The sequence below is a fragment of the Lissotriton helveticus genome, chromosome 1_1 (assembly GCF_964261635.1).
Source record: "Lissotriton helveticus chromosome 1_1, aLisHel1.1, whole genome shotgun sequence".
Lineage (NCBI taxonomy): Eukaryota > Metazoa > Chordata > Amphibia > Caudata > Salamandridae > Lissotriton > Lissotriton helveticus.
The window spans coordinates 2,124,592,309-2,124,664,397 of NC_136057.1; positions in this window are offsets into that span (position 1 = coordinate 2,124,592,309).

A 72,089-nucleotide genomic window follows, 5' to 3' on the forward strand; every position below is an offset into this window, starting at 1 on the left:
CTGTCACGGGACTAGGCATACCCACACAAGTGAGGCTCCATTTGTCTTGGAAGACTTGGGGGAGTTTTGGGTAGAAGGAAGTTTGGGGATCATCGCAGATTCCAGAACTTTCCATAACAGATATAAGAGGAAAATGTGTTTTTTAGCCAACTTTTGAGGTTTGCAAGGGTTTCTGGGTAAGAGAGCCTGCTGCTTTCTCTGGGTGTCTAGTTCAAAAAAAATTACTAGTTTGCTAGGTTTTCGTAGGTGCTGGCTGAGGGCCCAAAATCCACATGCACATTGCAAATAAAGAATCAGCTTTCAGTGGAAAATTATGATGTGTCCACATTGCGTTTTGGGCTGTTCCAGCCATGGGAACTAGGCCTACCCACACATATGTGGTACCATTTTCATCGGGAGACGTGGGCATGTTGGGTGGAAGGAAGTTTGCGGCTCCCCACATATTTTAAAACTTTCCACCACAGATATGGTAAAATAAATTGTTTGTATAGACAAATTTTGAAGCTTTCATGGCGTTCTGGGTAACAGAACCTGGTGCGAGTCACACAAGTCACCCCATCCTTGCTTCCCCTGGGTGTCTAGTTTTTTTTAAAATGTACAAGTTAGCTACATTTCCATAGGTGCCAGCTGAGCTAAGACCCAAAATCCACAGTGAGGCACAGTCCCAAGAAAGGGTCAGGTCTCAGGGGAAAAATGTGATGTGTCCACATTCCATTTTGGGCAGTTTCCTGTCACGGGCACTAGGCCTATCCACACAAGTCAAGATAAACGGTGCAATTCATACCTGTACCCCATGGCAGTCAAGCACCTCAAGATGCCTGCCACTGGGTGCAGAGATCAACAGGGGCACTACAGGTGCCCCATCGGCCTTCAACCGGAGACCTTGCACCCATGGGGACCTTGCTGGCGGCCCTCAAAGTCAAGTTCTGACAGCATTTTTGTGTTAAAAAAGGCCAGCACAGGAAGGCTGTTGAAATCCGACATCATGATCCCTCGGGCGGATAGTGCCGCCCTTGGGATTACTCACAGAATTTTGACTGTCGGACGGGCTCTCAGTTGAATGATCAGTCGGAGTCCTTTCCAAACTCCTTTAGTGTAAACGCCACATTAAGATGCGGTCGGAATGCTCACACCGGCATCGGAGCCATTTCCAACTGCATCGTAATCGGCCCCTAGATGTGTTATATTTACTATTACCACTCCAATTTTGTGAAAGGTGTTGGACATTCAAGGAGGTCACATTTACTATTCCTACTCCAATTTATACCATTTCGGTTAAGGTGTTGGGCACTAAATGGGTTAGACTAAATATTCCAACTCAAATCTTTGTAGAGGTGTCGGACTGTAAAGGGTCAACATTTACTATTCATACTAAAGTATACATTAATAGTGAGCAGCTATCTCCCAGCTTCCCCCAACCTCCTGGTTTGCATCGATAAAACGATCAGAAAGATGGTGGAGAAGATAGCGGAATGATTTTAGGAGAGTAGTATAAACTTACTGGGGGCGTCTGAGAAACTGATGTGGTGTCTAGAGTAAGGTTGTGTTTTCAGCGGTGGCAGCTTCAGAGACTTGACAGCGGTGCAGTACGCGGATCGTATCAGAGGCGGCAAGCCCGGTGGCGGCAAGAGGCATGGCTGTCCAGGCTCAGGCTCAGGTCAAGTCAGCAAGAGGATTAAAGACCCGCGTAATGGTGGATGCGGATTCTGTGAATAGAGGTGCTGCTACTAGGCGCAGTAGCCAGCGCATGACATCAGATGGAGTAACGGTCAGTTTGGATAATTTATCTCAAGGAGGTGAGCAGGGAATGGACAATAAAAAAGTACCCCAGATATTTTTGGACAAAAAAATGGTTACTGCCCCACATGTTTCTAAAGCGGGTGCTGGGAAAATGCCAGAGGGAACATTAGGACATTTGGGCAGTGCTGTAGCAGATAAGACACCCCAGGGGCAGTTGATGTCGGAGGACAGTTTCAAGAGTATTTCAGAAGCTGCACAAGATTTTGTAGAAAGTGGGGACGATGCTAGGGAGTTGGGGGCAGCAGCAGGATATAATCCGATCCTGATAAGTATAAATAAGAAGGTGGAGAAAGAAAAAGCTGTGGAAAGTGCTGCCTTTATGGGATCTATGGCAGATGGAGTCTCGGATACGGTTGAGGTTGGAGCAGCTTATGGGGGGTCTGGTAAAGAGATTGATTCAGGGGAGAAATTCTTTTCTATGTCGGACACTTAGGACGAAGAAGGCATGCTAGGCTCTAAATTGCGATCTTATGATGGATCAATATTTAGCACTGGTAGTGACCAGAATAGTATAAATCTGGATTATGAAAAAACTGTGCTACTGACGGTGTGCAAAAAAAGTGTAATCAAGGAAAAGGGGCAGCAATTAGGTGAAGGGAATAGTGCATTGTGGGATTTTTTTTTTCATTAGAGCTGTCACCTGAAGGAGAAAGCGCTACCAGTCATACCACGGCAGAGGTACTAGAAAAGCAGGATCGATCGATCTATCAAAGTATTTTAGACCATAGGGTCGAGACTCGAACTGAGAATTTAAAAACGCACACTGCCTGTCAGAAACTACAGAATGTCATTCGAAGGATTGCGAAAGCTTGCAACGAGTTTACGGATAGAATTCATGAAACAGAGGCACGGATCTTGACGCTTTAGGATGAAATGGTGGCCTTAAAGGTGACTACAGATGCAATGTGTTCACATAAAGAAGATATGCAACTAAAGCTTGTTGATTTAGAGAACAGATCACGGCATGATAATTTACGAATATTAGGGATTCCCAAGGGAATCGAGGGCCAGGATGTTCGTAAGTTCGTGGTGGATCTGTTCTCAGAGGCCTTCCCTGAACTTTCGATGTGGAAATGGGCCAGTCAAGTACAAAGGGCACACAGGTTTCCATTTAAGCAGTAGATAGCTAAAGTGGGGCATCCCTCCATTCCATTAGGCCAAGGGCAATCTTGATTTGTTTGAATAACTTCCTTCCGAGCCAGGCTGTATATGATCTTGCATGACCCGATAGGTAAGGGCAGGGAATGGCACACCATTTTTTGGCAGACCTGATTTTTGCCACCACACAGTGGAAAGAAGGTGGCAATTACGCCAATTTATTTCTCCATTCCAAGGAAAAGGGGCGCAAGACTTTCTTTTGAATCCGGCTACATTGAAAATAATAAATAAGAGGCAAACGCAGTTCTTCACATCAGAGGTACAAGCTAAGGAATAGCTTTTGTCTATTTAAGTTAAAATGTTAGTAGGGGTCCTATAGGTTTGATCAGCTTGATCTTCCTATGTTGGTTTTATAATGACAATGAATGGGCCTGCTAAAGTATGGTGTTTTAGTGTATTATGAGGGTATTTATCCCTACTTCTTCTTTTGAGGGAGATATAAAGGGAATATTTAGGAGAGGGATTGACCAGGATAGCAGGATTTGTTATGTTTTCAATAATGTATTTAATTTTTCTGATTGTTGTTGATCTTCTGGACGAGGAAGATAAGAATTTTGTTTGAGAAGGGGGGACACACCGGGTAGGAAGCCAGCTCCCCATCATAAGGGCCATTGGCCCTATTGCCCGAGTATTTGGGGAAGGGAAGAGGATGGGCAGGGGGCGGTGGGAAAGCACAGGTTTGGGGGTGTTTGGAGTGTGGGGGCTTTATGGGGAAAGGGTAGGTTGCGGGAGTGGGGAGAGGGTGTTATAAGATTCAATCCATAACAAGGGTAATACGTCTATCACAATTATTATAGATCTTTTTGAAGAAATGACATGTATGGGGTTAGATAGGTTTGCAAGGTTTGGCATGTAAAATAACAACTTGTGGGATATGTATCTGTCCGTTCAATGTTTGCGGCTTGAAAAATATTAGTAAAAGTCAACAGGTAGCGGCTGACTTACGATTAATGAAACCTGACATCTTGTGTTTACAGGAGACACATATACCCTGGAGTAAATGTATGGTGTTAGAAGAGCTTGGATTTACATTAATTGCGGAATCCCGACAGACCACTACAAATAGGGGTGTGGCTATTTTGGCCCGGCAGAGAAACTGTGGGACTGAAAGGAAATTGGAATAAGGAGGGGAGTAGAAGTTAAGGAAATACAAACCAAAATAGCCTGCTGTAAAGCTAAAAGCAACAGAGGATGGAGTAAGGAAATTGCTAGTCAATATAAGGTTTATAAGGAGGAACGGTACGAATATGGGAAAGCTTCAGGGCGCTGCCTGGTACAGAGGTTACAAGCCAAACAAGCGCTACAGAAAATAAATGCATTGGTCAATCTTGCTGGAAATTAAGCATGGGCGAATTTTGCGAATTTGCGATCCGTGAATTTGCGGATTTGCGAATTCGCAATCCGCAAAATGCGCGAATTTGTGCGAATTTGAAGATTTTTTTATTTTTGTGTGTTCGCGGGGCGCTTTGCGTGTTCGCGGGGCGATTTGCGTGTTCGCGGGGCGCTTTGTGTGTTCGCGGGGTTTTTTTTGTGCGAGACCGCTCGTTCTTGTGCCCTTCTGCCCTCTGCCCCACTCGTTTTTGTGCCATTCTACCCTCTGCCCCGCTCATTGTTGTGCCCTTCTGCCCTCTGCCCCGCTCATTGTTGTGCCCTTCTGCCCTCTGCCACACTCGTTGTTGTGCCCTTCTGCCCTCTGCCCCTCTCCTGTTTTATTTTAGAATGGCGCCGGCAAGCTGCCAGCGCCATTATAAAATAGTTACTAAGTTAGCTTCATCAGGAAGCACTAATAGATAAAATAAAGCAGGTGCTCGAATTCAGTTAAACTTGAGCACCTGCTTCTATTAGTGCTTCATGTTGAAGCTAACTTAGTAACTATTTTAGAATGGCGCTGGCAGCTTGCCGGCGCCATTCTAAAACAGTTACAAGCTTGAAGCTTGAACTTTTGCCCCCCGATCTGTTCTGCTCGCGGATTTGCGGATTTTCGGCAAATTCGCGGGAATTCGCGGATTGCGAATTTGCCGAAAATCCGAGAGCGGAACGGATTTTGCGCCCATGCTTACTGGAAATACAGTAGAAACTATGGAGGGCATTTTGGGAGTATTTCATGCCTTTTATAAAGAGCTGTATACACAGAGTGAATGTAATGAGCATGGCATCAATGTATTTTTTCAACAATTAGAGCTAGCAGGCTTAAGACAAGAGGAGCAGGAAGTATTCGATGCCCCGATAACTATGGAGGAGCTTGAGGAGGCAATATGGTCAATTGCTAGGGGAAAGGTAGCAGGACCAGACAATTTGCCACTCGAGGTCTATCGAATGCTTTTCCAAGTGCTTAAGGAGGACATGCTCGTTACATTCCAAGAGGCTCAGTCTGGGAACCTGCCACCATCACGGCATGAGGCTATATAGTAGTTTAAAAAAAAAAGATAAACCTTTGAACTTGCCAGGGTCCTATAGACCAATATCTCTGTTAAATGCGGATGGCAAAGTATATGTAACAATCTTAGCAATTAGACTGGCACGAGGTGCGACTCGCGGCTCGAGGTCTGCCGGGATTGTGACCCTGTGACCCTGTGGGAGACCGGAGGAATCTCTTGCCCATCTGGGGACTGTTTTCTGCTGCCTGCTGCCGTTTGCTGGCTCTGGGGAATCGGCGGGTGCGGCGGCCGGGGACTGCGAGTACCAGCATTCCCTGTGATTACCAACAGCTGGTACTCTTCCCCAGCCGGCCCCGCCTACCTGACCTTTTTATACACTCCTTGTTTCTGTCCCGCGGGACGCACGCGGGTCACAGCGCGGGGCTAAGCCCGGGCAAAGGGCTGGCCCTTTACGGCCCTCAGAGGCCAGAGGAGGACTGGACGGGCCACCCCACTTGACTTTCGACTTTTGTACTGGAGGAGGTATAGAGACGCTTCTCACTTATTGACTTACATTGTACTGTGTATTGCCGCTCTTTGGCGTTTTTGAATATAAATTATGTCCATTTGGGAGGAGCTCAATGCCTTGTGTGGCACCAAGTATGTTCCGGATGCATCACCCCCCCTATTACGGGCAATAATTCCGATATTTTAAATACCACTCCATGGGGCCCATATCCATCCTTAAATAAAGACCAAACTCAACCCAATGTACTGCCCCAGGGTCTTAACATGAAATGGGAGCATGACGGGGAAAATGTCAATGCCAACCAACCAAAAATTCAAAATGTGTGCACCACCCCTACACCATCTCCCCCTAACCCAACCACATTAACAGAGAATATGCCTGCTGATAAAATAGATGACCCAGTATCGTCCCTTCAATCGACTTTACTGGCCAAGCTTGAGCAACTGTTATTATCTGTCATATCACATTTGGTTACTAAAATTACTGATTTGGGGGAAAGGCTGACTAGTATTGAGGAAATGATTAAAAAGAAATCTCCACCAACCAATAAAATGACAATACCCATTTGCCCTAATCCTCCCATCACCCCCGAAAAGCTTAAGTCCGTTATGTGTAAGAATGGCGAAACTCCATTACTGCCTCTAAATTTACCTATCTTAACAGGCCCTAAAGTAACATTAAAACCTATGCTAGCAACTCACACAGTGGCTAGAGCCGCTTTGGTGAGAATGCCACGTATTAATTTACCTCCTGAAGCCGCCCCTTATGTGTCAGTTCTTTCTGGGGTCCCTGCACTTAGTCAGGAAAAATACGAATCACACCAGGACCTGCTTAACAAGGTTATTTTTTGGCTGCAGAATAATAGACCTTTGCCACCTGATTTTGATGGTGGAATCCTGAGCGTTAGGAGGGTGGGGTGGTTAGGTACGCTGCCCAAAGACACTGCTGGGGACCTGGTGTTAATCAAATTTAAGAACAGGAATATCGTCCCCTACCTAAGATCTTGCCAGCCCAAAGAAGGAGATGGTCCCATTTGCATTTGGGACTTGCATGATTTTTACCCGAGCTTCCTACACATCCCGCTACAAAGATCAACGGCAAAGAAATACAACTCCTGGGGAAGGGGATCTTGTGCTCCCAGCGCCACTAACCTTTTAGCCTCTAATAGTTTTGAACCTTTGTTTAAAAGTTGTACTTTTTAAGAACCAACTATAAAGAGGCCATTTAAGAGTTATAGCTCAACTGACACAGTAGTATGTAACTAATATGTAACTAACAAGTAAACCCCTGTCTTATCTGATATTGAAATGTTTCTATATTGATTAGCTGATTCGTCATATTTATTTAATTTTGTCTTTTAATAGTTGATACTAATTTTGTAATGTAATGTTATGGTATTTACATATGTATTGTTGTTGCTTTTATGATTTTTAAACGAAAATCGACTAAAGCTAATCTGACTGACTGGCACGAGTGATCATGCCTCTGGTATCCATTTATCAGCATGGATTTATACCTGGCAGGAGCACGGTCTACCATATAAATAGAGTAGTCACTTTGATAGATTTTGCTACATTACAATAAAGCAGGTTAGGTTAGATTTTTCTCGACGCCGAAAATGCAATTAACTGTGTCTCCTGGCCTTTTTTTGGGGCTGTTATTCGAAAGATGGGGTTTGGCCCAGGCTATAGTAGGGCTATCCAAATTATGTACAAATCACTGATAGTTATGATTTAGTTAATGGGCAAACAATCAGAGCCTGTGTATATAACTAGGGAGACAAGACAGGGGTGTCCCTGCTCCCCGTTGTTATTTGCCCTGTATAGTAACATGTTTCTGGTAATGCTGGAAAAGAGCAATAAGATCAGCTCTATGAACTGTGGGCAATACTAGGTGCGGGTTTTAGCTTATGCAGACGACATCACGGTGGCGACCTTAGACCCAGAGCAAGCGGTTTTAGAGATAGAGAGCTTGGCTAACGTATTTGGGGAGGTATCAGGGTATAAATTATACCCAACAAAAACTCAGATTGTCTGTATGAAAGTGGTCTGCCCCGGATATGCTATTGTAACCAAGGAAGCTATGTATTGGGGTATTAAAATTACGATGTCTCTGCAGGAATTAATAGAGGTTAATTGGGGAGGTATAGTTGCAGGGATGCAACAACAACTGGATCAGTTGGAGTACTTGCATCTCTCATTGGTGGGGAGGTGCAATGTACTCAAGATGATCCTCCCCAAAGGTATGTATTATTTTAGGGCCGTACCACTAGAGTTTACTCAAATACAAGGTATGGAAGTCAGTTCAGATGATGTTAGATATATTGGGTATATGTTTTCATACCCCTACACATTCCATATTAATGCTAACTGCTATATTTTGGGATCTAAGAATGGAGAAATGGAGGGCTAATGGGAGAAGGCAATTAGGAGATTTATTTGAGGAAGAAGTACTTGCTTAGCTGATAGATTTAGCTTACAAAAAAATGATTTCTTCAAGTATTTACAAATTCGAGATTATCTATGGAAACATCAGAAGCAGAGGGGGATGCAAACCAACCCTCTAGTGAGGGCTATAAAACGAGGGGCTAAAATAGGGGTACTCTATGGTATGTTAATGGATACACACCAGGATGATCTGGAAGCCCAAGACAGGAAATGGTGTCCTCGGTTAGGACAGAAAGGCGTGTATATGCAGCGATCAATTGATAATGCGGGGAAAATGTTGGTGTCAGCAAATTTGAAGGCCCAACATTTCAAGACTGTATTTAATTTGTTTCATACACCTGTGAGGATGATGAAATGGGGGATCAAACGATTGGAAGTGTTTTAGATGTACGATGGAGCGGGCTGACAGCACACATATTTTTTATGTTTGTACTTATCTAACTCAATGGAGGAGGCATATTGAGGGGTTTGGGTCTGAAATCACAGGGTTTGATGTTAATATAACAATGGATATAATGTTAGCAGGAGTTGGTGATACTCTCAAGCAGGGTCAATCAGGCTATCCATTTAGATATTTAATATTCATAGCCGTGGCGGTAGTACAGCTGTGTGTTGCGCCAGTTTGGTTGCAGCAGAAACCCCCCTCGTTTGAGATGTGGCCTGCCAAATTTTATAATATTTTTAATTTAGAATTTAGCTTCTATTGTTTGAAATCAATCAAAAGACAACATTTGGGTACTCGGATACTGGGGCCTATGATAGAGCATATGAAATTAAAGTGTTTTTTCGTAAGTTTTTATTATACTTTGTTATGTTTCTCACATGTCCTCATATTGTTAATCTATTATATTGTGTATGATTTTGTCTGCGAATGTTAAAGTATTTATGTAATTGATTCTGATTGTCACTTGTTATTGATTGAATACATTTTTTTTAAAGTATACATAATTTAGAAACATAAAATAGTACAATAAAAACAGATAATATAACTTACAAACCATATTTATAAGACAAATACTCAAAATTATGAATATACAACAACATTCAGTAAAAACACTTACAAGAATAATAAAGGCATGGTAAAAAACATTAAAATCCAACACTTCAAAAAGTTTATTTAATAAATATAAAAAATGTATAAATAAAAGTAATAAAAGGTGCAGCATTTTCTTTTTGACAACGCCTTTACTAAAACTATAAACATAATATAACATAAAAAATACAAAGTTATAAAACTATCTCATAAATTTGGACAAAACACACTTTAAATATAAATTATAAAAATCTAAAATAGTCAACCTCCCTAATCAAATTAGAACATTATGACATTTAAAAGTATAAATACATTTCTAAAATTAAATAATAATTAGATCTAATAACAAATATATCAGTATATCAACATTGTCCCCACCCTATCCCCATTTAAACCTTAGAACTAACTAAAACATACTATTCTTGATTTAAAAATGTAAACAAGACATTAAACAACAAAAGCATTTAAAATTGTAAACTAAAATAACAAAATATATATATTTTTTAAATAAGCCATTTTAGTTATCACAAACTCGAAATATACTTAAAAAAAACATTCCCTAATTATAAATGATAATCTAAGAAAAAATTACAATTGTTAAATTTAAAACATTATTTTAAGTGTTTAAAATGTAAATACATTTAAAGACATGAACTTAAATGTAAAAAAAACATTTTAATTGATTTGTTTTTAAAATCTTTATACATTGAAGTCATTTAAAATTAAAAGGTATTTAAAAAACAATTTTAACTGTTTAAAAAGATGACTATCTAAATTTTAAAACATTATAATTTAGTGTATTACCTTCACATATACATAGTTCAACATACAATTTTAAAAGATAAAATGTATTAACTGCAAAATTAATAATACATATACATAAAAATGTAATTTAAACTATCATACTTTAAAAATCTCCCCACCCATTTCCCTTACAAAATCCAAAATCTCCCTGATAAAAATATTGTAAAACATACATATGTTTTTTTGGGAAAATAAGCAATAACACCATTTTAAATTGAAATGCAATAATAATTACAAGATATTTGAAACATAAACACTAAAAACATCTATTAATTATAACATTAATATCATAAAATACATTACAAAAATATCAGAAATAATTCATAAAAATATTTTAATAATCGTCATTATATAGACCGATGATTTGGTACATCATATATTTTTCAGCAGCATTAAAAACAACGCTAAAAATAATATGCTTACCTTTGATATTTATGTCCATGATATTTTCACCAGGATGCTTTTATTGTGTGATAGTTTATGTATTACAAATAATGATATAAAATAAAACTGAAATGAAAAAATAACAAAAGTATTGGGGAGGGGGTCATATTTTTCCAATTTTACAAACTTTACAGTAAATGTTTATATTAAAAGGGATATTCGCATTTCAAATCAAATCTCACAAACATTGGGGAATGTGCAAGTAGGTGATGAGGCAGATGTATGATAACTCTAATTCCACAACCATTGGCTAAGTGCATGTATGGGTGAGGTAAAATACACAATTCGTACTCCAATGCCACGAACATTGGAAAATGCGCATATCAGGGGTGGAGGCAGAGTTACTATTTTAAATCCAATCCAGACAATTTGGAGAAAGTACCTATATTCTTGGGTGTCAGATTTACTATCTTAACTTAAATTCCCCAAACATTGGGGTAACTCCGTATAATGTGGATGGGGCAGATTTAATATGTCTCCAGTCCAACAAACCTTTGGGAAAGTACATGTATAACGGGTCACATTTAATGTTCTAACTCTAACCCACACAGTTTGAGGGAAGTGCATTAATAATAGGGCACCAGATTTCCTATTTTAACAGCAACCCTACAAACATTGAATATAGTGCATATTTTGTGGGACTTGGTGGGGTAGATATACAGTTTCAAGTCAAATTCCACAAACGTTTTGGAAAGTGTATGTATTGTTGGGGTATCAGAATTACCATTCTACCTCCAGTCCCACAAACATTGAAAAACATCAGTAGATTAGAGTGGCCCAGTTTTACCATCTTAACACCATACCCACAATCAGTGGAGAAAGTCCATAAATAAGAGGGGGCTGCATTTACAACTCCAAAACAATTGGTGAAAATGAATATATTATAGAAGTAGAATTACTATTGTAACTCTACCTCCACACACATTTTGTAAAGTGCATATTGAGTTGGGTAGATATATTATTCTTAATCAAATCCCACAAACATTTTAAAAAGTGCATATATTCTTGGGGATCAGATTTACTATTCTTACTCCAGTTTCACAAGCATTAAAGGTAATACATAAGAAGGGCTCGGATTTACAAATTGAATGCCAATTATGCAAACAGTGGGGAAAGTGGGTGTATAAGAGGGGTTCAGATTTACTATTCTAACTCAAATCTCACAAGCATTTGCTGCACTAGGTCAGATTGAGTGTCTGAACTCCAATCCCATAATCCCACAAACATTGAGGAAAGCGCATATACCTAGGACAATTTATGTACTTTCCAAAAACATTTGAACACTAATGACTTAAATGTAATGTGTAATAATTGTCATGCAAATGTTTATTAAAATATACAAAAAATTGATTTTTCAAAATTGGCTAAGGGTTACATTTATGTTTAAAACACAAAACTCATTACCAAAATGTTTTTGTTTAAAAATGTAGAATATTATATACTTAACGCAAAAAATAAAAATTTACTCAATATTGTAGAAAAAATAAAGATTTGTTTTATTTTTTACATGCAAATACATGTATATCTTAGTTTAAATACTAAACCAGCATTTTTAAAATGAAATTACATTTATACAAACATTAAAAACATTATTTTTATGCTATCATTATTAGTACTTTAAGATCCCAAAATGGTTGTAAATTATTAATCCTAAAAATGAAACACTAAGAGCCTAATTACGATGTCAGGCCCCTCTAGGGGCTAATTACAATGAGAATCTCATAGCGGTTTCAGTTTGAACCACTGATTACGATGCCGGCAGTCGAAAGTGAAACCAGCCAGTCATTCCGGCTGGATTCCAACGGGCTCAAGGAGCCCGTCGACCAGTCAGAGGCCTGCTCGTAATCCCTATGGACAGCGTTTCCGCCGTAGGGATTACAATGCTGGTTTCCGACAGGCTTTCCTAGCAGGGTCCCCTTCATCCTGCAGCCTCTGGTTGGGGGCCAAGGAGGCACCTATGATGCCCCCCTATTAACCCCTGCACTGTCTAACCGGCACCCTGAAGTTCCTGCAACATGGTGCAGGGATGAACAGAGCCTCCCCTTTCTCTAAGGGAACTTGTGCTATGACTGGGTTACGGCGCAAGCTTCCATAGACAAATGCGAGTATGCGACCGCACCATATGCGGTTGCATTGTAATGCTGGGAACACAGACTGGAGGTCAGTCGGGAACGCCGAACAGTGGTCGGTTGGTCCAGATTCCACAACAGTAATGGGCGGACATTAGTCCGTCTGACATCATTATTAGGGCCCTAGGTATAATTTAAAAATGTAACTCCAATAGTAACTTGTATAATGTTTAAAGCTATTTATATTTAAATAAGCATATATAAGTATAAATTTGTATTTGGTATTTTATAAGGTAAGGGCATCATTACGATGCTGGTTGGACTTTCGTCTAACTTGCACTGTATCGGAAGCAGGACCGCCCAACTATAAGTCGGCGGTCCTGCTGCTGTTCTGATTACAATGCGACTGGCTTCACCACGGGCCCACCGACATTGGAATGAGCTCCTAATTTTGTCTTGGTTTAAAAAACATGTTTCAACCACTATCCACTCAATCCCCAAATATAAATTGTACTTATCATACAGTAAATTATCAATGAAGCACAAAAGAAATCCTCTTAAATTTAATTTACAAACAATTTATTTTTATAAATATTTGATAAAATATACCTAACAAATTCAATTATAAATATCTAAATATAACACAACACCTACCCAAAGCAACAATTCCCCAAAAATTTAAACAAAAACTGAAATAGTAACTAAAACTAAATAAAAATACAGTTACATCCAAATTTTAATACAAAAATTAAAGATTACAATATTATTGTAAACTATATTCAATCTCAAAATATTTCAATATATTTTTAGCATTAATATAATTGTCAACAAAGAGAATATAATACTTACTTTCAATATTATCCCTCACAAAGTTTTTGCAACCATGATATTTTGACCAGGATATTATGGTGAAACAATATTTGGGAGGCATCATAACAAATTCTCTTATGTGTAAAATATTAAAGACAATGTTTCATTTTGGATCGATTATGGTGACTGTTAGTAGATGAATTGGTGTTTATCTAACATGTCATATGAGTGGAAACAGTGATTTCAATATGGTAACTTTTAAATAGCGGATCCCAAATTTCAGCCGGTGAATCAATTCCTATGCTATGCGTTAACATCTTATACGTAGGGTAGCTAATTTAGCTGTCTGAAATTCAGAAATTAAATTTGGAACATTAATCAATGAGGGCCTAATAAACTAGTTTATTTAATAATGAATATCTGTTTTGCACTAATGTATCTTTTTCTGAATGACCCTCAACTATGTTCTTTCCCATGGTAAATGGCATGGGCCTGTCCTTCAATGCACCAGACCTCAATGCTGCAGTCTGCTAGCCCATTCAAAGATCCAAGGAAAGTCAATCTGATACCACAGCATGACACCATGATTTACCTACACCAGGGTAGAATGATCACTGTTAAAACTCTTGTGAATAACCAAAATAAATTGAAGCGCAAATGAAGGTTACCAAAATAGAAACATTTTTGCCGGTAAATATGCATTGAAGGTGTGCATTCTTAAAGGCTGCATGTGGTTTCAGGAATGCACTAAAATGGAGCTACACCTGTGAGTTCTGCGCTATGTAGTACAATTTGAAATTATTAGTTTGTACGTGACTCATGCAATGCCAAGTGCCTTGAGAAACAGTTCTGCCCTCTCTGCTATCAGTGATTCCACGTTTATTCCATGTGGAAGGATTCTGCATTTGCCTCGTTCTATGTGTTCCACTATTTATTATGTACCATCCTTTTACGCATACAATTTGATTGGGTTACAGCCAGAAATAGCCAAAACCCCGAATAATGTGCACAGATTGCATTGGGTGTTAAAGGTTATTTAATAATAACCCTGAATAATATGATAAACCTCTCCACATCTAGGCACTCTCAAAATGGAGTTTGAACTATTGAATGTGACTTCCTTGAAACTTTTGATCCTTTCCAACTTGCCTGGTAATTGGCATCTTTTTAAAGATTTCTAAACTTCAGAGTATTGATTTCATTTTTGATAATCTATTAATGAGATATATTTTAGTGACCTAATTTTCCAACTTCTACCAAGCTCAGAATTGCAGATATTGTTATCCTGGGATCTGAACAAATCAGAACATTCTACAACATCTGTGATTAGAGCCCCTGAATAAACACAACTGCAATTCTGGGCCTTTTAATATCTGATGTCTTTATATGATTTATGCTTCTTCTTACATTCATTTGCTCTTTTCTTTCTTCAATGCACTATTCCTGGCTACACTTCCCTGTTCCTTAAGCAGCGGTCCGCACGACCGCCATATTACAATGGGCAAACATAGCCCATTTCCCGTTGACTGTGGTGCGACATGAACCGCCATGAAAATGCGCGTGCCACCGCGGTGGTGGGAGCCAATAGAGACCAACTAGCGTGCGGAATGACGTCCAGACTGCAGTACAAATCAGGATGCCCCAAACTGTTCATCACACCACAGCAGAGAAACCACCCAACCGGAGACGGCAGAAGAACGACAGCGGAGCGCCAAACCAGACTCCCGGTCCCCTCCACCAGGTCCGGACCGCAATTGATCCAGCTTTACATGCCTTTCCGGTGCTGTACCTGATCCACTACCAGCAAGTACTGCACCGGTGCGGACAATGCCGCAGGTACGCAATCACACAACTCCACACACAAACGCAAAACAAAACTCCTGTGCTGACATACGGTTCCTGTCCACATCAGACACTCAGGTGGGGACAGGAACATATACCCCAGTGTACCCACACATGTTATACTGTCACTAAATCACCCCTCTGCATCCAGGTCACCCATCAACCACGAAATCACTGTAATCTCCGGTCATACCACTGCAGCAGTGAAGACACCGGAAAACCTGAAAAAAATGTAGTAGGCAGGGCCTGCACCAGGCATGGGCAGTCCACAGATATCATAAGGCCACACCTCCACCCTACACACACTAGGCCCCCACACCCATTAGGGGACATGCTGTGTGCCCCTCCTGTGGCCCCCGGCACAATCAACTAGCCAGGTGTACCCAGACCCTGAACCACACACACCAAGCAACCAGACCAGGGAACCTGTCTCAGAAGGTGGGGGTGAAGAGGAACACCTCGCACAGAATCTCAGGGGAAGGGCAACCCTCCTCCCCACACCTACCCTCCACTCATGTCAAGCAAGCTGAGTCCAATCACAAAATTAACACTCACACTGAATATGAACAACCACTTATTTGTACACACTGCCTGTCAAGTCAACCAGACACACCCCACACTGACACACAGCCACATACACATACCAGATGTTAGCAGCAATGGAGAACAATAAATGGGATAGCCAAAAATTAGGTGGACAGTGCTATAAAGCCATGGAGTAAGCCACAAAGCATGTGTACCTCACACGCAAGAGAAGGAACATATCACAAGACTGATTAGGCCATCAAATCAGACATGTGTGTCACAGTGAGTGCAATTAAGCCACAGTGACCACTATGCAACAACTCAGGGAGGTAGCAAGGCAAGCCATGCATAGGCACAGGGATGATAGGAAGTGTCTGAAGTCAAACAGTGATCAGCCACACATCTGTCTCAACTTACTTGACATGTGTATGTCACCAACACAACACACATGGCTCATTGTCACACTCCATGACTGTCAAACACAAGTTGGATCCTTCACACATACCTCTCCTCTACCCACCTCACACCTGCACCACTCAACACCAGTGTCAAAAACACAGAATGTTGCAAATAATGTCCTGTCAGTACACTGACAAACAATTACTAGGGTGCATCCACAAACATCGCACACACACTCAGGGATGCCTGAACCAATGCTGGCACAAAAATAATAGCCAAACTCAGAACTCACAAACAACATACACAGAAGTACAACAAGCCCCATATGGCCAGCCAAACAGTGGAAAGGTAATGGGAACCCAGATAGAACAGGTGCACACAACATTGTCACTCAGGACCAATGCACAGAAACCATACCTTAACACAAACAAGAAGCGCAGCATCTCAAACCAATCAGAGACACAAACTGGAATCAACAGGACAATAAGCTAACACAGACAGACATACCGCACCACCCATCAAGTCAACATGGTGTCATAGTGTAACACATGCATGCACATGCACAATCCTGACAAGTGATAGGCCATAAATAGGAGAAAAAACCACCAATGTGCACTCAAAACAAGCTCAGGAACAAGAATCCACCTTGCTGCATGTGACACACACACAAGTAATGCACACTACAACTGCAACACACATCTGAATGTATCACAATACAACTCACACAATGTCATGCAATTAGAACATCACACACAGAGCATCTGTCAGTTGAAAGAGCCAACACAGGCCAAACACTGCATACATCCGCAACAAAAACATAACAGATGCATATGCCAATCCATCACATTGCAAACTCAGCTGGACATCGGGGGATGAACACCAGACAAGTACAATGCAACATACACTTATAGCACTGCATGCACAACTAGCAGTGTGTGCACAACAACCAAATCAGTAGCGCACACATCGCAGTGCCACAACATGCACTCACACAACACAAATCAGCACCGCACACAGACAACATCACACTCAGGAAAGGTGGCAGTACCTCAGCAAACACACATATAGCTAACCCAACACCCACAGATGCTCAACTCAGGGACACCCAGGTTCAAACAACATGACCAGAGGACTGTGCTGCCCATAGAGCTGCACTGCACATGAGCAACCAGACTGCAAAACAGTACAAGAAAATCACACATTACTAATTGGGAAATGGTCATGAGGGGCAAATTGGTCCTGTGCCCAGACCAGCACCACAAAGCATAGTGTAACAAATGAAGTGGTGGGGAGGCTTGCACACTGACCACCCAAGGGGATTGGTGACATGAGAGTGAAGTGGTGTGTACATCAGTAGTGGACAGGTCAGGAGTGTACTATACACAAATACATGAATGAGTCACACACAATGGGCAGGCATCAGAAGCAAAGCTATGAGATGGAATAACTCCACATCCCACATACCATACTGGATCCAGAAATGGCTCAAGTGACAGCAATGCATGAGGAAACTCACCCACAATGTCAGTGTGGCTGAGCAGGTCCTCACAGTGAGCACAAACAGTAGCAATATTGTGGACGCATCAACATTTTTCTCACATTTCTGTGTTGGAAGGTTTTAGGATCTCCACACCGGCACAAAATTCCTACCACCCAGTATTACCCCAATAAAAAGGCTACCTCACTTGTGTGGGTGGGCCTAGTGCCCGTGACAGGGAAGGGCTCAAAATCTATTGTGGAGACATCAAAATTATCTATCACAAAACGACCAGGTTTTGCAAAGGGGTTCCCTGCGTTTTTGGTCCCGAGCTCGATGGCCATCCAGTCACAGCCGGTGCAGTTTAGGGCAGTGGGGCAGCCCGGCGGGGCAGAAGTTGACACACATTGGTTTTATTTATTTTATTTAATTAGTTTATTTTCCCTATTCCGTTGTCCATTGATTTCCCCCTGCCACCCAAACCCCAGGGTGCTTAATCACACCTGCCACGACGACGGCCATCTAGTGAAACCTACCAAACCCAAGCATTTCTAAAAAATAATCACCTGGGAGAGTCCTGGGGGCTGTGACTTGCATTCATTCCTCACAATTTTCAAACCAAGAATCCCCTGCGAACCTCAAATCTAGCTAACAGAATCACGCTCATATTTCTGTCTGGGATTGTTGTGGGATCACCAGGCCGGAACACATTTTCTGGCATCCAGTGTTTCTTCATCTGCCCCAATAAAAATCTAACTCATTTGTGTGGGTAGGCCAAGACCTGAGGCAGGAAAGGGCCCTAAACGTATTGTGGAGGCATCAAAACTATTAATCACAAAAGGACCTGGTTTTGCAGGGGTGGAACCTGAGTTTTTGGTAATGGGCCCGGCAGCCATCTAGAGAACTCTACCAAACCCAGACATTTTGAACTCTAGATACCCAGGATATTCCAGGGAGATTTGGTTTGCGTGAATCCCCAAAATGTCTTACCCAGAATTTCCTGCAATCCTCAAATTTAGCTAAAGAATCAAAAAAAATTCTGCACATTTGTGTCTGGTACCACCACACCAACACAATTTTTCTACCACCCAGCATTCCTCTCGGTATCCTGATAAAAATGGTAGGTCACTTGTGTGGTTGCCCAAAGTAGAGTCAGCCTAAAAACATATAACAATAAACTTTCTTCTGCCCTGTCGTAGGCACTTGGCCCACCTACATAAGTGGGTTAGCATTTTTATCAGGAGACATGAAGAAACACTGGGTGGTATGAATTTTGTGTCACTGCAGTGATCCCACAACTTTCCCACACAGATATTTGAGGAAAAGTTGTTTTTTGCTACATTTGTGATTTGCAGGGGATTATGGGTAAGAAAACATTGGGGGATCAATGCAAGCCACACCTCCCTGGACTGACCCAGGTGTTGGGTTGGTAGGTTTCCCTATGTGGCCGCTGAGCTTGGGACCAAAAACACTGGTTAGCCCCTCGCAAAACCATTTTGTTTTGTGATCGATAATTTTGATATCTCCACAATACATTTTGGGCCTTTCCCTGTCACGGGGAATTGGCTCACGCACACAAGTGAGGAAATATTTTTATTGGGAGACCTGGGGAAATGCTTGGTGGTAGCAGGTTTGTGCTGGCGTGGTGATTCCACAACTTTCCCACACGGAAATGTGAGGAAATGTGAGGAAAATTTGATTTCTTAAGTAAATTTGAGGTGTTATGGGGTTTCTGGATAAGAAAGCATTGGAGCATCTGCGCAAGCTACAAAGCAGCGGCCGCCACATAAATAAAGTGGTGGAGGGAAGGTGTATGAGGAGCAAGGCAGGAGGAGTGCAAGGGTCAGGTTGTTTAATAATAATAAAAAGTTAAAAATACCTGCTGGCGGCCGCCTTCCACATTGCACATCTGTGCTTGTTCTTGCTGGTTCCAGCAGACACATAGACCACATCACAGACTCCATGTCCAATCCATGTCCAATCCCTGCGCTGCTATCCTGTTAGGTGAGCAGCGTGGGCATCGCTCAGGTGAGAGAGTCTCCTGGGTTTCTCTAGCCCAGCTGTTCAAAGCATCCAGGTTAGAGAAACCTAAGTGTACATGTGTGTTTTGGTCAGCCTGAGATGGTCGGCCAACCACACATGCTCACTTAGAGAGTGCACATAGCACTCCTCCTCTCCCCTCCCATGCCCCAGCCCCGCAGCTCCCTGCACACGCTGGCTGAGCTACCTCCTTAAAAATAAAACAATAATGAAATTTCATTTTTTTCTTTAGCTGCTGGCTCTGATCAGTGGGGTGACGCTCCTCTGCCATTGCAGCGCTACACCTCCCTGGACTCCCACAGGTGTTTCAGAAATCTTGGTTTGGTAGGTTTCCATAAATGGCTGCTGAGCCCGGACCAAAAATGCTGGTTACCCCCCTGCAAATCAAGATCATTTGATATATTTTTTAGCTAAATTTGAGATTGTGGAAGACTCTGGTTAAGAAAACTTTTGTGGATTCATGCAAGTCAAACTTGATGGGCTCCCACAGGTGTCTAGTTTTTAGAAATGTCTGCATTTCGTAGGTTTCCCAAGATGGACAGTGACGCCGGGACCAAGAATGCATGTTACCCCCTTGTAAAACCAGGTCATTTTGTGATAAATAATTTTGATGCCTCCACAATATGTTATGGACCATTTTCTGTCACGGACACTAGTTCTACCCACAAAAGTAAGGAATCATTTTTTATCAAGAAATTTGGGGGGATGCCAGGTAGACATCACAGAAATGTGAGGAAAACATGTTTCTTTAAAACAAATTTTGAGGTTTGCAAGAGTTTATGGGTAGCAGAACCTGGTGAGAGCCACACAAGTCACCCCATCTTGGATATTCCTGGTTGTTTAGTTTTAAAAAATGTACAGGTTTGCTGGTTTCCCTTGGTACCGGCTGAGCTAGAGCCCAAAATCCACAGCCAGGCACATTGCAAAAAAAAGGGTCAGTTATCAGTGAAAAAGTGTGATGTGCCCGCATTGAATTTTGGGCTGTTTTCTGTTGAGGACACTATGCCTACATGCACAAGTGAGGTACCATTTTTATCATAAGATTTGGGGAAATGTTTAGTTGAAGAGAATTTTTGGCTCCCCACATATCACAGAATGTTCCACTATAGAAATGTGAGGAAAATGTGTTTTTTTAAACAAATGTTTAGGTTTGTAAGGGATTCTGGGTAACAGAACCTGGTGAGACCCACACAAGTCATTCTATCCAGGATTTCCCTAGGTGTCTAGTTTTCAAAACTGTACCGGTTTGCTAGGTTTCCCTAAGTGTCAGTTCACACAGCTAGACATATTGCAAAATTAGGGACAGCATTCAGTGGAAAAACGAGATGTGTCCATGTTGCATTTTGTGTCATTTCCTGTCAAGGGTGCTAGGCCTACCCACACAAGTGAAGCGCCATTTGCATTGGAAGACTTGGGGTAATGTTGGGTTGAAGGAAGTTTGTGGCTCTCCACAGATTACAGCATGTTCCACTACAGAAATGTGAAGAACATTGTTTATACAAATGTTGAGATTTGCTAGGGATTCTGGGTAACAAAACCTGGTGAGAACCACACAAGTCACCCCATCCTGGATTTCCCTGGGTGTTTAGTTTTCAAACCTATACCTGTTTGCTAGGTTTCCCCCTGTGCCAGCTGAGCTTAGCCCACAAACCCACAGCTAGGAACATTACAAAATTAGGGTCAGTTTTCAGTGGAAAAATGTGATCATGTTGCAATTTGGGCCATTTCCTGTCACGGGACTAGGCCTACCCACACAAGTGAGGCTCCATTTGTCTTGGAAGACTTGGGGGAGTTTTGGGTAGAAGGAAGTTTGGGGATCATCGCAGATTCCAGAACTTTCCATAACAGAAATAAGAGGAAAATGTGTTTTTTAGCCAACTTTTGAGGTTTGCAAGGGTTTCTGGGTAAGAGAGCCTGCTGCTTTCTCTGGGTGTCTAGTTTAAAAAAAATTACTAGTTTGCTAGGTTTTCGTAGGTGCTGGCTGAGGGCCCAAAATCCACATGCACATTGCAAATAAAGAATCAGCTTTCAGTGGAAAATTATGATGTGTCCACATTGCGTTTTGGGCTGTTCCTGCCATGGGAACTAGGCCTACCCACACATATGTGGTACCATTTTCATCGGGAGACGTGGGCATGTTGGGTGGAAGGAAGTTTGCGGCTCCCCACAGATTTTAAAACTTTCCACCACAGATATGTTAAAATAAATTGTTTGTATAGACAAGTTAGCTACATTTCCATAGGTGCCAGCTGAGCTATGACCCAAAATCCACAGTGAGGCACAGTCCCAAGAAAGGGTCAGGTCTCAGGGGAAACATGTGATGTGTCCACATTCCATTTTGGGCAGTTTCCTGTCACGGGCACTAGGCCTATCCACACAAGTCAAGATAAACGGTGCAATTCATACCTGTACCCCATGGCAGTCAAGCACCTCAAGATGCCTGCCACTGGGTGCAGAGATCAACAGGGGCACTACAGGTGCCCCATCGGCCTACAACCGGAGACCTTGCACCCATGGGGACCTTGCTTGCGGCCCCCAAAGTCAAGTTCTGACAGCATTTTTGTGTCGGAAAAGGCCAGCACAGGAAGGCTGTTGAAATCCGACATCATGATCCCTCGGGCGGATAGAGCTGCCCTTGGGATTACTGAAAGAATTTTGACTGTCGGACGGGCTCTCAGTTGAATGATCAGTCGGAGTCCTTTCCAAACTCCTTTAGTGTAAACGCCACATTAAGATGCGGTCAGAATGGCTCACACCGGCATCGGAGCCATTTCCAACTGCATCGTAATCGGCCCCTGGATGTGTTATATTTACTATTACCACTCCAATTTTGTGAAAGGTGTTGGACTACAGGAGGAAGGTCCTTCTCCTACCTGGCCGCCAAGACCTGGAACTCCCTCCCGTCCGACCTGCGCCTGACCCAAGACCACCTCTCCTTCAGGAAGAAGCTGAAGACCTGGCTGTTCGAGCAGTAGCGGCGCCCCCCCCCCCCAGCGCCTTGAGACCCTACGGGTATGTAGCGCGCTTTATAAGTGTCACTGATTGATTGATTGACATTCAAGGAGGTCACATTTACTATTCCTACTCCAATCTATACCATTTCGGTTAAGGTGTTGGGCACTAAATGGGTTAGACTCAATATTCCAACTCAAATCTTTGTGGAGATGTCGGACTGTAAAGGGTCAACATTTACTATTCATACTAAAGTATACATTAATAGTGAGCAGCTAACTCCCAGCTTCCCCCTACCTCCTGGTTTGCATCGATAAAACGATCAGAAAGATGGTGGAGAAGATAGCGGAATGATTTTAGGAGAGTAGTATAAACGTACTGGGGGCGTCTGAGAAACTGATGTGGTGTCTAGAGTAAGGTTGTGTTTTCAGCGGCGGCAGCTTCAGAGACTTGACAGCGGTGCAGTACGCGGATCGTATCAGAGGCTGCAAGCCCGGTGGCGGCAAGAGGCATGGCCGTCCAGGCTCAGGCTCAGGTCAAGTCAGCAAGAGGGTTAAAGACCCGCGTAATGGTGGATGCGGATTCTGTGAATAGAGGTGCGGCTACTAGGCGCAGTAGCCAGCGCATGACATCAGATGGAGTAACGGTCAGTTTGGATAATTTATCTCAAGGAGGTGAGCAGGGAATGGACAATAAAAAAGTACCCCAGATATTTTTGGATAAAAAAATGGTTACTGCCCCACATGTTTCTAAAGCGGGTGCTGGGAAAATGCCAGAAGGAACATTAGGAAATTTGGACAGTGCTGTAGCAGATAAGACACCCCAGGGGCAGCTGATGTCGGAGGACAGTTCCAAGAGTATTTCAGAAGCTGCACAAGATATTGTAGAAAGTGGGGACGATGCTAGGGAGTTGGGGGCAGCAGCAGGATATAATCCAATCCTGATAAGTATAAATGAGAAGGTGGAGAAAGAAAAAGCTGTGGAAAGTGCTGCCTTTATGGGATCTATGGCAGATAGAGTCTCGGATACGGTTGAGGTTGGAGAAGCTTTTGGGGGTTCTGGTAAAGAGATTGATTCAGGAGAGAAATTATTTTCTATGTCGGATCCCTCAGACACTTAGGACGAAGAAGGCATGCTAGGGTCCACATTGCGATCTTATGATGGATCAATATTTAGCACTGGTAGTGACCAGAATAGTATAAATCTGGATTATGAAAAAACTGTGCTACTGACGGTGTGCAAAAAAAGTGTAATCAAGGAAAAGGGGCAGCAATTAGGTGATGGGAATAGTGCATTGTGGGATTTTTTTTTTCATTAGAGCTGTCACCTGAAGGAGAAAGTGCTACCAGTCATACCACGGCAGAGGTACTAGAAAAGCAGGATCGATCGATCTATCAAAGTATTTTAGACCATAGGGTCGAGACTCGAACTGAGAATTTAAAAACGCACACTGCCTGTCAGAAACTACAGAATGTCATTTGAAGGATTGCGAAAGCTTGCAACGAGTTTACGGATAGAATTCATTAAACAAAGGCGCGGATCTTGACGCTTGAGGATGAAATGGTGGCCTTAAAGGTGACTACAGATGCAATGTGTTCACATAAGGAAGATATGCAACTAAAGCTTGTTGATCTAGAGAACAGATTACGGCGTAATAATTTATGAATATTAGGGATTCCCAAGGGAATCGAGGGCCAGGATGTTCGTAAGTTCGTGGTGGATCTGTTCTCAGAGGCCTTCCCTGAACTTTCGATGTGGAAATGGGCCAGTCAAGTACAAAGGGCACACAGGTTTCCATTTAAGCAATAGATAGCCAAAGTGGGGAATCCCTCCATTAGGCCAAGGGCAATCTTGATTTGTTTGAATAACTTCCTTCCGAGCCAGGCTGTATATGATCTTGCATGACCCGATAGGTAGGGCAGGGAATGGCACACCATTTTTTGGCAGGCCTGATTTTTGCCACCACACAGTGGAAAGAAGGTGGCAATTACGCCAATTAATTTCTCCATTCCAAGGAAAAGGGGCGCAAGACTTTCTTTTGAATCTGGCTACATTGAAAATAATAAATAAGAGGCAAACACAGTTCTTCACATCAGAGGTACAAGCTAAGGAATAGCTTTTGTCTATTTAAGTTGAAATGTTAGTAGGGGTCCTATAGGTTTGATCAGCTTGATCTTCCTATGTTGGTTTTATAATGACAATGAATGGGCCTGCTAAAGTATGGTGTTTTAGTGTATTATGAGGGTATTTATCCCTACTTCTTCTTTTGAGGGAGATATAAAGGGAATATTTAGGAGAGGGATTGACCAGGATAGCAGGATTTATTATGTTTTCAATAATGTATTTAATTTTTCTGATTGTTGTTGATCTTCTGGACGAGGAAGATAAGAATTTTGTTTGAGAAGGGGGGACACACCGGGTAGGAAGCCAGCTCCCCATCATAAGGGCCATTGGCCCTATTGCCCGAGTATTTGGGGAAGGGAAGAGGATGGGCAGGCGGCGGTGGGAAAGCACAGGTTCGGGGGTGTTTGGAGTGTGGGGGCTTTATGGGGAAAGGGTAGGTTGCGGGAGTGGGGAGAGGGTGTTATAAAATTCAATCCATAACAAGGGTAATACGTCTATCACAATTATTATAGATCTTTTTGAAGAAATGACATGTATGGGCTTAGATAGGTTTGCAAGGTTTGGCAGGTAAAATGACAACTTGTGGGCTATGTATCTGTCCGTTCAATGTTTGCGGCTTGAAAAATATTAGTAAAAGTCAACGGGTAGCGGCTGACTTACGATTAATGAAACCTGACATCTTGTGTATACAGGAGACACATATACACTGGAGTAAATGTATGGTGTTAGAAGAGCTTGGATTTACATTAATTGCGGCATCCCGACAGACCACTACAAATAGGGGTGTGGCTATTTTGGCCTGGCAGGGAAACTGTGGGACTGAAAGGAAATTGGAATAAGGAGGGGAGTAGAAGTTAAGGAAATACAAACCAAAATAGCCTGCTGTAAAGCTAAAAGCAACAGAGGATAGAGTAAGGAAATTGCTTGTCAATATAAGGTTTATAAGGAGGAAAGGTACGAATATGGGAAAGCTTCAGGGCGCTGCCTGGTACAGAGGTTACAAGCCAAACAAGCGCTACAGAAAATAAATGCATTGGTCGATCTTGCTGGAAATTAAGCATGGGCGAATTTTGCGAATTTGCGATCCGTGAATTTGCGAATTCGCAATGTGCAAAATTGGCGAATTTGTTTGAATTTGCGGATTTTTTTATTTTTGCGTGTTCGCGGGGCGCTTTGCGTGTTCTCGGGGCGATTTGTGTGTTCGCGGGGCGCTTTGCGTGTTCGCGGGGGCTTTTTGTGCGAGACCGCTCGTTGTTGTGCCCTTCTGCCCTCTGCCCCACTCGTTTTTGTGCCATTCTACCCTCTGCCCCACTCGTTGTTGTGCCCTTCTGCCCTCTGCCCCACTCGTTGTTGTGCCCTTGTGCCCTCTGCCCCTCTCCTGTTTTATTTTAGAATGGCGCCGGCAAGCTGCCAGCACCATTATAAAATAGTTACTAAGTTAGCTTCATCAGGAAGCACTAATAGATAAAATAAAGCAGGTGCTCGAATTCAGTTAAACTCGAGCACCTGCTTCTATTAGTGCTTCATGTTGAAGCTAACTTAGTAACTATTTTAGAATGGCGCTGGCAGCTTGCCGGCGCCATTCTAAAACAGTTACAAGCTTGAAGCTTGAACTTTGGCCCCCGGATCCGTTCCGCTCACGGATTTGCAGATTTTCGGCAAATTCGCCGGAATTCGCGTATTGCGAATTTGCCAAAAATCCATAAAATCCGAGAGCGGAACGTATTTTGCGCCCTTGCTTACTGGAAATACAGTAGAAACTATGGAGGGCATTTTGGGAGTATTTCATGCCTTTTATAAAGAGCTGTATACACAGAGTGAATGTAATGAGCAAGGCATCAATGTATTTTTTCAACAATTAGAGCTAGCAGGCTTAAGACAAGAGGAGCAGGAAGTATTCGATGCCCCGATAACTATGGAGGTGCTTGAGGAGGCAATATGGTCAATTGCTAGGGGAAAGGTAGCAGGACCAGACAATTTGCCACTCGAGGTCTATCGAATGCTTTTCCAAGTGCTTAAGGGGGACATGCTGGTTACATTCCAAGAGGCTCAGTCTGGGAACCTGCCACCATCACGGCATGAGGCTATATAGTAGTTTAAAAAAAAAAGATAAACCTTTGAACTTGCCAGGGTCCTATAGAACAATGTCTCTGTTAAATGCGGATGGCAAAGTATATGTAACAATCTTAGCAATTAGACTGGCACGAGTGATCATGCCTCTGGTATCCATTTATCAGCATGGATTTATACCTGGCAGGAGCAAGGTCTACCATATAAATAGAGTAGTCACTTTGATAGATTTTGCTACCATACAATAAGGCAGGTTAGGTTAGATTTTTCTCGACGCCGAAAATGCATTTAACTGTGTCTCCTAGCCTTTTTTTGGGGCTGTTATGCGAAAGATGGGGTTTGGCCCAGGCTATCGTAGGGCTATCCAAACTATGTACAAATCACTGATAGCTACGATTTATTTAATGGGCAAAGAATCAGAGCCTGTGTATATAACTAGGGAGACAGGACAGGGGTGTCCCTGCTCCCCGTTGTTATTTGCCCTGTATAGTAACATGTTTCTGGTAATGCTGGAAAAGAGCAATAAGATCAGCTCTATGAACTGTGGGCAATACTAGGTGCGGGTTTTAGCTTATGCAGACGACATCACGGTGGCGACCTTAGACCCAGAGCTAGCGGTTTTAGAGATAGAGAGCTTGGCTAACGTATTTGGGGAGGTATCAGGGTATAAATTAAACCCAACGAAAACTCGTCTGTATGAAAGTGGTCTGCCCCGGATATGCTATTGTAACCAAGGAAGCTATGTATTGGGGTATTAAAATTAATATGTCTCTGCAGGAATTAATAGAGGTTAATTGGGGAGGTATAGTTGCAGGGATGCAACAACAACTGGATCAGTTGGAGTACTTGCATCTCTCACTGGTGGGGAGGTGCAATGTACTCAAGATGATCCTCCCCAAAGGTATGTATTATTTTAGGGCCGTACCACTAGAGTTTACTCGAATACAAGGTATGGAAGTCAGTTCAGATGATGTTAGATATATTGGGTATATGTTTTCATACCCCTACACATTCCATATTAATGCTAACTGCTATATTTTGGGATCTAAGAATGGAGAAATGGAGGGCTAATGGGAGAAGGCAATTAGGAGATTTATTTGAGGAAGAAGTACTTGCTTAGCTGATAGATTTAGCTTACAAAAAAATGATTTCTTCAAGTATTTACAAATTCGAGATTATCTATGGAAACATCAGAAGCAGAGGGGGATGGAAACCAACCCTCTAGTTAGGGCTATAAAACGAGGGGCTAAAATAGGGGTACTCTATGGTATGTTAATGGATACACACCAGGATGATCTGGAAGCCCAAGACAGGAAATGGTGTCCTCGGTTAGGACAGAAAGGCATGTATATGCAGCGATCAATTGATAATGCGGGGAAAATGTTGGTGTCAGCAAATTTGAAAGCCCAACGTTTCATTTGTTTCATACACCTGTGAGGATGATGAAATGGGGGATCAAACGATTGGAAGTGTTTTAGATGTACGATGGAGCGGGCTGACAGCACACATATTTTTTATGTTTGTACTTATCTAACTCAATGGAGGAGGCATATTGAGGGGTTTGGGTCTGAAATCACAGGGTTTGATGTTAATATAACAATGGATATAATGTTAGCAGGAGTTGGTGATACTCTCAAGCAGGGTCAATCAGGCTATCCATTTAGATATTTAATATTCATAGCCGTGGCGGTAGTACAGCTGTGTGTTGCGCCAGTTTGGTTGCAGCAGAAACCCCCCTCGTTTGAGATGTGGCCTGCCAAATTTTATAATATTTTTAATTTAGAATTTAGCTTCTATTCTTTGAAATCAATCAAAAGACAACATTTGGGTACTCGGATATTGGGGCCTATGATAGAGCATATGAAATTAAAGTGTTTTTTCGTAAGTTTTTATTATACTTTGTTATGTTTCTCACATGTCCTCATATTGTTAATCTATTATGTTGTGTATGATTTTGTCTGCGAATGTTAAAGTATTTATGTAATTGATTCTGATTGTCACTTGTTATGGATTGAATACATTTTTTTTTAAAGTATACATAATTTAGAAACAAAATAGTACAATAAAAACAGATAATATAACTTACAAACCATATTTATAAGACAAATACTCAAAATTATGAATATACAACAACATTCATTAAAAACACTTACAAGAATAATAAAGGCATGGTAAAAATCATTAAAATCCAACACTTCAAAAAGTTTATTTAATAAATATAAAAAATGTATAAATAACAGTAATAAAATGTGCAGCATTTTCTTTTTGACAACGCCTTTACTAAAACTATAAACATAATACAACATAAAAAATACAAAGTTATAAAACTATCTCATAAATTTGGACAAAACACACTTTAAATATAAATTATAAAAATCTAAAATAGTCAACCTCCCTAATCAAATTAGAACATTATGACATTTAAAAGTATAAATACATTTCTAAAATTAAACAATAATTATATCTAATAACAAATATATCAATATATCAACATTGTCCCCACCCTATCCCCATTTAAACCTTAGAACTAACTAAAACATAGTATTCTTGATTTAAAAATGTAAACAAGACATAAAACCAAATTTATTAACATTTTTAATTGTTAAATGTTTAATTTTTAAACAACAAAAGCATTTAAAATTGTAAACTAAAATAACAAAATATTTTTTTTTAAATAAGCCATTTTAGTTATCACAAACTCGAAATATACTTAAAATAACATTCCCTAATCATAAATGATAATCTAAGAAAAAATTACAATTGTTAAATTTAAAACATTATTTTAAGTGTTTAAAATGTAAATACATTTAAAGACATGAACTTAAATGTAACAAAATACATTTTAATTGATTTGTTTTTAAAATCTTTATACATTGAAATCATTTAAAATTAAAAGGTATTTAAAAAACAATTTTAACTGTTTAAAAAGATGACTATCTAAATTTTAAAGCATTATAATTTAGTGTATTACCTTCACATATACATAGTTCAACATACAATTTTAAAAGATAAAATGTATTAACTGCAAAATTAATAATAAATATACATAAAATTGTAATTTAAACTATCATACTTTAAAAATCTCCCCACCCATTTCCCTTACAAAATCCAAAATCTCCCTGATAAAAATATTGTAAAACATACATATGTTTTTTTGGGAAAATAAGCAATAACACCATTTTAAATTGAAATGCAATAATAATTACAAGATATTTGAAACATAAACATTAAAAACATCTATTGATTATAACATTAATATCATAAAATACATTACAAAAATATCAGAAATAATTAATACAAATATTTTAATAATCGTCATTATATAGACCGATGATTTGGTACATCATATATTTTTCAGCAGCATTAAAAACAACGCTAAAAATAATTTGCTTACCTTTGATATTTATGTCCATGATATTTTCAACAACCCAATATTTTTAAGTGATATTTTTGTGTCCCGATTTGTTTTCGGATATTATGTCCAACCACCTGTGTGCTAAACAAAACTTCTTCAAGCACAGCAGGAAAATGTCTTCAAACAGGCTTCCCTCTAGATCCTAAAAATCAATTATTTCCACATTGGTGGCCACTCTATGAGCTAGCTTGGCCCCTACTTTAGGAATCAACCCCCTTTCTCTTTATTACTAACAATGGATCCCAGGTCTTTTGGCACTTATTGTGCTGGTGTTTAGATACTGTGTTGTGTTCTGTACTTCTGCTATTGTGGTCTGACACCAGGATGCTTTTATTGTGTGATAGTTTATGTATTACAAATAATGATATAAAATAAAACTGAAATGAAAAAATAACAAAAGTATTGGGGAGGGGGTCATATTTTTAAAATTTTACAAACTTTACAGTAAATGTTTATATTAACAGGGATATTCGCATTTCAAATAAAATCTCACAAACATTGGGGAATGTGCAAGTAGGTGATGAGGCAGATGTATGATAACTCTAATTCCACAACCATTGGCTAAGTGCATGTATGGGTGAGGTAAAATACACAATTCTTACTCCAATGCCACGAACATTGGAAAATGCGCATATCAGGGGTGGAGGCAGAGTTACTATTTTAAATCCAATCCAGAAAATTTGGAGAAAGTACCTATATTCTTGGGTGTCAGATTTACTATCTTAACTTAAATTCCCCAAACATTGGGGTATCTCCGTATAATGTGGATGGGGCAGATTTAATATGTCTCCAGTCCAACAAACCTTTGGGAAAGTACATGTATAACGGGTCACATTTAATGTTCTAACTCTAACCCACACAGTTTGAGGGAAGTGCATTAATAATAGGGCACCAGATTTCCTATTTTAACAGCAACCCTACAAACATTGAATATAGTGCATATTTTGTGGGACTTGGTGGGGTAGATATACAGTTTCACGTCAAATTCCACAAACGTTTTGGAAAGTTCATGTATTGTTGGGGTATCAGAATTACCATTCTACCTCCAGTCCCACAAACATTGAAAAACATCAGTAGATTAGAGTGGCCCAGTTTTACCATCTTAACACAATACCCACAATCAGTGGGGAAAGTGCATAAATAAGAGGGGGCTGCATTTACAACTCCAAAACAATTGGTGAAAATGAATATATTATAGAAGTAGATTTACTATTGTAACTCTACCCCCACACACATTTTGTAAAGTGCATATTGAGTTGGGTAGATATATTATTCTTAATCAAATCCCACAAACATTTTAAAAAGTGCATATATTCTTGGGGATCAGATTTACTATTCTTACTCCAGTTTCACAAGCATTAAAGTTAATACATAAGAAGGGCTCGGATTTACAAATTGAATGCCAATTATGCAAACAGTGGGGAAAGTGGGTGTATAAGAGGGGTTCAGATTTACTATTCTAACTCAAATCTCACAAGCATTTGCTGCACTAGGTCAGATTGAGTGTCTGAACTCCAAACCCATAATCCCACAAACATTGAGGAAAGCGCATATACCTAGGACAATTTATGTACTTTCCAAAAACATTTGAACACTAATGACTTAAATGTAATGTGTAATAATTGTCATGCAAATGTTTATTAAAATATACAAAAAATTGATTTTGTAAAATTGGCTATGGGTTACATTTATGTTCAAAACACAAAACTCATTACCAAAATGTTTTTTTTTAAAAATGTAGAATATTATATACTTAACGCAAAAAATAAAAATTTACTCAATATTGTAGAAAAAATAAAGATTTGTTTTATTTTTTACATGCAAATACATGTATATCTTAGTTTAAATACTAAACCATCATTTTTAAAATGAAAATACATTTATACAAACATTAAAAACATTATTTTTATGCTATCATTATTAGTACTTTAAGATCCCAAAATGGTTGTAAACTATTAATCCTAAAAATGAAACACTAAGAGCCTAATTACGATGTCAGGCCCCTTTAGGGGCTAATTACGATGAGAGTCTCATAGCGGTTTCAGTTTCAACCACTGATTACGATGCCGGCATTCGAAAGTGAAACCAGCCAGTCATTCCGGCTGAATTCCAACGGGCTCAAGGAGCCCGTCGACCAGTCAGAGGCCTGCTCGTAATCCCTATGGACAGCGTTTCCGCCGTAGGGATTACAATGCTGGTTTCCGACAGGCTTTCCTAGCAGGGTCCCCTTCATCCTGCAGCCTCTGGTTGGGGGCCAAGGAGGCACCTATGATGCCCCCCTATTAATCCCTGCACTGTGTGACAGGCACCCTAAAGTGCCTGCAACATGGTGCAGGGATGAACAGGGCCTCCCCTTTCTCTAAGGGAACTTGTGCTATGACTGGATTACGGTCGCTGCGCAAGCTTCCATAGACAAATGGGAGTATGCGACCGCACCATATGCGGTTGCATTGTAATGCTGGGAACACAGACTGGAGGTCAGTCGGGAACGCCGAACAGTTGTCGGTTGGTCCAGATTCCACAACAGTAATGGGCGGACATTAGTCCGTCTGACATCATTATTAGGGCCCTAGGTATAATTTAAAAATGTAACTCCAATAGTAACTTGTATAATGTTTAAAGCTATTTATATTTAAATAAGCATATATAAGTATAAATTTGTATTTGGTAGTTTATAAGGTAAGGGCATCATTACGATGCTGGTTGGACTTTCGTCTAACCTGCACTGTATTGGAAGCAGGACCGCCCAACTATAAGTCGACGGTCCTGCTGCCCTGATTACAATGCGACCGGCTTCACCACGGGCCCACCGACATTGGAATGAGCTCCTAATTTTGTCTTGGTTTAAAAAACATGTTTCAACCACTATCCACTCAATCCCCAAATATAATTTGTACTTATCATACAGTAAATTATCAATGAAGCACAAAAGAAATCCTCTTAAATTTAATTTACAAACAATTTATTTTTATAAATATTTGATAAAATATACCTAACAAATTCAATTATAAATATCTAAATATAACACAACACCTACCCAAAGCAACAATTCCCCAAAAATTAAAACAAAAACTGAAATAGTAACTAAAACTAAATAAAAATACAGTTACATCCAAATTTTAATACAAAAATTAAAGATTACAATATTATTGTAAACTATATTCAATCTCAAAATATTTCAATATATTTTTAGCATTAATATAATTGTCAACAAAGAGAATATAATACTTACTTTCAATATTATCCCCCACAAAGTTTTTGCAACCATGATATTTTGACCAGGATATTATGGTGAAACAATATTTGGGAGGCATCATAACCAATTCTCTTATGTGTAAAATATTAAAGACAATGTTTCATTTTGGATCGATTATGGTGACTGTTAGTAGATGAATTGGTGTTTATCTAACATGTCATATGAATGGAAACAGTGATTTCAATATGGTAACTTTTAAATAGCCGATCCCAAATTTCAGCCGGTGAATCAATTCCTATGCTATGCGTTAACATCTTATACGTAGGGTAGCTAATTTAGCTGTCTGAAATTCAGAAATTAAATTTGGAACATTAATCAATGAGGGACTAATAAACTAGTTTATTTAATAATGAATATCTGTTTTGCACTAATGTATCTTTTTCTTAATGACCCTCAACTATGTTCTTTCCCATGGTAAATGGCATGGGCCTGCCCTTCAATGCACCAGACCTCAATGCTGCAGTCTGCTAGCCCATTCAAAGATCCAGGAAAATCAATCTGATACCACAGCATGACACCATGATTTACCTACACCAGGGTAGAATGATCACTGTTAAAACTCTTGTGAATAACCAAAATAAATTGAAGCGCAAATGAAGGTTACCAAAATAGAAACATTTTTGCCGGAAAATATGCATTGAAGGTGTGCATTCTTAAAGGCTGCATGTGGTTTCAGGAATGCACTAAAATGGAGCTACACCTGTGAGTTCTGCGCTATGTAGTACAATTTGAAATTATTAGTTTGCACGTGACTCATGCAATGCCAAGTGCCTTGGGAAACAGTTCTGCCCTCTCTGCTACCAGTGAGTCCACGTTTATTCCATGTGGAAGGATTCTGCATTTGCCTCGTTCTATGTGTTCCACTATTTTTGTACCATCCTTTTACGCATACAATTTGATTGGGTTACAACCAGAAATAGCCAAAACCCCGAATAATGTGCACAGATTGCATTGGGTGTTAAAGGTTATTTAATAATAACCCAGAATAATATGATAAACTTCTCCCCATCTAGGCACTCTCAAAATGGAGTTTGAACTATTGAATGTGACTTCCTTGAAACTTTTGATCCTTTCCAACTTGCCTGGTAATTGGCATCTTTTTAAAGATTTCTAAACTTCAGAGTAGTGATTTCATTTTTGATAATCTATTAATGAGATATATTTTAGTGACCTAATTTTCCAACTTCTACCAAGCTCAGAATTGCAGATATTGTTATCCTGGGATCTGAACAAATCAGAACATTCTACAACATCTGTGATTAGAGCCCCTGAATAAACACAACTGCAATTCTGGGCCTTATAATATCTGATGTCTTTATATGATGTATGCTTCTTCTTACATTCATTTGCTCTTTTCTTTCTTCAATGCACTAATCCTGGCTACACTTCCCTGTTCCTTAAGCAGCGGTCCGCACGACCGCCATATTACAATGGGCAAACATAGCCCATTTCCCGTTGACTGTGGTGCGACATGAACCGCCATGAAAATGCGCGTGCCACCGCGGTGGTGGGAGCCAATAGAGACCAACTAACGTGCGGAATGACGTCCAGACTGCAGTACAAATCAGGATGCCCCAAACTGTTCATCACACCACAGCAGAGAAACCACCCAACCGGAGATGGCAGAAGAACGACAGCGGAGCGCCAAACCAGACTCCCGGTCCCCTCCACCAGGTCCGAACCGCAATTGATCCAGCTTTACATGCCTTTCCGGTGCTGTACCTGATCCACTACCAGCAAGTAATGCACCGTTGCGGACAATGCCGCAGGTACGCAATCACACAACTCCACACACAAACGCAAAACACAACTCCTGTGCTGACATACGGTTCCTGTCCACATCAGACACTCAGGTGGGGACAGGAACATATACCCCAGTGTACCCACACATGTTATACTGTCACTAAATCACCCCTCTGCATCCAGGTCACCCATCAACCACGAAATCACTGTAATCTCCGGTCACACCACTGCAGCAGTGAAGACACCGGAAAACCTGAAAAAAATGTAGTAGGCAGGGCCTGCACCAGGCATGGGCAGTCCACAGATATCATAGGGCCACACCTCCACCCTACACACACTAGGCCCCCACACCCATTAGGGGACATGCTGTGTGCCCCTCCTGTGGCCCCTGGCACAATCAACTAGCCAGGTGTACCCAGACCCTGAACCACACACACCAAGCAACCAGACCAGGGAACCTGTTTCAGAAGGTGGGGGTGAAGAGGAACACCTCGCACAGAAGCTCAGGGGAAGGGCAACCCTCCTGCCCACACCTACCCTCCACTCATGTCAAGCAAGCTGAGTCCAATCACAAAATTAACACTCACACTGAATATGAACAACCACTTATTTGTACACACTGCCTGTCAAGTCAACCAGACACACCCCACACTGACACACAGCCACATACACATACCAGAGGTTAGCAGCAATGGAGAACAATAAATGGGATAGCCACAAATTAGGTGGACAGTGCTATAAAGCCATGGAGTAAGCCACAAAGCATGTGTACATCACACGCAAGAGAAGGAACATATCACAAGAGTGCTTAGGCCATCAAATCAGACATGTCTGTCACAGTGAGTGCAATTAAGCCACAGTGACCACTATGCAACAACTCAGGGAGGTAGCAAGGCAAGCCATGCATAGGCACAGGGATGATAGGAAGTGTCTGAAGTCAAACAGTGATCAGCCACACATCTGTCTCAACTTACTTGACATGTGTATGTCACCAACACAACACACATGGCTCATTGTCACACTCCATGACTGTCAAACACAAGTTGGATCCTTCACACATACCTCTCCTCTACCCACCACACACCTGCACCACTCAACACCAGTGTCAAAAACACAGAATGTTGCAAATAATGTCCTGTCAGTACACTGACAAACAATTACTAGGGTGCATCCACAAACATCGCACACACACTCAGGGATGCCTGAACCAATGCTGGCACAAAAATAATAGCCAAACTCAGAACTCACAAACAACATACACAGAAGTACAACAGGCCCCATATGGCCAGCCAAATAGTGGAAAGGTAATGGGAACCCAGATAGAACAGGTGCACACAACATTGTCACTCAGGACCAATGCACAGAAACCATACCTTAACACAAACAAGAAGCGCAGCATCTCAAACCAATCAGAGACACAAACTGAAATCAACGGGACAATAAGCTAACACAGACAGACATACCGCACCACCCATCAAGTCAACATGGTGTCATAGTGTAACACATGCATGCACATGCACAATCCTGACAAGTGATAGGCCATAAATAGGAGAACAAACCACCAATGTGCACTCAAAACAAGCTCAGGAACAAGAATCCACCTTGCTGCATGTGACACACACACAAGTAATGCACACTACAACTGCAACACACATCTGAATGTATCACAATACAACTCACACAATGTCATGCAATTAGAACATCACACACAGAGCATCTGTCAGCTGAAAGAGCCAACACAGGCCAAACACTGCATACATCCGCAACAAAAACATAACAGATGCATATGCCAATCCATCACATTGCAAACTCAGCTGGACATCAGGGGATGAACACCAGGCAAGTACAATGCAACATACACTTACAGCATTGCATGCACAACTAGCAGTGTGTGCACAACAACCAAATCAGTAGCACACACATCGCAGTGCCACAACATGCACTCACACAACACAAATCAGCACCGCACACAGACAACATCACACTCAGGAAAGGTGGCAGTACCTCAGCAAACACACATATAGCTAACCCAACACCCACAGATGCTCAACTCAGGGACACCCAGGTTCAAACAACATGACCAGTGGACTGTGCTGCCCAAAGAGCTGCACTGCACATGAGCAACCAGACTGCAAAACAGTACAAGAAAATCACACATTACTAATTGGGAAATGGTCATGAGGGGCAAATTGGTCCTGTGCCCAGATCAGCACCACAAAGTATAGTGTAACAAATGAAGTGGTGGGGAGGCTTGCACACTGCCAACCCAAGGGCATTGGTGACATGAGAGTGAAGTAGTATGTACATCAGTAGTGGACAGGTCAGGAGTGTACTATACACAAATACATGGATGAGTCACACACAATGGGCAGGCATCAGAAGCAAAGCTAGGAGATGGAATAACTCCACATCCCACATACCATACTGGATCCAGAAATGGCTCAAGTGACAGCAATGCATGAGGAAACTCACCCACAATGTCAGTGTGGCTGAGCAGGTCTTCACAGTGAGCACAAACAGTAGCAACATGCATGGCTGATCAACAAAACACAACACAGACTTGCCTGTCACACACTCTTCATACTCACAACTAGCAGCAACAACAAGTAGGTGTCCCCCAGGAGTGCAAGGACACCCCAACACACTGCACAGTGCACAACCTTCAACCACCACATGTGCACATAATAACAAGCACAGGGCTGACAAATCAAACTAACGGGCACTCAGTTCCTGGGTGACACGTGTGCAGTAGCCATTGCAGGGGCACACACACATCAACACCACTGACAAAGTCACCCCTTCACACTGCACACTTCATCACCACTCAAGTGCACACATTCAAATGTACCCATGTGACGAGGAAGACAGGCCATCACAAGATACCATACACCAACACTGCTGTCCACACATCAAGAAAGATCACACAGATATGTTGGACCCTGGCCAGCCTGCCTGCCATCATGTGGATAGAATCCCTCTCTGTGCTGGCAGTGCATCCAAACATGACATGTGTACAATTTACCAAACCTGACATAAAATGATTAGGATGATAGTAGGTCATCACAAATAACCATCAGTGCACCCCAGGCCTCAGAGTCAAGAAGAACGGAAGTGCCTGTCACCTCTGCCAGACTTTGAAACAGTTAAACAAGCCATTGGCAATGTTAACGTGGCATACAGAGCATGTGTCACATTAAACCATACCCATACAGCAAACCATCTATTTAGCAAGGACATTGACAAAGCAGACAACAGGAGTAACTGTCTTTATTACATATGACACAGATAGGCATCAAAAGTAGACAGGAGAAAGGCCATTGGCCAGTACAAAGTGCAAAGTATGTACATGAGAACCTGCACAGGGAATGGGCAGCAACAGTGATGAACAGCAGGGCCAGTGGCCAGTCCACAGTTAAAAGTAGGCACATGTGTGCCTGAGAGGCTGCACAAGGAATGGGCATCCTAAGTAATAAACAGCAAGGCCAGTGGCCAGTACAACGTAGAGCAAGGTACATGTGTGCATGAGAAACTGCACAGGGAATGGGTATCCATAGTAACCAACAGCAAGGCCTGTGGCCAGTACAAAGTGCACAGTAGGCACATGTGTGCATGAGAAACTGCACAGGGAATGGGCATCCATAGTAACCAAAACCAAGGCCAGTGGCCAGTACAAAGTGCAAAGTAGGCACCTGTGTGCTTGAGAAACTGCACAGGAAATGGGCATCCTAAGTGATAAACAGCAAGGCCAATGGCCAGTACAAAGTTCAAAGTAGGCACATGTGTGCATGAGAAACTGCACAGGGACTGGGCATCCTAAGTGATTAAAAGCAAGGCCTGTGGCCAGTACAAAGTAGAACAAAGTACATGTGTGACGAGAATCTGCACAGGGAATGGGCACCCATAGTAACCAACAGCAAGGCCAGTGGCCAGTACAAAGTGCAAAGTAGGCACATGTGTGCATGAGAGGCTGCACAGGGAATGGGCATCCTAAGTGATAAACAGCAAGGCCCGTAGCCAGTACTAAGTAGAGCAAAGAAAATGTGTGCATGACAAACTGCACAGGCTATGGGCATCCATAGTAACTAACAGCAAGGCAAGTGGCCAGTACAAAGTGCAAAGTAGGCACATGTGTGTATGAGAAACTGCACAAGGAATGGGCATCCATAGTAACCAACAGCAAGGCCAGTGGCCAGTCCACAGTTCAAAGTAGGTACATGAGAACCAACACAGGGAATGGGCAGCAATAGTGATGAAAAGCAAGGCCAGTGCCCAGTCCACAGTTCAAAGTAGGGACATGAGAACCTGCACAGGGAATGGGCAGCAATAGTGATGAAAAGCAAGGCCAGTGGCCAGTCCACAGTTCAAAGTAGGTACATGAGAACCTGCATAGGCAATGGGCAGCAACAGTGATGAACAGCAAAGTCAGTGGCCTGTACAAAGTGCAAAGTAGGCACATGTGCACATGGGAAACTGCACATGGAATGTGCATCCTAAGTGACAAACAGCAAGGCCAGTGGCCAGTACAAAGTAGAACAAAGGACATGTGTGCATGAGAAACTGCACAGGGAAGGCACCTCGATAGTAACCAACAACAACGCAGTGGCCAGTCCACAGTTCAAAGTAGGTACATGAGAACCAGCACAGGGAATGGGCAGCAACAGTGATGAACAGCAAGGCCAGTGCCCAGTCCACAGTTCAAAGTAGGTACATGAGAACCTGCACAGGGAATGGGCAGCAACAGTGATGAACAGCAAGGCCAGTGGCCAGTCCACAGCTCAAAGTAGGTACATGAGAACCTGCACAAGGAATGGGCAGAAATAGTGATGAACAGCAAGGCCAGTGGCCAGTCCACAGTTCAAAGTAGGCACATGTGTGCATGAGAGGCTGCATAGGGAATGGCTGAGACTGTACACTGCCATGGTCAGCAACACAGCTAGGGGGTAAAAATGGGCAGTCGCGGTACCGTTACACACTTTGACTCGGACTTGGCTGTCATTCAGACTGGGAGGTGGCTGAGTGTTGGGGTCAGTTGGAGGACTGGACCTGGGAGAGAGAGGACTAGCTGAGGTAGAGGCATCAGTGGCTTTGGGAGCCGGAGGGCTGCTTGGACCGTGTGGTGTGGTGGCACGTGGAGGTGGAGTCATGCTGCCGTGAGCCACAGTGTGGGAATGAGAATGTGGAGGGGTGCCTTTCCACTTCTTGGGTACTCAATAGCCAAGAGCTGTCTTGGGAGGAGTGGTAAGTGGGGTGGGCACAACAGACTCAATCTCCACCACAGGTACAGGTGGTGGCCCTTCTCTGGGGTTCTGCTGGTTTAGCCGGTACACTTGGCCTGGCCTTGCCTTTTCCCCTCCATCCCCTGTTGACCAGGTGAACTCCCTACAGTGCCCTCCTTTCCCAGCTTCACAGTGGGGTGGATGGGAGTTGAGGTTGTGGGTGAATCTGCCTTAGAAGGGGTTTTCTTTGGACTCTTTGCAGGCACTAGCTTCACAGCAGGTACGGATACTGTCTGCTTGTCTTTGGGAGATGCTATTGGGATGGGAGTACCCTTGGATGGGGATGCTTTTGAGGCATTTGAGCCTTAGGCCTGCTTTTGGCCTGATGCCCCTGAGTGTCACCTGGAGGGCTTTTGCCTTTGCGCTCTGGGGTGACTTTGGATAGTTTAGGGATGGTGTCCTCATCCCGGCCTGCTTGGGGTGCTACTGTTGTGTGCTGTGTGTAGTGTATCTTGAGCTTGTGGGCTGTGGTGTGTGGTCACTCTTGTCAGATGTAGCCACTGGCAGGGGGTGGCTGAAGGGACTGGAGCTGGACTCTGAGCCTGTGACAGTTGAATGGTTGCCGTCACAGTGGAGGACAAAGACTGGACAGTTCTATGTAGCCCACCCATGTCTGAATGAATGCCCTCCTTGAAGGCAACTACCTGTGCAAACTTCTTGTGCCAACTTCTTGCCAACTTCATGGTCTAGGAAGGCATTAAGAAGAGTTGTCTGACCCACACACAGCTGGTGCAAAAGGTCCACAGCATCAATGCTGGGGGCAGCAGGGGAGAAAGGGGAAGGGGCAGCGGTGTCTGGGGGAAGGACACTCGTCCCTTCTTACTAGTACGAGCACGTGCAGCACTAGTGGAAGTAGCTGGGAGGGTGGGCACTGGACGATGTGTGGTGGAAGAGGAGGCAGATTACCCACTCCCTGTGCCGGCCAACATAGAGGAGTAACTGCTGGCATCAGATGACTTTGAGGTTGGTGTCTCTGGCTGTGATTCCTCAAGTAAACTTCTGTCCTCCTCCGAGGTGCTAGTCACATCAGTGTCAGTGTGCTCATGTGTAGCAGTCGTGCCTGATGCCTCACCACTGGTGTCTGTCCCATGTCCTTCTGTGCCCCCTGTAGATGCTGCAAGAGACAGAGACGTGGGTTCAGTTTAATGCCGTTCACACAAACATCAAATGCAAGCAAAGCATAAAACAAGATGATGATGTCCCCATGTTGCATACCACCCTGTGCAGACACATTGTACAAGCTTTATTACAAAGTCAAATATTGCATAGTATCATGCAAATTTGGCGGTGTGCACACGTTACAACGCAAATTTTATAACGCATACTTTTACAACGCAATTTTTACAACGCATGATCCATTACAACGAATACCGTTACAACGCATTTTTTTACAACGCATATACCTTTACAACGCATACCATTACAACGTAAATATAGGTAAGTAGGGTTTTTGGGTGAAGGGGTATTTTTAGGGTTCAGGGCTAGATATGGGTTTTTGGGTAAAGGGGTATTTTTAGGGTTCAGGGCTAGATTTGGGTTTTTGGGTAAAGGGGTATTTTTAGGGTTCAGGGCTAGGTATGGGTTTTTGGGTAAAGGGGTATTTTTAGGGTTCAAGGCTAGGTATGGGTTTTTGGGTAAAGGGGTATTTTTAGGGTTCAGGGCTAGGTTTGGGTTTTTGGGTAAAGGGGTATTTTTAGGGTTCAGGGCTAGGTTTGGGTTTTTGGGTAAAGGGGTATTTTTAAAAATTTAATTAAATTAAAAAAATTAAATTGAATTGAAATTAAATAAAATAAAAATATATTAAATTTAATAATTTACATTTTTTTTTAAAATTATATACTTACCTATACTTATGTTGTAATGGTATGCGTTGTAAAGGTATATGCGTTGTAAAAAAATGCGTTGTAATGGTATTCGTTGTAATGGATCCTGCGTTGTAAAAATTGTGTTGTAAAAGCATGCGTTGTAATAGTATGCGTTATAACGTCATATATCCAAATTTGGCATATTTGACCCATGTGATGTCCACACAGCCAAATAGCTTGCCTGTGCCTCCATTTTACCAGACTTACAGATCCCTCTGAGCGAAACTAGGTCTCTGTGGCTGCAAAAGATGTACCTCCCAACATGTAGTCAGTCAAATAGTGCTTTATTCGAGTGATTACTCATAAAAGCAAAACATACACAAAATATTAAAAGACAGATTAAATTTACAGTCAACACGATGACAAAGCACTATTGGATCTATAAAATACATTCAATTAAAAAAGATTCTCACAGTATTTGTTAAATAATTAAAAAGAGATTAGATTAATTCATTATTAAAAAGAAAAAATAACAGGATTATAAAAACATTTATAGTCTTAAAAGCAATAGTAACAAATTCATGGGAACAGATATTACAAGGAGAGAATAGTTATTTAACTAGCAGTCTCTGTCTGGTTACAAAATCATTGATAGTCTAAAAAGCAATGAAAACAAAATCATAGGGTCAGTTTTTACAGACAGAGAATAGTTAATTAACTAGCAGTCTCTGTCTGATCACCCATGCCCAACCAATATATTTTGCTGTGGCTATTAATATCCATGTAAGTGGGCTTGAACATATAATACGCAGGGCATCAGCACTACAAGTGGTCCCAAGGTTCCTACACATAGGTGCCAGCCAAACGCGCCTTGGAGCACAATAAGCTTTACAGGAAAACAGAAAATGACCAAGTGTTTCCTTCCCCGTTCCACAGGCAGGACAAATGTCACACCCCCCTGAGCCCCATTTGACTGTCAATGATCTTATGGGGAGTGCACCAGCTCTCAATTGGAATAGGAGCTTCCTGTCACCCGGCTTTGAGATAATATCCCAGTACGGCTCCAAAGCCGGATACAGTTTGGCCTCAAGAAAACCCACAGACATGGACCCATTACTGGAACTACTCAAACTCATGCCGGCAACGTTTTCCCAAAATATATTTTTTAGGACAGACTTGGTGGGAAATGATGCACCTGCTGGATCAAGCCATATTGAACTTAACCCAAGCTCAAACAATATTGCTTTCAATGAATTGAGCCAACTAATTTTATGAAAGCAATCCGCCTTTATGACATCAATAAAACCTCCAGCATAGTGCGCAAGCTCAGGAGTAGTCCAGAGCCTGCGCCAGTACAGGATTGGTCGTAGCCTGGCTAGGTCCTTGATTTGTTTCCTACCAAGATCATATCTTAAAGGCAACAGTGGAGTGCTTTTCGGGGTGCCCGTGAGTAGCCGTAGAAATTTGTTCTCTGAACCTTGTAAAGAGTTCAAATTTTCAAAGCGCCACATCTCTGCGCCATAGAGTGCGGATCCGATTGCCTTTGCTTCATAAACCAGCAAAGCTGGCTTGACGGGTTTAGTCAAAGACTTCCTATGTTCCGAATTGATGACACCCGATAATTGCTTATGTCGCACGGTAGCAATGTTAATGTGTTGACTCCACCTATTGTTATCTGCAATGTGGATTCCCAAATATGTAAATGAGTTTACCACCTCAAGAGGGCGCCCACTCATGACAATTTTAGACTTAAAACTACGATGTGGCTTAAAGATCATGAGTTTAGTTTTTGTAGCATTCACCTCTAATCCATGTTCCCCACAACAGAAGTTTTCAAAAATGGACAGAGCACGCTGTAAGCCACTAGGAGTTTTAGACAGAATCAGCGTGTCGTCCGCAAACATTAATATAGGGATTTTTAACCCTGAGAGAGACGGAGCATCTGCTGGAGCTGTTACCATGCGCGGGACAACACCATTTATGTAAAGAGTGAACAAGGTTGGAGCCATTGAACACCTTTGTCGAACCCCACGTTCTACGGGAAAGTCATCTGTGACCATACCATGACCTCCCCTCTGTATTTTAGCAAAATTAAGCTCATGGAGGCGCATTACTAAGGTCAATAGTTCCCCAGGGACCCCCAGACTCTGTAGGACTTGCCATAATTTGGCCCGTGGCACCAGGTCGAAGGCAGCCCTTAGATCGACAAAAGCCGCATATAGGCTGCCTCCTCCCAGCACCACAGTCTTCCATTGAAGCAATTGGAAGCGGAATACTTGGTCCACCGTGCTTGTTGCCCTTCGAAATCCCGCTTGGTAGGGTGATAAAATATTATTGTCCTCTGCCCAATCAGGGAGCCTGTTTACTACCACACGGCCAACTATTTTTTGCACGGTGTCAATGAGACTTATTGGCCTATAGTTACCCAGCTGTGCACGGTCTCCCTTTTTAAACACTGGGATGACCACTGCTCCTCTCCAAGAAGCTGGAACCTCAGCACCCTTAGCGATGAAGTTAATAAGTAAGTGGATGTATTTACACCATCGCTCTTTGTCGTTTAAAAAGATATCTGCAGGTACGCCATCTAAACCAGGAGCACGTCCTCTTTTCACAGCATTGATGGCGAACATAATCTCTTTGCAAGTAAAAAGATTACCTTGAGAGAAAGACTTAACAGAGCTGTCCTCACCAGTAATCTGAGTATTAAGAGCATACTGTGAGCTAAAAAATTCTACCCAGGCCTCTTGTGGTACGTTGTTGTTAGGGGGTTCCTCTACTCTCTCACTACCCCATTTGACAATATTCCAGAACACTCTAGAATCCTTTCTGTCGCTATTTTTTTTTAGTTTACACCAATGTTGCTCATCCCAGGATCTTTTGGCTTTCGCTATGCAGGCTTTGTAGCCCTTCCTGGCTAGGCGGATAGTTTCGGTCACCCTCTTTTTAATGGCATGGCCCAGAGCAAGTCGTGCGGCCCTACATTCAGCATTGTACCATTTTGCATCTTTACTAACTCTTGACCCATTGCGCCTAGCAGGTTTCAAAAAGTGTTTTTTAATCTTGTCAAAAAGGGTATCATGAATATTGTCCACATCCCCCAAGCCAGAGAGAGAAACGCTAATTGTTTCCAAAGCTACTATAGCATTGTCAGTTTCATGATCGATATTTTCAATGGCTTGTTGGTTGGTCACTACGCTAGCCGATCTAAGCCTGCGCATGTTTTTTTCTGGGTTGATCAAAGGTGGAACAGGAGCATTCAGGCAGATTGTATTTGTCCCAGCGGACCACCATTTGTGCTCCACACATAGGGGGTTGTGGTCGCTCTCGGGTCTCACGACAACCTCCATATCACAGACAGATGGCCACAGCAACATGCTGCAGATTACATAGTCTATTCTGCTTTTATGTCTTCCATTATCAAAGGTCATAGAGCCGTTTTTGTCCAGTGCTGTTCTTCCGTTCAAAGCTCTCAGACCATTTTCGAGGCACAAAGCGTTCAGATCTAAAATGTCCTCAGTCCAACGTGTGACTGGCATCAGATCTAACTCAGGGATACCCCAATAGGAGTCCTCTTCTGCTCCAAGGAAAGCCTCACACGTGACCAGAGGCTCAAAAGTCCGATTAAGGTCACCCGCTATTACAATATTGTTGTCGTGGGAAAATGTGTCAAGAAAGTTACCCAAGGCAATTAAAACATCAGAACGACGACCCTTTGCACTTCTAGCATATATATTGTAGATATCGAGTGACCCTGATACATCATTAGTTATCCTGATCAACTGGATGTCATTGTGGCTAGTCACTATACTTTTGATTGTAAGCTTAAGGGTCTGTCTAACCCAAATTGTGAGACCCCCCATTGGTCTCCCTTTTGGGCCCTTTTTTGCTGGCACAGAAAAATTTAAATAGCCTAGCACAAACACAGGTTTGCATGCCCAGGTTTCCTGAAATATGCATACGTCATATAAACTAACAAAGCCAAGCCAGTCCCCACAATCTAGTTTAGAACACAGCCCAGCCAGATTCCAAGAGATTAGGTTCCCCACCCCAGTCAAACGACCAGCTTGCACTTCAGGAGTAAAGTTCAAGGAGCAAGGCTCTCCTACTACTGGTACTACTGGACTTGTCTGAGCTACATTGCTTAAAACATCCGTTTGGTCAACCTTCTTGCCAGACACAGCCCCAGGCCTCATCGCCGGCCTATTTCTATAACAGTTGCAATTGTGAGCAGGCAAGCTGCGTAGACTCTGGTCAATTGTAGCTGATGGTAATAAGTTTATGCCCCCAGGGAGTCAATCACAGTCGTTCAGATTGGAGAGGGCTGAGAACCTATTCTCCAGATTTAGTCCCCACTCAGTAGGTTTGGCAACCCTCCTCCCCTTGGCTGAAACCTCATTCCATTTTGTCCTTAGGGTACACCGGTTAGGCCCCCTCCCTTTCCGATAGTAGAAAAAATCTAAGGTGAGTGGGATGATGTCGTTGGATCTTCGCTGTGGTGGTAGTAGGTTGGGCAGTATGTTGGGTAAGACCTCAGGGTCTGAAAAATTCAAAATAACACAGTCACCCCTAAATCTTTTTTGACTGCTTCCGATCCACTCCACCCTCCTGGCGGTAACTAATTCCTCTGCCAACTGTTGCTTGCCCCAGGGAGTTATCACCATATTATTAGTCAGCCAGTGTAGGGCCTTGGACAGCAGTGATGCAGTGGTTTCATCTTGTCCTGGAGCCAATGTAGGGACATTGGCTAGAACAAGAACTAGAGGGGAAGCCTCAACTATAAGCTCGACCGAGCCTTTCGCAGGTTCCGAAGCTGAGGGTACAACTGGAGGAACAACTACCCCTTGCTCCCCGTCCGCTAAAACTACCTGAGGAGCCACAGGATGGTTAGACAAGGGAGAAGCTCCACCGCTTCCCTCAGATCTAGAAGTTCCCTTCCTTAGCTCAACCATGTAAGCGACTTCCGCAGGCAATTTTTCTACTTCATCTTTAGTTTTATTTAGTAGATCTCCTAATCTGTTAACCTCGTTAGTGAGCTTTTCTATCCTGCCTACCAACGGCTTTACAATTCCCTTGATCTTAGTATCTATCATGCCCAGCAACTTCTTAAATTGCTCGTTAGTTAAAGACATGCAGACTTCGTCAATTGACCCTTCTTCCTCCACCATAATGTTACTAGGTGGAGAAACGGGCTTTTTTCGACTTGAACGAAGCCCTCCGCGCTTGGGGAGACCCTTTCTAGCTCCTCTAGTAGTGCGCGGCGCAGGCACTGGGGTAGGGGCTTTTTCCTCAGATGAGTGTAGTACAACCTCCTCCTCCTTATCACTATCTTCTAGTGCACAGGTAGTCTGAACCAGAGCAACATTGTCGACATGGTCAAGTATTACAACAGAACCGTTACTGTTTGTTGAGTCAGGAAATTGGGCCGAGTCAGGAGCCGGCAAAATGGATGTAGGTGATTTAGGAGACTCTAAAAAAGAGAGAGTTTTCCCAAGATGAACCCAGAAAGGACCGGGAAATATTGTAAACAAACAAAGAAATTCCTTTCTGTGTATTACAATTTACATAATCATATACATTTTTGGAGATAACACTTGTTTAGACCAACCAATTCCCTCTCAACCTGCCCAGAAGTGAATTTTTAACAATAACAAGATAGAATTGTATGTATCTAGGTACTTTTTTATTAAAAATATTTTTCCATTAATGATGTATTCACAATTTATTAAAAACAATTTTACATATGCCTGTCTAGTCAGACAAAAATACACAATTTTTACAATAAATCAATGCATTATTTATAGTACATAAATTTGATAAAATCAAAGTTATACATATACAGAGAAACTTATTTTCTGTGTGTCAACGCGTTTCGGTGCTTTGATTTTATAGAACACCTTCCTCAGGACTGTTTCCATTAAAAACATCAGTTCTTCTTTCTAAAATAAATACATACAATTAGTACTCATTTAGAAAACTTATTTACACTAAAAAAGGGGAACTACTGGAAGGTATATTCATAAACAGATTTAAAATCATAATAACCTTATCTTTTGGGTACCAGGTGTATCCCAGGGGTCACAGTAATCATTCAACCTCCTCTTCCTCTATATATTTCATCAGAGGATCTATGTGTGAAGTAACATGTATATTAGATTACACATTTAGAATATCGAGTGTTTTTAATTTTACTCTAACTATGCAAATTGCGGTATCTATTTTGCACAAACAGTGGCCACCATATTGACTTACTTCTTATTCATCAGAGGGCATAATAATCCGATTTAGAGAATATATCCCATATTTGTCCAATGGATCTGATGAGATTCTTGTGTTAAAATCCGCCGAAGAGATTCGTTTCTTTTGCTCTTCTATGGATCATGCAATATACATTCCTCTTAATTATTTGAGGCAATGTTCAGCATCTGGGCAAATTTTTTTTTTGATATCTGTTGTAAAAAATCCATTTTGTTGTTCGTTAATTTACCCCATGTTTTTAGCAAAACCTTTATAAAAAAGCAACTTAAATAGTAGTGCATTACTGCCTTTCCTAATTAAAGATTTGGTTCAAGGAGTCACCTTAGCGTATGTGTACATCCCTCTGAGTTCTTAAAAGGGGGAATCTACAGTTCTTGTTGCTTACTTGCAAGCAAAGGTTTTTAAAACGATACAAGGAAACTGATGACGGCGAAAACCGTCCCCTTCGTTCCCCGGTAAGACTATTAAGAGCTAAATTGGTGCTCGGGTACTCCTTCCACGCTAAGATAAATAGCCCCCTCCCTCTCAAGTAAACCATCGAAAGTGGCATCTAAATAGTTCGTTAAACCTCCTGCTCTTCTTACAGCTGAAAGAGGTTTTGTTGGCGTCATCTTACCTCAAGTCGAACGCGATGCGGTCTGCCTGCCGGGTCACTCTCGTACTCCAAGTCAGATAGAGTGCGACTTGTGAGGGGTTCTATTTATACTACCCATGATCGAATTAGTTCCATCAATTATATTACACCTGTGGCTTATTACGTGACAATTAAACCCAAGCCCCGCCATTTTAGTAATTTATAATTGTGGTTTCAGGCTTGCAGTCCAACTATACGAGAAATAGAGAGCGGACTAACGTCTCTATATTCTGAACCATGACGGATTCCAAAAATTATAACGAAACTCCCGTTTCTAATGATACCCAAAAGATAAGGTTATTATGAATTTAAATCTGTTTATGACCATACCTTCCAGTAGTTCCCCTTTTTTAGTGTAAATAAGTTTCCTAAATGAGTACTAATTGTATGTATTTATTTTAGAAAGAAGAACTGATGTTTTTAATGGAAACAGTCCTGAGGAAGGTGTTCTATAAAATCAAAGCACCGAAACGCGTCGACACACAGAAAATAAGTTTCTCTGTATATGTATAACTTTGTTTTTATCAAATTTATGTACTATAAATAATGCATTGATTTATTGTAAAAATTGTGTATTTTTGTCTGACTAGACAGGCATATGTAAAATAGTTTTTAATAAATTGTGAATACATCATTAATGGAAAAATATTTTTAATAAAAAAAGTACCTAGATACATACAATTCTATCTTGTTATTGTTAAAAATTCACTTTAGGGAAGGTTGAGAGGGAATTGGTCGGTGATTTAGGAGATACACCCAACCCAAGTGAGGATCTCCTCTCACTATTGATTTTAGCAACAACCTGAACTAGGTAGTTGTCCATGGTATTTTTTGCCGGGGATTGCTTTTTACTAGACATAACTCACCAGTGTGCAGAACCCTCCCAAGAACACTGTATAAATACGTAAACAACGTGTACCACAAACCCTCGAGGCAACTTAGCCTCAATACATGCAAGGTCTATGGCAAATAGAGTCCTGAATCCGCCTCGAGCAATGGGAAAGTCTCACCTTGAAGTTACGGACAGAGTAACTGGGCTAGTCCAGTCCCTGCCAGTCTCGGACTGTCTTAGACTGTCCGCCCTTTGTCCGCGCTTAGTCCGGCGCGTCCCGCGCGCGTCCTCGCGGGGCGAGGGCCCTGGCGTAACTTTAAGCGCCTCCTGGCGCGCTCGTTGGTGGCGTCAGCGTCAGCCAGGAATCCTGGGTTGTGTAGTTTGTAACCGACCGGCGGAGCTAAGCCCGGCCGGTCGTCCACGGAGGTTGGGGGCAGAGCCAAGCCCGGCCGAAGAACTGGAAGCAGGTGCGCCCCGGAGTCAGCAACGAAAGGACAGCAAACAAACAGCAGGGGACTCAGCCCCGGGCGCAACTTTAAGCACCTCCTGGCGCGCTCGTTGGTGGCGTCAGCGTCAGCCAGGAATCCTGGGTTGTGTAGTTTGTAACCGACCAGCGGAGCCAAGCCCGGCCGGTCGTCCACGGAGGTTGGGGGCGGAGCCAAGCCCGGCCGAAGAACTGGAAGCAGGTGAGCCCCGGAGTCAGCAACGAAAGGACAGCAAACAAACATGTAGTCACAGTCAGATATGGAGTCACCATAAGGGGACAACCCAGATACAGACTCCTAAATAAAAGTTTGCAATGGCCATGAGCTCATGTCATCCACCATGTCGTACTTTGGGGCGCTACAGTTGCACATTGGTGTCAGATGTGTAGTTCTCACAATGTTGAATGTCAGGCACTGCACACATTGATGAAAGCACTCTCAGATGAGGCACACTGCCTTTCACTGCCATGGGATGTCCCTGACTGCCCCAATGCAACCAATGCCATAAAGCCACAACTCAAAATGCAATGTCAAGGGCCATTACTTCAATGACATGAGAAAGTACATGTAGCAAAAATGCATGACAGCTGCACCCAACACAGAGGCCACTTACAAGCCATTGCATCGCACTAACAACATCACAGAGCTCAGTACTGGCTCAGGCTTGGAATGCATGCAGTCACACACAACCAAAGTCACCCTTCCCAGAATACTGACCCCCAGCTTGCTGCTGATGGTCCTTCAAATGTCTATCCAGCTCAGGCTGTGTCACAGCTAGGATGCGAGCCATTAGTGGTGTCATGCCTCTGCGTGCCAACCTGCCAGTCCGAGGGTGCAGCCCCAGTGTCATCTCTGCCACATTTTTGCTCAGCCGGCAGATGTCATCCCACCTCTTGTGACAGTGTGTGTGACGTCAGTTGGACACACCCAGAGCCCGCACCTTACGTGCAATGGCCATCCATATGGCCTTCCTCTGGTGGACTTTGAGCTGCAGGCATGGGAGACAAGAGGAGGAAATTTCAGTGACACTGGGTTATGTACCACTATCTCTCTACTAGTACAGGAGCATGCACAAACTCAGCACTACTTCACAAATATGTTTAGCAGAGACAATACAGCATGACATGTAGTACATAAGCATGGGACAATCACACCAAAATGCATGCAGGTATGAGGCTGGACACAGCACCTGCCCATCTCATACACATGCAGAATGCCAGCACAGAAAGCCATGTGGAGGAAGCCCACATCTGCTGTCCAGTTTGTGTGTGAGCAAGACATAAATTACATTGGGATTGATGTGTTGGGGCAAACTCACTGTGTCCAACACTGTACACCCCTCAATGTCCTTGTCCTGTGAATGACTTACTGTGTCATGGGGTCACATTAAGGGACATGATTTTACAACCTCACACCCATCTCACAAGGTCTGTCTTGTGCAATCCTGAGGCCTGAGATAGCTCATTGATGGATAGTGTAGTAGACAACCCATATGTCTCACTCTGTCCATTCAGTGATGTGTCTTCGTCAAATTGGGCAGTGACTGTGCAGGCCAGGGGGCTCACACTGAGGTTCAATGTGGGGCAACAGAAATGTCACATGCAGGGACAATATGAGATGACAAACAATGCCTACACGTGCGAGTCAGTACACATAATGATGAAAATGGAAGGGAGTCGGTTCAAAAGTACAACAATCTGCTGTGTCATAGGTGAATTTCCACCAAGAGAGTTACCCTCTGGCATTTCACTATTGTGCAGACCCACTTCCATCAGTACCCTGTGGATGGCAACTCTTGGTAATGTCACAGATGAGACTGTGAAGAAGCTCATGTGCCCACATAGCCATTAGCAGAGGCAATTTCTGTTCTGACTCCAGCTTACCAAACTTGTAGTGTCACTGTATGGCTGCAAAACACTGCATGTCCCTCCCATCCTGATATGCAGCCAGGGAAATGTGTAAAATAGGCTAAAAACCCCTTTCACTTGAAGTTGGCATGCTAGGCAGTGTATCACACAAAGCCACATTCTCAGGCACATACTGCAGCAGATCAACTTCATGTGTGCACTACCTGCACTCTCACTACCAATATGAGACACTTACCATGACATCTAGAGCACCATATAACCTCCCATACTGTGTGAGCACCTCGTCCACCAGTATCTCCAGCTCCTCTGTGGTGAAAGGACGGGCCATGATGTTCTCAGTCCTTGCCATACTGCGTCCATGAGACAGGGGCAGCAGCAGTTGGTGGTGAGAAGTATCAGACAGCAGGGTCTAGGTCCAGGAGACAGGAGCAGCAGCAGTTGGTGGTGAGGAGTGTCAGGCAGCAGTGTCTGGGTCCAGGAGACAGGAGCAGCAGCAGTTGGTGGTGAAGAGTGCCAGGCAGCAGTGTCTGGAAGCAGTGGTAATGTGAGGCTCTCTCCCACACATATATAGACCCATGGGGTAGTTTGAGTGTTTCTAAGCTATTGCAATTGGCAGTCCAGGTCTGCTTTTTTCATATGCATCCAATGACCAGCCCCACAGTGGCAGAGCACACTTACCGCGATTTTCAAAATTGCATTAGTTTACCGTGATTGTGGTTCACATTGGCTGTAAGGGATTGGGCATTGGCGATGACACACCGCTGGGGCCAGGCGGTCGCTACCAAGATCATGCATCTTTCAATTGCATCCAATGACCGGCCTCACGGTAGTGGAGCACGCCAACCACGATTTTCAAAATTGCATCAGGCTACCGCGATTGTGGTTTCCATTGGCTGTAAGGGCTTGGGCATTGGCAGTGACACACCGCAGGGGCCAGGCGGTCACTACAGTGATCGTGCATTTTTCCAAAAAGGACCCATAGGGGTCCGAAATGCATTGGGCTGGAATAAACTGCTAGTGACGAACAAGATGAATGGTGTTTTCTGCATGTATTCTTGAACATGAGAAACTACAAAAAATTGGCATATACCTTGCATGACTTTTTGAAGGACATAAAGAGTGTAAAAAGGAGTAATGGAAAACAGAGTATAAAAAACAGAAGTAACTTAAAAGAGGAGGAAAAGAATTGTTGAATTAAAGATAACTGGATGCAAATGCATATTAAAAAAGAGGCTGTCGCCACTGTCTTTGGGGCAAAGAGAAGCCCCAAAACAACGTTGTTCTGTGCAAGCACGTGCTGTTTGGGCTTGGCACGCTAAAAGTGAGCACGCCACATGTTGAAGCTGCTGGATGATTTGAGTAAAAAAACTGGTGAAAAAAGTGTTGTAATGAAAAACGGAGTGCTACCCAGATATTTTTGAATTTAAGTAACGTAGCCCTATTCGGTAGGCACCCACGATGAATAAGGACATAAGAACTTTCTTCAAAAACGGGACGTTCTTCATGCAAGGATGGATATCTTGGTTCATGTAACAAGTTTATTTTTACGGAAGTCACAGAAGACTGAAATAACTATGGATATATTTTCCCACATCATGAATGCGTTTTTTAAATATGTTTTTTTATAACGGAGCTCAAGGCAAAAACATTTAGGAAATGACGTTTTGCGTTTTCTGAATATGATCGTTTAAATGACACGAGAAATTTAGAGGATGATTGGAGTTGTAGTGTGTGGGTTAGGCATAGACGGCTCAGGTGTGAATTGTTAAATGGTAAAATTATGGCGGGTACAGAGAAAAGAGGCGGGAAGGTTGAGTTAAAAGGAAAGGAGGGGTTAGTGGATAACGTAGAATCCGCTGGGAAGATGGAAACACGAGGATGACTACTGTTGAGCTGGTACGCGCAAAGGGGTTAATGCAAGGAAACAAGGTGTATAAACAGTTGAAGAGTGTTCGTAAGTTTGTAAGAGGGTGAGGGACACAGGGTACGGGAGAGAGAAGGCGGATAGAGAGGGGGGACGAGACTTCTACTGAGCCATCTAGGAATGTTAGTTAATGTGTCATTGAGATCTTTGAAGCTTTGTAATATTTGAGCAAATATGTGGAGGGGAAGTATTTTTAAGGATGTTTTTGTTGTTATTGACAGTTACCCCTGACGTAGGACCCGTGGGGGTCCGAAATGCATTGGGCTGGAATAACCTGCTAGTGACGAACAAGATGAATGGTGTTTTCTGCATGTATTCTTGAACATGAGAAACTACGAAAAATTGGCATTTACCTTGCATGACTTTTTGACGGACATAAAGAGAATAAAAATGAGTAAATGAAAACAGAGTATAAAAAACAGAAGTAACTTAAAAGAGGAGGAAAAGAATTGTTGAATTAAAGATAACTGGATGCAAATGCATATTAAAAAAAGAGGCTGTTGCCACAGTCTTTGGGGCAAAGAGAAGCCCCAAAACAACGTTGTTCTGTTCAAGCACGTGCTGTTTGGGATTGGCACGCTAAAAGTGAGCACGCCACATGTTGAAGCTGCTGGATGATTTGAGTAAAAAAACTGGTGAAAAAAATGTTGTAATGAAAAACGGAGTGCTACCCAGATATTTTTGAATTTAAGTAACGTAGCCCTATTGGGTAGGCACCCACGATGGATAAGGACATAAGAACTTTCTTCAAAAACAGGACGTTCTTCATGCAAGGATGGATATCTTGGTTCATGTAACAAGTTTATTTTTACGGAAGTCACAGAAGACTGAAATAACTATGGATATATTTTCCCACATCATGAATGCGTTTTTTAAACATGTTTTTTTATAACGGAGCTCAAGGCAAAAACATTTAGGAAATGATGTTTTGCGTTTTCTGAATATGATTGTTTAAATGACACGAGAAATTTAGAGGATGATGGGAGTTGTAGTGTGTGGGTTAGGCATGGACGGCTCAGGTGTGAATTGTTAAATGGTAAAATTATGGCGGGTACAGAGAAAAGAGGCGGGAAGGTTGAGTTAAAAGGAAAGGAGGGGTTAGTGGATAACGTAGAATCCGCTGGGAAGATGGAAACACGAGGATGACTACTGTTGAGCCGGTACGCGCAAAGGGGTTAATGCAAGGAAACAAGGTGTATAAACAGTTGAAGAGTGTTCGTAAGTTTGTAAGAGGGTGAGGGACACAGGGTACGGTAGAGAGACGGCAGATAGAGAGGGGGGACGAGACTTCTACTGAGCCATCTAGGAATGTTAGTTAATGTGTCATTGAGATCTTTGAAGCTTTGTAATATTTGAGCAAATATGTGGAGGGGAAGTATTTTTAAGGATGTTTTTGTTGTTATTGACAGTTACCCCTGACGAAGGACCCGTGGGGGTCCGAAATGCATTGGCTGGAATAACCTGCTAGTGACGAACAAGATAAATGGTGTGTTCTGCTAGTATTCTTGAACATGAGAAACTACGAAAAATTGGCATTTACCTTGCATGACTTTTTGAAGGACATAAAGAGTATACAAATGAGTAAATGAAAACAGAGTATAAAAAACAGAAGTAACTTAAAAGAGGAGGAAAATAATTGTTGAATTAAAGATAACTGGATGCAAATGCATATTAAAAAAAGAGGCTGTTGCCACTGTCTTTGGGGCGAAGAGAAGCCCCAAAACAATGTTGTTCTGTTCAAGCACGTGCTGTTTGGGCTTGGCACGCTAAAAGTGAGCACGCCACATGTTGAAGCTGCTGGATGATTTGAGTAAAAAAACTGGTGAAAAAAATGTTGTAATGAAAAACGGAGTGCTACCCAGATATTTTTGAATTTAAGTAACATAGCCCTATTGGGTAGGCACCCACGATGGATAAGGACATAAGAACTTTCTTCAAAAACAGGACGTTCTTCATGCAAGGATGGATATCTTGGTTCATGTAACAAGTTTATTTTTACGGAAGTCACAGAAGACTGAAATAACTATGGATATATTTTCCCACATCATGAATGCGTTTTTTAAACATGTTTTTTTATAACGGAGCTCAAGGCAAAAACATTTAGGAAATGACGTTTTGCGTTTTCTGAATATGATTGTTTAAATGACACGAGAAATTTAGAGGATGATGGGAGTTGTAGTGTGTGGGTTAGGCATGGACGGCTCAGGTGTGAATTGTTAAATGATAAAATGATGGCGGGAACAGAGAAAAGAGGCGGGAAGGTTGAGTTAAAAGGAAAGGAGGGGTTAGTGGATAACGTAGAATCCGCTGGGAAGATGGAAACACGAGGATGACTACTGTTGAGCAGGTACGCGCAAAGGGGTTAATGCAAGGAAACAAGGTGTATAAACAGTTGAAGAGTGTTCGTAAGTTTGTAAGAGGGTGAGGGACACAGGGTACGGTAGAGAGACGGCGGATAGAGAGGGGGGACGAGACTTCTACTGAGCCATCTAGGAATGTTAGTTAATGTGTCATTGAGATCTTTGAAGCTTTGTAATATTTGAGCAAATATGTGGAGGGGAAGTATTTTTAAGGATGTTTTTGTTGTTATTGACAGTTACCCCTGACGAAGGACCCGTGGGGGTCCGAAATGCATTGGGCTGGAATAACCTGCTAGTGACGAACAAGATAAATGGTGTGTTCTGCTAGTATTCTTGAACATGAGAAACTACGAAAAATTGGCATTTACCTTGCATGACTTTTTGAAGGCCAAAAGAGTATAAAAATGAGTAAATGAAAACAGAGTATAAAAAACAGAAGTAACTTCAAAGAGGAGGAAAAGAATTGTTGAATTAAAGATAACTGGATGCAAATGCATATTAAAAAAGAGGCTGTCGCCACTGTCTTTGGGGCAAAGAGAAGCCCCAAAACAACGTTGTTCTGTGCAAGCACGTGCTGTTTGGGCTTGGCACGCTAAAAGTGAGCACGCCACATGTTGAAGCTGCTGGATGATTTGAGTAAAAAAACTGGTGAAAAAAATGTTGTAATGAAAAACGGAGTGCTACCCAAATATTTTTGAATTTAAGTAACGTAGCCCTATTCGGTAGGCACCCACGATGAATAAGGACATAAGAACTTTCTTCAAAAACGGGACGTTCTTCATGCAAGGATGGATATCTTGGTTCATGTAACAAGTTTATTTTTACGGAAGTCACAGAAGACTGAAATAACTATGGATATATTTTCCCACATCATGAATGCGTTTTTTAAATATGTTTTTTTATAACGGAGCTCAAGACAAAAACATTTACGAAATGACGTTGTGCGTTTTCTGAATATGATCGTTTAAATGACACGAGAAATTTAGAGGATGATTGGAGTTGTAGTGTGTGGGTTAGGCATGGACGGCTCAGGTGTGAATTGTTAAATGGTAAAATTATGGCGGGTACAGAGAAAAGAGGCGGGAAGGTTGAGTTAAAAGGAAAGGAGGGGTTAGTGGATAACGTAGAATCCGCTGGGAAGATGGAAACACGAAGATGACTACTGTTGAGCAGGTACGCGCAAAGGGGTTAATGCAAGGAAACAAGGTGTATAAACAGTTGAAGAGTGTTCGTAAGTTTGTAAGAGGGTGAGAGACACAGGGTACGGGAGAGAGAAGGCGGATAGAGAGGGGGGACGAGACTTCTACTGAGCCATCTAGGAATGTTAGTTAATGTGTCATTGAGATCTTTGAAGCTTTGTAAAATTTGAGCAAATATGTGGAGGGGAAGTATTTTTAAGGATGTTTTTGTTGTTATTGACAGTTACCCCTGACTTAGGACCCGTGGGGGTCCGAAATGCATTGGGCTGGAATAACCTGCTAGTGACGAACAAGATGAATGGTGTTTTCTGCATGTATTCTTGAACATGAGAAACTACGAAAAATTGGCATTTACCTTGCATGACTTTTTGACGGACATAAAGAGTATAACAATGAGTAAATGAAAACAGAGTATAAAAAACAGAAGTAACTTAAAAGAGGAGGAAAAGAATTGTTGAACTAAAGCTAACTGGATGCAAATGCATATTAAAAAAAGAGGCTGTTGCCACTGTCTTTGGGGCAAAGAGAAGCCCCAAAACAACGTTGTTCTGTTCAAGCACGTGCTGTTTGGGCTTGGCACGCTAAAAGTGAGCACGCCACATGTTGAAGCTGCTGGATGATTTGAGTAAAAACACTGGTGAAAAAAATTTTGTAATGAAAAACGGAGTGCTACCCAGATATTTTTGAATTTAAGTAACGTAGCCCTATTGGGTAGGCACCCACGATGAATAAGGACATAAGAACTTTCTTCAAAAACGGGACGTTCTTCATGCAAGGATGGATATCTTCGTTCATGTAACAAGTTTATTTTTACGGAAGTCACAGAAGACTGAAATAACTATGGATATATTTTCCCACATCATGAATGCGTTTTTGTAAACATGTTTTTTTACAACGGAGCTCAAGGCAAAAACATTTAGGAAATGACGATTTGCGTTTTCTGAATATGATCGTTTAAATGACACGAGAAATTTAGAGGATGATTGGAGTTGTAGTGTGTGGGTTAGGCATGGACGGCTCCGGTGTGAATTGTTAAATGGTAAAATTATGGCGGGTACAGAGAAAAGAGGCGGGAAGGTTGAGTTAAAAGGAAAGGAGGGGTTAGTGGATAACGTAGAATCCGCTGGGAAGATGGAAACACGAGGATGACTACTGTTGAGCAGGTACGCGCAAAGGGGTTAATGCAAGGAAACAAGGTGTATAAACAGTTGAAGAGTGTTCGTAAGTTTGTAAGAGGGTGAGGGACACAGGGTACGGTAGAGAGAAGGAGAATAGAGAGGGGGGACGAGACTTCTACTGAGCCATCTAGGAATGTTAGTTAATGTGTCATTGAGATCTTTGAAGCTTTGTAATATTTGAGCAAATATGTGGAGGGGAAGTATTTTTAAGGATGTTTTTGTTGTTATTGACAGTTACCCCTGACGAAGGACCCGTGGGGGTCCGAAATGCATTGGGCTGGAAGAACCTGCTAGTGACGAACAAGATGAATGGTGTTTTCTGCATGTATTCTTGAACATGAGAAACTACGAAAAATTGGCATTTACCTTGCATGACTTTTTGAAGGACATAAAGAGTATAAAAATGAGTAAATGAAAACAGAGTATAAAAAACAGAAGTAACTTAAAAGAGGAGGAAAATAATTGTTGAATTAAAGATAACTGGATGCAAATGCATATTAAAAAAAGAGGCTGGTACCACTGTTTTTTGGGGCAAAGAGAAGCCCCAAAACAATGTTGTTCTGTTCAAGCACGTGCTGTGTGGGCTTGGCACGCTAAAAGTGAGCACGCCACATGTTGAAGCCGCTGGATGATTTGAGTAAAAAAACTGGTGAAAAAAATGTTGTAATGAAAAACGGAGTGCTACCCAGATATTTTTGAATTTAAGTAACGTAGCCCTATTGGGTAGGCACCCACGATGGATAAGGACATAAGAACTTTCTTCAAAAACAGGACGTTCTTCATGCAAGGATGGATATCTTGGTTCATGTAACAAGTTTATTTTTACGGAAGTCACAGAAGACTGAAATAACTATGGATATATTTTCCCACATCATGAATGCGTTTTTTAAACATGTTTTTTTATAACGGAGCTCAAGGCAAAAACATTTAGGAAATGACGTTTTGCGTTTTCTGAATATGATTGTTTAAATGACATGAGAAATTTAGAGGATGATGGGAGTTGTAGTGTGTGGGTTAGGCATGGACGGCTCAGGTGTGAATTGTTAAATGGTAAAATTATGGCGGGTACAGAGAAAAGAGGCGGGAAGGTTGAGTTAAAAGGAAAGGAGGGGTTAGTGGATAACGTAGAATCCGCTGGGAAGATGGAAACACGAGGATGACTACTGTTGAGCAGGTACGCGCAAAGGGGTTAATGCAAGGAAACAAGGTGTATAAACAGTTGAAGAGTGTTCGTAAGTTTGTAAGAGGGTGAGGGACACAGGGTACGGTAGAGAGACGGCGGATAGAGAGGGGGGACGAGACTTCTACTGAGCCATCTAGGAATGGAAGTTAATGTGTCATTGAGATCTTTGAAGCTTTGTAATATTTGAGCAAATATGTGGAGGGAAGTATTTTTAAGGATGTTTTTGTTGTTATTGACAGTTACCCCTGACGAAGGACCCGTGGGGGTCCGAAATGCATTGGGCTGGAATAACCTGCTAGTGACGAACAAGATAAATGGTGTGTTCTGCTAGTATTCTTGAACATGAGAAACTACGAAAAATTGGCATTTACCTTGCATGACTTTTTGAAGGACATAAAGAGTATAAAAATGAGTAAATGAAAACAGAGTATAAAAAACAGAAGTAACTTAAAAGAGGAGGAAAAGAATTGTTGAATTAAAGATAGCTGGATGCAAATGCATATTAAAAAAAGAGGCTGTTGCCACTGTCTTTGGGGCAAAGAGAAGCCCCAAAACAACGTTGTTCTGTTCAAGCACGTGCTGTTTGGGCTTGGCACGCTAAAAGTGAGCACGCCGCATGTTGAAGCTGCTGGATGATTTGAGTAAAAAAACTGGTGAAAAACATTTTGTAATGAAAAACGGAATGCTACCCAGATATTTTTTAATTTAAGTAACGTAGCCCTATTGGGTAGGCACCCACGATGAATAAGGACATAAGAACTTTCTTCAAAAACTGGACGTTCTTCATGCAAGGATGGATATCTTGTTTCATGTAACAAGTTTACTTTTATGGAAGTCAAGGAAGACTGAAATAACTATGGATATATTTTCCCACATCATGAATGCGTTTTTTAAATATGTTTTTTTATAACGGAGCTCAAGGCAAAGACATTTAGGAAATGACGTTTTGCGTTTTCTGAATATGATCGTTTAAATGACACGAGAAATTTAGAGGATGATGGGAGTTGTAGTGTTTGGGTTAGGCATGGACGGCTCAGGTGTGAATTGTTAAGTGGTAAAATGATGGTGGGTACAGAAAAAAGAGGCGGGAAGGTTGAGTTAAAAGGAAAGGAGGGGTTAGTGGATAACGTAGAATCCGCTGGGAAGATGGAAACACGAGGATGACTACTGTTGAGCAGGTACGCACAAAGGGGTTAATGCAAGGAAACAAGGTGTATAAACAGTTGAAGAGGGTTTGTAAGTTTGTAAGAGGGTGAGAGACACAGGGTACGGTAGAGAGAAGGCGGATAGAGAGGGGGGACGAGACTTCTACTGAGCCATCTAGGAATGTTAGTTTATGTGTCATTTAGATCTTTGAAGCTTTGTAATATTTGAGCAAATATGTGGAGGGGAAGTATTTTTAAGGATGTTTTTGTTGTTATTTACAGTTACCCCTGACGAAGAACCCGTGGGGGTCCGAAATGCATTGGACTGGAATAACCTGCTAGTGACGAACAAGATGAATGGTGTTTTCTTCATGTATTCTTGAACATGAGAAACTACGAAAAATTGGCATTTACCTTGCATGACTTTTTGAAGGACATAAAGAGTATAAAAATGAGTAAATTAAAACAGAGTATAAAAACAGAAGTAACTTAAAAGAGGAGAAAAAGAATTGTCGAATTAAAGATAACTGGATGCAAATGCATATTAAAAAAGAGGCTGTCGCTACTGTCTTTGGGGCAAAGAGAAGCCCCAAAACAACGTTGTCCTGTTCAAGCACGTGCTGTTTGGGCTTGGCACGCTAAAAGTGAGCACGCCACATGTTGAAGCTGCTGGATAATTTGAGTAAAAAAACTGGTGAAAAAAATTTTGTAATGAAAAACGGAGTGCTACCCAGATATTTTTTAATTGAAATCAAATTGGTGCCAATTACCATGGTTTGGGTGGCGGAGCATGCCAACCACCATTTCCCAATGTGTAAATCACTACAGCGATTGCGCTGGGCATTTGTGGTGACACACCGCAGGGGCCAGTCAGCCGCTACCACGATTTGGCTGCTAACAAATTGGTGCCAATGACCATGGCTTGGGTGGCGGAGCATTCCAACCGCCATTTCCCAATGTGTAAATCACTACCACGATGGCAGTAGGCATTAGTGGTGACACACCGCAGGGGCCAGGCGGTCTCTACCGCGATATGGCTGCTAGAAAATTGGTGCCAATGACTGTGGTTAACAGCATACATGGACACATCATGCTGTGTCAATGGCAACGGCCCCATCTCACCAGTGTACAGTAAAAACCTGATTCATGGCACAAGATAGTGCACACAATGACAATGTAACATTTGGCCCACTGCTGACTACACCATGTTGGGACAAACATTGGCATGTACTCACTCACATGTGACTTGAAATATTGTTAGGCCAGTACACAGATCCGTGTTGTGATGGACTCTCCATTATGTACACATGTCAATGTGAGATATGGCAAGGCAACACACAGTGATGAATGTCTGGCTACACACTGTGCATATGTCACAGTGTATTTATACAAGATCTGAATGCACAGACTGTGCTCATTGTGTTGTTGATGTGTGCCCTGTTCAACTTACACAAGAAGGTGTGGCAGGTACAGCAGCAAGGTAGTGTTGTGGTTTCACACATATGCTGTATGAACTACTCTCAGGGCTGGTTATGCAAGAAGTGGACATGTACCTTTGGGTATTCACATATTCAGATTTTGTTTTGGAGATACTCACTGTGTGAAAAGTGGACAAGTGTATGACTAGTATAGCTGAAGGTGTCCCTACATGTAAGTTGTGCTGTAAGCTGAACTGTGATGCCAGTCATTGTTGGCGTTGTGTCAGTCAAAATGTAAGATGTTGGACACATCTCATGATGGATTGCAATGACATGTGTCCCCTTTCATCTCACCTATGAGGCAACCAAATATGTATCGTCGTCCCTTCACAGTGCTGGCGGACATGGAGGATGAGGACGTCATACGGAAATTCCGTCTGGATCAGCCCACCCTACAAGACCTATGTGCTCAGTTGGAGCCCCACCTGCGGCCTCGCAGAAGGTATTCGACTGCTTTGACACCCACGTGTAAGGTGATGGCGGCCCTGCATTTCTTTGCTACTGGTTCATTCCAGTACACGGTGTCCACCGCATGTGGAATGTTGCAACCTATGTTCAGCATGTGGCTAGGTGATGTCATGTCCGCTATGATGACCTACAAAGACCGATACATCCATTTCCCCAGGAGGCATGAATTGGCAGCTGTGAAGGGTGATGTTTATACACTTGGGCACATCCCTAATGTTGTTGGTGCCATTGACTGCACACATGTTGGTCTGGTTCTACCGCATTTTTAAGACACAAGGGGGACCCAATAGATAGCTAAGTACCATGGGTATAACAACGTTATAGTGAACAAGGGTCCTTAGCTTATTTCTGAATAAAGAACACAATACTGTATAGAAACACAATGGAAACCTATACGTTATAAACTTTCCAAACCCAGCCGGGAGAGGAGTTTATTTCAACAAGAAGTAATGTCCAATCCAACAATACAAACGTAATCACAAGACACAAGCCTGTGCCGTACATAAAAGAAGGAAAAGAAAAAATAGAATAAGGGTGAAAGCGGTGTCTATCAGGCATAGAGAGAGAGCAAAGACAGGGCACTGTTGATAGGTAAAAAATCAATAACAGTGTCGCCTGGAGTGGAATATAAACAATCTTATTGGTCAATATTGTAAATATGCGCCCACTCATGGGTGTCGACGTTTCGATCCCTATTGCTCAATTAGATACATGGGATCATCATCAGGACATTTGTAATGAACAAGACATGCCTGATTGTAAGGAAGCCTGTTTAGGAGAAACGAAGAAAAAAGAGATATTTCAAACACTTAAGAGTTGTTTGCAGATGTATGCCAGCTATGTATCGAATTCGCAGTGTGTGCCCAAGTGCACGGTGTTTGTGACTTAATCAGGCACAAAATAACAGCATTTCCATACTCCTCGGAATCGCAGTGACATGCGTGAAGGGCTGCGAAGATCAGTTGTGAAGTGATGGTGATCAAAACAGTTTGTAGTCTACTAGGTACAGGTATTACTAACGTGGAGTGTCGATAACAGGTTCAAGGGTTACGTGACTATGGCAGGTGGTAAATGGCCTATGGATTGTGGGACACATTAAGCGTAACGTGGGAAGTGTGCTCCCCCTCAAGGGTTCCTTGTATAAAGGGAATAGATAATGTCACTACATCCAAGAGTCAACAAAAACAAGATACACTCATTTCCAAATAATGGTACTAAGCATGACCACGTACCACGTAGTGATTTGTCGTGGAATTCGCTTTGGGGGTCCAGATCAATTTTAAAATTGGAACTTATTAATTCAAAGTTTTTCGTTTCCAGACGCATATGATGACGCTGAAACCAGAAACCGGGATTCAATATCAGGCTGCAGGGGTGCTAAAGATAGTGCGGTAATGTACAGAAGGGTCTTCCTTACCTTGACTAGCTCAAAACGGGAGACCGATAAGGAGTTAAATAGTATCCGTGTAGGCAGCTGTGGCCATACACGTGTGGTGCCAGCAATGTGGCTTTCCGACGCTGTAAATGCAAGGGGTATAAATCAATACAAGCGTACGGGCGGGCCACAAACGGACATAGAGAAGGCTCCGCGGCTACTTACTTAGTCCAGATGAGGACTCGTCTTTCCCGTGGCTTCCCGGTCAATGCCGAATGCAAGTCAGTGGACTGGGAGTGCGCGCAGAGTTTGTAAACAGCCGCGCTGGTCACATGACTTTCATAACGAGTGCCATAGTTGAGAGGCGAGGTGTCTACCAAGGCGGCCATCTTAGAGTGGATAGCTACGCGGGCCAGTAGTGCCTGTGAGCGGGAGTGCAGGGGCAAAAAGCTGTTCTGGTTTCAGCGTCATCATATGCGCCTGGAAACGAAAAACTTTGAATTAATAAGTTCCAATTTTAAAATTGATCTGGACCCCCAAAGCGAATTCCACGACAAATCACTACGTGGTACGTGGTCATGCTTAGTACCATTATTTGGAAATGAGTGTATCTTGTTTTTGTTGACTCTTGGATGTAGTGACATTATCTATTCCCTTTATACAAGGAACCCTTGAGGGGGAGCACACTTCCCACGTTACGCTTAATGTGTCCCACAATCCATAGGCCATTTACCACCTGCCATAGTCACGTAACCCTTGAACCTGTTATCGACACTCCACGTTAGTAATACCTGTACCTAGTAGACTACAAACTGTTTTGATCACCATCACTTCACAACTGATCTTCGCAGCCCTTCACGCATGTCACTGCGATTCCGAGGAGTATGGAAATGCTGTTATTTTGTGCCTGATTAATTCACAAACACCGTGCACTTGGGCACACACTGCGAATTCGATACATAGCTGGCATACATCTGCAAACAACTCTTAAGTGTTTGAAATATCTCTTTTTTCTTCGTTTCTCCTAAACAGGCTTCCTTACAATCAGGCATGTCTTGTTCATTACAAATGTCCTGATGATGATCCCATGTATCTAATTGAGCAATAGGGATCGAAACGTCGACACCCATGAGTGGGCGCATATTTACAATATTGACCAATAAGATTGTTTATATTCCACTCCAGGCGACACTGTTATTGATTTTTTACCTATCAACAGTGCCCTGTCTTTGCTCTCTCTCTATGCCTGATAGACACCGCTTTCACCCTTATTCTATTTTTTCTTTTCCTTCTTTTATGTACGGCACAGGCTTGTGTCTTGTGATTACGTTTGTATTGTTGGATTGGACATTACTTCTTGTTGAAATAAACTCCTCTCCCGGCTGGGTTTGGAAAGTTTATAACGTATAGGTTTCCATTGTGTTTCTATACAGTATTGTGTTCTTTATTCAGAAATAAGCTAAGGACCCTTGTTCACTATAACGTTGTTATACCCATGGTACTTAGCTATCTATTGGGTCCCCCTTGTGTCTTAAAAAAGCTATAGCGCAATCACCAGGATTGCAGGGTTGTTCTAAACTCAATTTACCTCGGCACCGAGGTTGACCTCCCTAGTGCCCCTGTACACACACTTGTATATATTCCTGAAATTACTTTTCTTTCCTTGTTTTAGCCTTAGGAGATGTCAGACCATGCCCCATTGTATTCGATAGACCATATTAAGCATTTATGCACTTTACCGTCACTCTTATCAGAAACCCCAGATGCTCCAACATCTGCAACGTCCAGTCTTCCAGAACAGTTAGAAAAACTGCAAAAAAAGCAAGTTAGATTAAAATTGATGATATTAATGCTAACTGATTACCTTAAATCCGGAGTAATCCCACTTGGTTTACAAGTGCGTAATATCCCTGGGATCTTTACGGATAATCCTAAATACATTACCAATTTCAGCCATATTGGGACCACATGCTCAAGGCAGTGGTTGGCGCTTGGAATAGATATTGCTACAGAGACATTAAAAACCCTTGAGATTGAAATTGCTGATTTGCTAAAACAAATCAATGACTCGGACCCCACAGCTGAGTGTAAAAAATTGCTGGAACAGGTAGAGAAAACAATAGCCGAATACTGTCGTATCGAGCAGAATAAAAAAGCTAACAAAGTTAAAAAGGATATTAAAAATTACAGTACTGAGACAACTTATCCATACTTGAATAAAGAGTTTTACACCAACAGACCATACTTCAACCCTCAGAATAGGCCCTGGGGCCGTTTCAATAAACGACAGAACATAGTTGGATTCTCAGACACCTCAGAAGACTCATCTGACAACTCAGATCCAGGTGAGGGAGGCAGCAACCGAGGTAGGGGACGTGGTGGTGCACAAGGCAATTTTTTAGGCAGAGGCCAGCCTGGAACCCTGCAGAGGGGGAGGGCCAAGAAACCCAGAACATGGTTCAACGCTCCAGGCGAGCGGAGGACCCGCAACAATTTTTATCAGTGGTAATACCCACAACAGAGAATTTGACTGAAACGTTACCTATTTTTAATTTGTCTAACCATATTTTGCAGCACTCTGAATTGGAACTTCTGAAGAAAGGACTCTCCTTTGTCCCTACTGTTCGCCCTAATTTTATGGAGTTGCAAACAGAGTTACTTCGTTTTTTCAGATTGGTCCGGCTGAAAGCATTCTTTCAATTGCACCCTACGCCTGAACCAAACCGTAACACCCCGTTTGCCCCCCCCCTCCACATTCCTACCAACAGCGAGCATGATTCCGCCTGAGATCATTACGTTTGAGAAACTTATTCTCAAAGAGCTAGAGTTTCTGGAAAGGAAGAAGATATACATTCCTTACAATATTTCAAAAACCGAGAAGGAGGCAATAGACTCACTCAAACTTAACACCAACTTAATCATTAAGAGCGCGGATAAGGGTGGTGGCATTGTCCTGCAAAATATTGACACCTACAAAAACGAGATCAACCGGCAACTGAGTAACAGGGAACATTACTTAAGACTTGGCCGTAACCCTACAGTTGAACTCCAAGGCCTGATAAAACAGATCACCACGGTTGCCAGGGATGAGGGTTTTCTTAGCAAGAAGGAATTCAATTTCCTTAATGTTAAGTGTCCTCGCCTTCCAGTCATCTACACCCTCCCCAAGGTGCATAAAGACAGTGAGAACCCACCGGGCCGTCCAATAGTGTCGGCCTGCGGCTCCATCTTGGAACCATTAGGGTCCTATGTGGACTTTTTCATCAAGGACTTCGTGCCTTCGACGTGCTGTTATGTCCGTGATAGCATGGAAATGATTAATCTTGTTGAACACCAGCCCTTTGACCCGAATATTCAAACACTATGCACATTGGACGTAGAGTCGCTCTACACCAATATTCCCCAGGGAGCGGCTCTACGGGTCATTGAAAAAATACTTGATTCCAGACCTAGACCACACAGGGTACCGACATTGTTCGTTTTACAATTGCTAGAACTCTGTCTTACAAGAAACTTCTTTATTTTTGACGGGACCTTCTACCAACAGATAAAGGGATGCTCGATGGGAGCGATTTTTGCCCCCCATCTAGCCATTATGTACATGGATGCACTTGAGACTGGCACAATCCTAACGGACACAAATCCGTTTCGTACCAGCATTGGGATTTGGCGCCGGTACATAGATGACATTTTTTTAATTTGGAATTCGGAGAGAGAAGGTTTAAATTCGTTTTTACACTGGCTGAACAACAATTGCGACAATCTGCAGTTCACTCTCTCAAGTCACAATACAGAGATACCATTCTTGGATCTCATGATTTATCATGAGACAGGGGAGTTACTCACTCGCCTCTATAGGAAACCGACCGAGCGAAATACATTACTCAGGTACAACAGTAATCACCCGAAAGCCCTGAAAGACTCACTTCCCTATTCGCAGTTCCTTCGGATTAGAAGGAACTGCTCCGCTAAAGCTGATTACTTCAAAGAGGCAGGGGTCCTGTGTTCAAAACTAAAATCAAGAGGTTATCCCAACAGGATAGTGCGGAATGCCTCTAAACGTGCATGGTATTGTCCGAGAGAGGTTCTCCTCCAACCCAAGACTAAGCCTAGCACAGGGAGGATTGCTTGTGTCACAACTTTCTCCCCAGTCTCTGACAAAATCCGTAAAACAATTCTACGTTATTGGCCAACCCTAAACTCAGGCCAGCTAACATTTGATAAACCTCTGTTTGCATTCAAGAAAAGTAGAAATATAAAAGACCATTTGGTTCGAGCTGCCCTACCTTCACCACCCCCCACAGGTACGATTGAGTCAAACTGGGGATTGCCCCCATTGAGGGGCCATGTAAAATGTGGACACTGTATTGTTTGTGATTTGACACTTGAGGGGCGCACGTTTAGTCACAATAAAATCACAATTGAATTAAGAGACTTCACAAACTGTAATAGTCACAATGTGATTTATGCGATTGTCTGTCCTTGCCCGCTGATGTACGTGGGCCAAACTACTCAAAAAGTAAGGACCAGAATAAGTCAACATCGAAGCCGCATTAGGTGTAGCACTCCTAATGCCCCCTTGGTTGAACACTATGCCAATATGAAGCACATAGCGGACGACCTCCAATGGACCGTCCTGAAATCCATCAAACTACCACAAAGGGGTGGCAACCTACAGCAGTTACTAAATCGTGAGGAATTGAAATCCATCATTCAATTCAATACCATTCAGACAGGACTGAATCGAAGTGAGGACTGGACCACGTTGCTTTGATTGGACAAATGACTAATGAATCTATAAGGTGGAACAACAATGGAATGACCTTTCTGTATGGGTAATGTTGCCCTATGAATACTCCATGTTGGAATGATGGACTGTCTGGAAGACAAGAAATGTTACCTTCTGGAAGTGAAATGCTAACTGGTTAATTTATTTTGTCTTTATTGAATATTTTTCACCGTTTCTGATGTCACATTGGCACCATCACAGCTTTTTGCCCCTGCACTCCCGCTCACAGGCACTACTGGCCCGCGTAGCTATCCACTCTAAGATGGCCGCCTTGGTAGACACCTCGCCTCTCAACTATGGCACTCGTTATGAAAGTCATGTGACCAGCGCGGCTGTTTACAAACTCTGCGCGCACTCCCAGTCCACTGACTTGCATTCGGCATTGACCGGGAAGCCACGGGAAAGACGAGTCCTCATCTGGACTAAGTAAGTAGCCGCGGAGCCTTCTCTATGTCCGTTTGTGGCCCGCCCGTACGCTTGTATTGATTTATACCCCTTGCATTTACAGCGTCGGAAAGCCACATTGCTGGCACCACACGTGTATGGCCACAGCTGCCTACACGGATACTATTTAACTCCTTATCGGTCTCCCGTTTTGAGCTAGTCAAGGTAAGGAAGACCCTTCTGTACATTACCGCACTATCTTTAGCACCCCTGCAGCCTGATATTGAATCCCGGTTTCTGGTTTCAGCGTCATCATATGCGTCTGGAAACGAAAAACTTTGAATTAATAAGTTCCAATTTTAAAATTGATCTGGACCCCCAAAGCGAATTCCACGACAAATCACTACGTGGTACGTGGTCATGCTTAGTACCATTATTTGGAAATGAGTGTATCTTGTTTTTGTTGACTCTTGGATGTAGTGACATTATCTATTCCCTTTATACAAGGAACCCTTGAGGGGGAGCACACTTCCCACGTTACGCTTAATGTGTCCCACAATCCATAGGCCATTTACCACCTGCCATAGTCACGTAACCCTTGAACCTGTTATCGACACTCCACGTTAGTAATACCTGTACCTAGTAGACTACAAACTGTTTTGATCACCATCACTTCACAACTGATCTTCGCAGCCCTTCACGCATGTCACTGCGATTCCGAGGAGTATGGAAATGCTGTTATTTTGTGCCTGATTAAGTCACAAACACCGTGCACTTGGGCACACACTGCGAATTCGATACATAGCTGGCATACATCTGCAAACAACTCTTAAGTGTTTGAAATATCTCTTTTTTCTTCGTTTCTCCTAAACAGGCTTCCTTACAATCAGGCATGTCTTGTTCATTACAAATGTCCTGATGATGATCCCATGTATCTAATTGAGCAATAGGGATCGAAACGTCGACACCCATGAGTGGGCGCATATTTACAATATTGACCAATAAGATTGTTTATATTCCACTCCAGGCGACACTGTTATTGATTTTTTACCTATCAACAGTGCCCTGTCTTTGCTCTCTCTCTATGCCTGATAGACACCGCTTTCACCCTTATTCTATTTTTTCTTTTCCTTCTTTTATGTACGGCACAGGCTTGTGTCTTGTGATTACGTTTGTATTGTTGGATTGGACATTACTTCTTGTTGAAATAAACTCCTCTCCCGGCTGGGTTTGGAAAGTTTATAACGTATAGGTTTCCATTGTGTTTCTATACAGTATTGTGTTCTTTATTCAGAAATAAGCTAAGGACCCTTGTTCACTATAACCTGGTTCTACCGCAGGCACATGAGCACATCTACAGGAACAGGAAACCTTTCCATTCCCTCAATTTGCAAGTTGTGTGCCAGGCGGATATGATCATCTCACACATCTGTGCCAAATTTCCCATCTCTGCCCATGACTCATACATCCTGCATAACAGCATTATGCCACAGCTGATGGCAAATCTGCTTCCAGAGCGTACATGGATTTTGGGTGGGTACGCAGAGTCAAGTAGCATGCTGTATGTGTGACATGCTATCCTCTGTCACAGTTATATCACCTAATTGGTATGTGTATATCACACCTAGATGACTCTGCATATCCCACCAGCCTTGGTTGCTGAGCCCACTGCGGAATTCCAGGACCCCGGCTGAAGTCCCCTACAATGATGCCCATGGGAGTACACGTCGTGTGGTGGAGTGTACTTTTGGTCTCCTAAAGTCCCGATTTCACTGTCTGGACAAGACCGGAGGTGCACTGATGTACTCACCCATAAAGGTGTGTCAGATTGTTGTTGCATGCTGCATGCTCCACAACCTGGCCTTGCGCAAGGAGATTCCCCTGCTCCTAGATGCTGATGAGTAGTCGAGGGCCCCGCCTGCAAACCCACACATGTCAGTGACAAGGATAGTGGAGAGGAGGAAGGTGTCGGCCTGTGTCATCAGCTCATCAATCGCTATTTCCCTTGAAAGTGAGCAAAAACGTACAACGGGCCATTGTCTGCTGATGTTGTTGTTGGTAAAAAGGCCTCGGAAACTTTGTGACTGCTGCCTGTTGTTGGCTCTGTGCTGGCTGCTAATGTTTCTGGGACTGGGAAGTTATGCACAGCTACTTGAT